The sequence below is a fragment of the Vulpes vulpes genome, chromosome 9 (assembly GCF_048418805.1).
Source record: "Vulpes vulpes isolate BD-2025 chromosome 9, VulVul3, whole genome shotgun sequence".
Classification (NCBI taxonomy): Eukaryota; Metazoa; Chordata; class Mammalia; order Carnivora; family Canidae; genus Vulpes; species Vulpes vulpes.
In genome coordinates this window covers 65738480-65804886 of record NC_132788.1, presented here as the reverse complement: position 1 = coordinate 65804886, position 66407 = coordinate 65738480, and the positions used below count along the sequence as shown (strand labels likewise).

Genomic DNA, 66407 nt, shown 5'->3' with positions numbered 1-66407 from the left:
CTCACAAATGTGCCATATGAGCTAGCTAGCAGGCTCTGCAAAATCCATATTTGCCCTGCTCTGAACCACGCAAGCCCCCATAGTCAGAGTGATCATTTTACGTTTAAAAGAACAGTGTTAACACACACATATACACACACACAATCTCAGGGTACCTCATCTTTAACTCGGCCTTCAAGCTCCTTTGCTATCTGCCACCAGCTACTTCTCAACCACCTCCACTATCTCCCCCTCATGCTCCTTAAGACTACATGGAGTGTACTGTATTCCTTCACTTCCTTCCACACGCCAGACCTTTGCACGTGCTGTTTGTTTCCTCTGTCAGGAATAACCTCTTTTCCCTGTTTGACTAGTGAATGCTTCAAATCTCCAGAACCCCACTTAGACACTATTTTCTCTAAGAAGTCTACTTTGAATCCTCTGCATCCCCCCCATCAGATCTCATCCTTCCTTATGTGCCTTCACAGCTCCCATACTTCTCTAAAGCACCTGTCAGAATCATAATTCAATGATCAATAGTATCAATAATTGATTATTGCCTTTCTCTCCTAGAAAATTAGAAGCTCTTGGAATGTAGGTACCACGTCTGTTATGTGCTGTGTGTGTTACCTATGCCACTTATCTATCTATTTGCTTGCTATTTGTTATAACCGCAGTGCATATAGTTGGTGCTCAATAATAAATGCCTGACGATAGTTTAATATAATGAAGGCCAATAGAGAGGTGAGTCCCAGTTGTTTGAGGAAGAAGCAGTTGCAAGGAAGGTTGCAAACAGGAAGTATCCTTGCTTCAGCGGGAGCCTGGAGGGATGGATGGAAGTCCCAGGACACACTGGGTGAAGACGAGGGCAGAGTGCACGAGGCCTTCGAGGGCCTGTGGAGAGGGGCCACTCTGGACACTTGGCCATTGTGTGGAAGTCAGAGATCTCGTCTTCCCCAATTTTCTAGATGCCCCAGGTACAGTCCTATGCCTTTGCTGGCACATTGGTAAGAGACTCCCCACAAGTCCCAACTGCGTGAACGTGAACCCATATGGTTCCAGACTCCATCACAAAACCGCAGTGTGGCTTCAGGAACCCTAACACGCATTGCCACTTGGCTGGCAGTTTTGGGGCAGGTTGTTCTCTTGGATGCAGAGAAGGCCCTTGTGATCCAGGGAGAGCAGAACCAGAGGCCATAATGAATGCCTTCTTGAGGTGCCCTTAAAGTGCTTTCAGCTGTGGGGGGGGTGACGCCCTGCCACCATCCTCCGGGGACAGGGCCCCTCCTGGGCCAGTCTGTTCTCCTGAATTAATTGCTTTTTACATGCTAAGTGTAAATTATGTTTTTAAGTGATCAGGGACACTTGCAAACACGTTCACAATGGGAGAGAACAGTATAAAGAACCTCACACCTAATACCCAGCTTCAAGAAGTACCAACTCCTGCACAATTTTGTGTTATTTATATTTCCCCCCAAATTGGATTCATTTAAATAAAATTCCAGACAATATGTCATGTTATCTGTAAATGCTTTGATTGGTTCCTCCCTTTTAAAATGCAAGCAATCTGTGTTCTTTACAAGGGGGGAAATGTTTTTAATTAAAAGAGAAAAGAAAAGTATACATATCCCAATCACCTGGTGTTGATTTCAACAGAGTGGCTCCATCAGAAGGAGTCACTCAGGTTGGGTTTGAACCTCTGCTTTGTCACCTGCGGCTACATGACAGGGCAAGGTGGACAAGGTGCCTCTGTGGGCCTCAGCTTCCATGGATATAAAATGGCATGGAGGAAGGGTACGTGTCTTACCTAGGGTTGTTGTGAGGAAGGACGACATGGTTACCATTGGCTCATGCTCAGTAAGTGCTCGGTGCAGATGGAGCATCCTGCCTGGTCTAAGACCTACGACGTGCTTGGCATTAGAACACTGCAGAAGGCACAGCTGCTTCACCCACAGAATCGGAGCAGAATTGCTCAGGAAGGGAGGCGGCCCAGTGTGGGAGGGAACACTTCTGCTTGCCTGTGGGGTTCAGAATCTCAGATCCCTGGGCCCATCTTAAATTGCTTCCAGAGGCTGACCTCAGGGCCGGGTCATTAATCCACACCATTTGATCAGGGTGACTTTTGCCTTCGAATTCCACAGCCTCTGGAGGGAAAGAAAGAGGAAGGACTGAAAGGAGGATGTGGTCTGAACGTGTCCACTTTGCAGATGGGAAAACTGAGGCAGGACACGTGAAGCCACCAGGATCCCAGAGCCGACCAATGGCAGAGTGAGGACCAGAGAGGCCGGGTTCCAGCCTCAGTCTTCACCTATCAAATGGATAGGCTGAAAGCCTGGGAAATGTTAACTCTCATTAGAGACTGAAGGTACAGCAGGCAGAGGGCCCACCCCTTGGAGCCAGTCAAAAAAGCAGTGGAGACATGTATACAGTTGGGGTGAGGGCAGCTTCTAAGAATCGGGGCCATGTGTTTTCTCCCAAGAGACTTTTGAAAGCAAAGTTTGCAGGGACCCTTCTCTTCGAGACAGGAGGTCATAGCCGAGGTATCTGACCAGATGCAAACAACTTCCCTCTCTGTTCTTGTTAACGCTGATAAAAGGGCTTCCTTCCGCATTCTCAGGATCGGCTTTTCACCCCTTGCACTGGCCGACTCAGCCACCAGTCCCCTTTTTGTCACACTATCCTCCCACCGCCTCCACCCTCTCGCTGCCCTCCACTTGACCTCGTCCTGGACTGTCCTTTTGGCAGGATTTGGGGGGCCACTCAACTCTCCTCACCTCAGCTGGTTCCTTCTCTTCTTTCTGACGCTGGTGGGTTTGTGTTTCACTTCTCCACCGGGGCCAGGGGTGGAGGCAGGCACGGTGATCCGCCACCTTATTTCTGGCAGCTGTGGTGGGCCTTGGGGGCAGAAGATGTCTAGTTCTGGTTCTGCCTGCAGACACGCCTCTCCACCTGGCCAGCTCTGGTTTCCTCTTTTGCACCCTAGGGACAGTCTTGTCTGCCTCATAGGGTTTGGCAGTGGAAACCGGTGATGATGACTAAAACAAATTGAGCATCTACTATGTGCCGGGGACAGCATGGGATTTATCTCACTGGAGCCTCGGGCTGCTCTGTTGTAAATATAGACTTGCCCAGAATCACACAGGGAGGGAGGGGTGGAGGCAGGATTTGAACCCAAGTTTTGGGCCTCCAGAACATCAGCTCTCAATAATATCACCTCACTGTCTTCCTAAAAAGTAACATCGGTATGACACATCTGGAACCACTAGCAACAGAAGCTGCAGATTTTATAAAGCGTAAAATCAGCAGAGAGATGGTGAGAGAGTCCAGCACGAGAAGGAGTGAAGGAGCGTGAGAAATCCTGACAGAAACTGTGTAAAATATCTCCTCCATTTGCATGCCTGCCATATTGAGCAACAACTACAGACGGGGTGGGGTGCCCCCATCACCTTTTTTTCACTAAGTTGGGTGGGGGGCAGGGAGACATCTAGTCTATACTCTTTTATTTTTTTAAGATTTTATTTATTTATTTGAGACAGAGAGAGAAGCATGAGCAGGGGGGAAGGGGCAAAGGGAGAGAGAGTGGGAGACCCTCTGCTGAGCAGGGAGCTCTACATGGTGCTTGATCCCACAACCAGGAGATCACGACCTGAGCTGAAGGCAGATGCTTGACCGACTGAGCCACCCAGGCACCCGCTATCCCATTGTATTGATGAGGGAAGTGGCAGCTCAGAGAGGTCAAGGAACCAAGCAGAGTCACACAGCAAGTAGAGATCTGAATGCATCCTGATTCATTCATCAGTTACTGAGCTCCGAATGTACACCAGCCTGCACGCCAAGTGTGATTTTGAAGTGGGATCCACACAGGGTTCCTTCCCTCTCAGGGCTTACAATCAAAGAGGTGGGTGAGTAATAAGCTGCTTGCTGACCAGTCTTTGCAGCTAGGCTGATACTGCTCTGCAAGGCTGTCTCCCTTGCACTGTGCATGTTGAAATCCCACTCAGGAGCCAGCTCACCATTAACTGCCAGGATGGATGGAGCCACCCCAGCAACAGAACTCTGGAGCGAGACCCTGTGGCCACAGGTCATCCGGAGTGAACTGGAACGGCCCGCCAGGCCCTGCTGCTGCCTTGCTCTGTCCTGATAATACCCAGCAGCTGCCAGGCCTGCGGGCAGGAGGCCCCCCGGGTCGGCCAAGGGCTGGGTGGGGCCTTGACTCACCGCCTCCGACAGAGCTCTGTCTGAACACTTCCCCTCCAGCGCACCAGAACACCCATTTGGAAACCAAGGTGAAAAGAGGGTGGAGCCCCGTCTGGGATTTGAGCCTGGGCACCGATGTCTGTGTGGTCTTTCTCTGTCCCTGTCTCCTCCTCCTTCCTCAGGAGGCGCGCGTGCATTCGTGCATTCGTGCATTCGTGCATTCGTGCATTCGTGCATTCGAGCAGAGCCAACCCAGCAGCTGCCTCAGCCTGAAGCTGCTGAAGGGTCACCTTGAATTTTTTAAAATCTCTGTCACCCCTCTACTCCTCCCCCGCCCCCAACTTCTCCTCCTCTGGCCACCGACTGACTGCTGTCTAATTTCCCTTCTCTCTTTCTACTCTGGCTGTGCCTTCCTCTTCATGCCTTGCACACGTAGCTGGCCAGGAGAACCACTTTGTCCCACCCTATACCTTTCCTTCTTGTTTGTGAAGAAAAAGTTGCCTTTTTCCTTGCCTTTGAAATAGTATCCCAAGACTGTCTTCTCCCTTCAAAAGACATTCATTGGGGGTGCTTTGTTCCCATTCACTGGAGGGGTGGCTTTCAAGACCCCCATACTTTGGTTATCCAGCTCTTGGGGATCAGAAAGGCACAGCCTTGATCCTACCCGCCTGTCAGCCTGTTGGAAAGGAAGACCCGGACCCAGGCCAGCCTGGCTCTCTGCAGGCTGGCTGCTGAAAGGCACGAGCCCCGCAGTGGCTTTTCCTACAGGGACAGAGGCACGTACCCCAGAGACTGAGTCTCTGGGCTCCGGATCCTCGTGCCTCTGTCCACAGTTCTCAGCAAAGTGTGCTGGAGGCCGGGTGCCCGGCTTGGCGGATCCCTGCAAGCCAAGACCAACGGGGAGTTACTGAAAACATATTCCTCCACCACAAAAGTGTTTATTTAGTCATGGTTGATGAGACTGCATGAGAGCTAGAGGGAGAGGAAGAGCAGGAGGAGGAGGAGGAGGAAGAGAGAAAGGGAGAGCCCAGAGATGGTGAGAGAGTCCAGCAAGAGAAGCAGCCAAGGAGCGTGAGAAATCCGGACAGAAAGCACACCCAGGAGCCCCCCCACCCCAGGAGACACAGCGACAGAGGCAAAACAAGAACGGGAAAACACTGAGGAGAGAGTGGGAGAGCTAAGGGAATACAAGAGCCAGAGAAATGCAAGAATACAGAGAATACAAGAGCCTGGACAGGACAAAAGGAGGGAGAGGCTGGGGGCAGAAAGGAGAAAACAGGAAAGAAAAAAAAAAACAACAGAAAGAACCACAAATTTTTACAGCTGCGAGGGACCTTGAGAGCTGCTTGTTGATTTGGCCAACACAGGGTCTTCCAGACCCAGACTGCCTCTCAGCTGTGCAGTTGAGAGAGGTGGCCAAGTGATCGTGCCTCAGTATCCTCAACTGATTGATAGAATGCAGACAACAGTCCCTACCTCACAGGATGCTTGGGAGGACTGTGTGAGTTAACACATTGAACAAATGCTCAAGAAGGCCAGTTCTTGCCTTTACCATTTATTGAGCATTTATGTGTCAGGAAGTATGTGGTGTGGGACCCAAAGATGCCCCAGACCCCACCCTATCGATGGGGGAGCAATGGGGGAGTGGGGTAGGAGGGGTATATGCTCTGGCTTTTCCTGGGCTGTCCAGTTTATTTGTGGTTATAAATAACATCCCCCTCTCACTCTCAAAAGTGCCCGATCAAGAGGATAGGCTTATCTCACTGGACTTCTGGGGCAGAGAGTGTGAGCTAACTGGGCTGGGTCAGGCCTGCAGCAAACAACAGTGTGCATATGAGCCTGCTGAAGGTGACACTCCTGTGGGGGCAGGTGATGATGGTGGCTTGTGTTAGCACAGTTTCTGATTTTCCAAGAAAAGCTGGAAATCTAGGTTTTTATGTAAAATCATCCTGTTTTCCTATATTTTTCCATAAACTTTATTATTATTATTATTATGAGAATTACCCTATTTTCAAAGTCCAGCATCCCATTAAAACGTTGCCAAATTCCCTTGTAGTCCAAGTTAAAGCACACTTGTGGTTTGGGCCAGCAGGAGGTCCATTTCCAACCTCTACTAAAGGAAGTGACAGTCTACAGAGGGGAGCAAGACCAGTAAACAGGCCATTACCACACAGGCAATAGGGGTGGTGACCGAGGTGAGTTCAGGGTGAGTCAGAAGCCAGAGGAGGGGCAGGCTACCTCAGCTGGCAGGTGGGAGTCAGGGAAGGCTTCCTGAAAGAGGTGACAACTGAGCTGATTCCTGAGAGATGAGTGAGAACAGTTCCCAGAACTGATAATGATGATTGGAGCTTTTTGCCCTGTTGCTTTTCTAGTGTTTGGCACTGTTGTTAACAACCGTACAAGAATCACCTCACTTAAGCAGCCCAATAATCCTATCAATCAGGTACCTCTGTTCTTCTCATTTCCCAGAAGAGACTGAAGTGCAGAGAGAGTTAAGTAACTTGCTGAAGGGCACAGAGTCAGTGCGTGCCTGGGGATCCACCGTGGTCGAGGACATGTGCGAAGACTGAAGGTGGGCCATTCAGCTGAAGCTGGAGACGCACGTGTAACGAGGCAAGGAAGTGGATGGCGGCCTGGGACACAGGAAGCTGACGGGAGTAAAACTCGCTCCTGCTAAGGAGCCTGGGCTCTTTGTTGAAGACAGGAGCGAAATGCTGGAAGATTTATTTATTTATTTTTTTTAATAATTAAAAAAAAAAATTTTTTTTAATTTTTATTTATTTATGATAGTCACAGAGAGAGAGAGAGGCAGAGATACAGGCAAAGGGAGAAGCAGGCTCCATGCACCGGGAGCCTGACGTGGGATTCGATCCCGGGTCTCCAGGATCGCGCCCTGGGCTAAAGGCAGGCGCCAAACCGCTGCGCCACCCAGGGATCCCCAAAATGCTGGAAGATTTAAAGATCAGCACTACACATTTCCCTCCCTCCATTTTATGGAAGAGAAAACTGAGCCCCCCGCCACCCCAAGGCCGTGTAGCCCAGTGCTGGGGCCAGACCTGGGCTCCCGACTCCCACCGGGACGGGTCCCTGCCTTAGGGAGTGACGGGTAGGAAAGGCGAAGGCCCAGAACCGAGGCTTTCAAGACTTTACACCGAAGATTAAAGAGTTATCTGAACAAGAGAAGTTAATCTGCCCTGGTTCTGTTCTCTTGCACGCCCTGGGTGGACCCGAGTTGTTCTTTTGGTCTCACCCTCCCCACCCACCGGCCTCTGGTGAAAGGAGAAACTTCCCCAGAAGATGACTCTTCCCTGGAAATCCTGGGTCTGCTTCCTCAGAGCCCAACAACGAAGGAGAGGCAGAAGATGAGCTGGGCTGGAGCCAACCCTTTGAAACCACCACTAGGTGGTAAATAAAGTCCCTGGAAACCACAGCAGGTTGATGGGTGAAAGGCCTGCCAGGGTGTGGCTGGGCAGGCGGACAGAAGACTGACAGCCCTTCAGAGACAATTCCTATCTCTGCTCCCTGGGTTAATGCCTGCCACTGACGGACTGATTCACGCACTTGGGAGGCCAATCCAGCCGAGACGTTTAGTCTGTCTTGTCCTAGCTTGATCTCAGGGCGGAGCAGTCTCACTGTCCTCCGCCACCTGTGGCTGGTGAGCCCGTGCTAATTTGCATGGGTGAATTCACACCACCTGGTTGGCTCAGGTGGTTAGAGAGATCCTCCGCGTACATTCCAGAGTGCCACGCGTGACTCACAGCAGGTGCTGTTCTAGGACCCACGGGTAGGTGACATCTCTGGTCTCGTGGGACTCGTATTCTAGTAGAGGAGACAAAAACAATGAACAGACCAGTGGTAAAATCATTTCGGAGACAGTAGAGATGACTCTGGACCAGAATTTTGCCACGTGGGCGCTATGGACATTCTAGGCTGGATGATTCTCCGTCGTGAGGGGCTGTCGCCTATGCATTGTAGGATACTTAGCATCTCTGGCCTCTGCCCATTAGATGCGAGCAGCAACACATTTAGATGTGACAACCAAAAATGCCTCAGACATTGTCAAATATACCCCCTGGGGGAGAGGGGGAGTAAAATCGCCCCTGCTTGATTGACAACCGCTACTCTAGACTGGAGCTATTCAATGAAAACATAATGCAGGCTACAGGCACAATTTAAGATTTTCTAGTACTCATATGAAATGATGGTAGTGCCAGGGGGTACGGGGTTTGGGGTTTGGGTAAAATAGGTGAAGAGGGTCAAGAGGTACAGTAAGAGGTAAAAAAGATATAGGTAAAATAAATTTTAGAATGTTTTATTTTACCTGGTTTATCCAAAATACTATTATTTTAATGTAATTAATACCCAAAGTTTTTAAAGAGATATTTTATATCACTTTATTCTCATTAAATCTCAAAATCTGGTATATATTTTATACTCACAGCACATCTCAATTCTTTTCTTTTTTAAAGATTTATCTATTTATGGGACACCTGAGTGGCTCAGTGGTTGAGCGTCTGCCTTTGGCTCAGGTCATGATCCCGGGGTCCTGGGATCGAGTCCCACATCAGGCTCCCTGTGGGGAGCCTGCTTCTCCCTCTGCCTATGTCTCTGCCTCTCTCTGTGTGTCTCTCATGAATAAATAAATAAAATCTTTTTTTAAAAAAGCTTTCTTTCTTTCTTTCTTTCTGAGAGAGAGAACACTCTCACAGGGGAGTGGAGCAGAGGGAGAGGGAGAGGGAGAGACTCTCAAGCAGACTCCTTGCTGAGGGAGACCTACCGGGGGCTCCACCTCCAACTCTGAGCCCATAAATAGAGCTGAAACCAAGAATCTGACATTTAACCTCCCAAGCCACCCTGGCACCCCTCTCTCAGCACATCTCAATTCTCAAAGCACAATCCTACACCTCCCATTGCTGCTGCTTGAGTGCTGAGCTTAAATGTACTGTCTTCCAGGCACCTTGGAAAGGCAGTTGAAAACAGAGCCTTGCGGACTCAGTGTGGTCCCTGACTGCAAAATGGTGTCACCTGTCCTGTGAGAAATTCAGGATCTCAGGCCCCTCCCAGACCTGCTGAATCATAATTTGCATTTTAATGAGTTCCCCAGGGAAGGTGTGAGTGCCTTTAGAGCAGGAGAAGCACTGGTGAGGAAATCACAGTACCAGGTGTCAAGCTTCTTGGGGGCGACCGAAGTCCATGAAATAAGATTGTCCAGCTAACAGACCCTGTTACTCTTAGCTAACCCGGGAGTGTTCCGTTTCCTCATCTATAAAGTGCAGATTACAAATGCTCTGTCTCCGGGCTGAGGTAGTACTGTGAGCTGCACCAGACGTCCTTCCCCCAGCCCACAGCTCCCCTGCACTGGGGCCTTCCCCCTAGGTCAGAGAGGGCTGAATGGGAGGCAATTTTCTGCTGCCAGCGATGGCGCCCCCAGAGGGGAGACCCTGAACCCACCTGTAGGGCCCGCCTGGGTGAGGGAAACCAAGGGGCTTGGGCAGGGCTGGGAGGCCTTCAAACAGGGCTTGTGGGCACGCGCAGAATGACTTACACACTCACACACACTCCATGAGCTGTCGTGGGGCGTCTGGGAGTGGTGGAGATTTTGAGGGTGTTGGGGGGAGACAGAGTCCTCTTCACTCTGCCACCCAAGAGGACTTCCTGTCCCCAAGGCCAGAACTCTATAAAATGGTTATTAAGGAACTAGAGGTTTACTGTTTTCCAAGTGTCTCCCCCCACTCCCCTACCACCTCCCAGGAAGGTCATATTCTAGGTGTCACCCCTGCATCTACCTGGGAGGCCCAGCCCCCACCCCCTGCAGCCAGAATCTGGGTACAGCCCAGCTCTCTCGGCTGAATGTCAACTCCTCTTGATTTCTAGTTACAACTTGTCCAAATGAAAGGTGCTTATCTCAACGCCCCAAGGCAGTCTTCTCGTGGTGCTCACTTCCTTTCCTTTTCATCGGGCCCCTGGGCGGGCTCAGAGGTCAGGCTGAAGCCAAAACCAGTGAGAGAGGGTGTTCCTGCAAGGGCCCGACCTCAGTCAGAGTGGAGTCCAGATTAAACAAATTAGCAGTTTTTAAGCAGAGATCCACCAGCATGGAGGCATGAGGTGGGCACTGACGGGGTGCCAGTCACCTCGGTTTTCCCCATCCCGAACGTGATCTTGGGCAAGCCAGAGAGCAGCATGGTTCCTCTAGGGGGGTGCATATTTGTGAGGATGAGTGCTGTAAATAATGAATGAAGCCCCAGTGTTTATCCTGCCTCCATTGTGATTCATAAATCACACCTTGCACCAGGCCAGAACTTTAAAAGGAGGCCAGGAAAAAAGTGTGGGGGGCGGGGAAGGGGAGGAAGGGGCGAAGGAAGGAGGGAAGGATGGAGGAAGGGAAGGAGGATGGAGGGAGAGAGGAAAGAAAAAAAAAAAAAAAGGACCATACGAAGTAACCAAAGAAAGAGAAAGACAGAGAAGGGAAGCAAGGGAAAATGAGAGTGGAAGAAACAAAGAGAACTAGATCTATGGCATACTTAATATTATTATGGGCATTTTACTGTTGTTTCTCCTTTTCCTCTTCATCTTCCTCTACCCCCTTCTCCATTTCATACCCATTTTGCAGGGAAAGAGAGGGAGACCCAGAGAGCCCACTTTGAGTCAGAGTGCCTGGGCTGGAGGGACCTTGGGTGGGTTACTTAATCCCTCTGGACTTTAGCTTCCTCCTCTGTAAAATGGGATAATAATAACTACCTTGCAGAGCTGTCGAGTAAACGAGTTAATGCACATACTGCCTAGCAACCACCTCGTTTTCACAACACTGTAGTTATTATTAGCCTGATTACTTCTAAGTGAATTGTTAGAGGCCACAGAGCTAGTGAAAAGCCAGAGTTTCGACTTGGGACTGCTGAGTCCAGAGTACAAACATTCTCCTCACTGGACTGACTCATTGACAAACCAGGCAAGTGGCACCTAACGTGCAAACCCTTTCTCCCACGGGTAGACATTTATGCCAGGGGAATAGACACCTATTATTTTTGCCTGCCCAGCAACCATTGCTTTTTATTATGGAAACAACATCTGTCTACTTCTCAGTCTGTGAGGTTCTCAGTCTGTGAGATAATTTTGATGGGAAGGAAGATTTCTTTTTAATGAGGTCTTAGGCCTGTAGAATGTAAACCCAGAGCTACTGCAAGATTTTTGGTCATCTTGTGGGCTTATGAAGGCAGAAATCAGAGGTCTAGAACAACAGGTCCCAACATTATCATTTGGACACCTGGATACAGTTGTGCCTGAAGCCATATTTTGGATTTTTTTCCACCTCTAGCTAATTTGAATGCATTTTATGTCCCTGACAGCCAGGAGTCCCTGCCTGACTAATACAAGGCTTGTCTTATGTGCAGGCTTCTGTACCTTAAACCATACCAGATTGACTCAACAATATAGAGACCGAAGAGGAAAAAGGCAAAACAAATAAATCAAAAACTTTCTCTTTCTCACTTTCTTTCATTTTATATGCATGGTACCTCTGCTAATGGTTGCTAGATGAGTGTACAAACATGTCCAAGAAAGTCCCTTCACATTACCACTTATTAATAACCTAGTTATCGGCATAATAAACATGATTCTTTGTATTGATAATCAAAGCTGTTCACATAAAACCTGTGTCTATTCCACAAAAATATATCAAGCTCTAAATCTGGTGCTTCTTTGAGAAAACCAGAGTTGGTAAACCTAAAAATATATATGTTTTACTAGTAGTCTGATATTGTTCTTGTGGCCGAACTCCTCCAAAGTTAAGAATCATTTAGCAAATATTTACCGTTCTCTTCCATGTACCACTCTCTTAGGTTGTCTTAATCAGGAAAATCAAGATAAGTAGAACAATTCCATCATTTCTTAGATATTTAGCATTCCAACAGAGAACAACCTCTCTCTCCTCCCTTCCCAAGGATGTATGTCTCCCCTCTTTTGCTTTTAGACCATGACTTGGCAGTCCAGGGTCTCGACCTCGGAGTTGGCTTTGGTTACTGGAGTCTTCACTGAACCCATCTGCTGGGCTGTTGAGTCACGGAGTCATAAAGAGGAATGTTTCACACTGAACATCACACCAGAGCAGCTAGACTTCCAGCAAAGCTGGCTGTTGACTTAGCTGCCCCCAAGGGGAGAAGGTGGGAGATGTGGGAGGTGGGGAGCCTGCTTAATGCAGCCGGTCACCCCATGATGACCTCACCTGCCAAGCCGGTGACTCATCCCCGGTCCTCCCCACTCCCTGCCAGATCTTGCTCATTTGGAATACCTGAGGGGAATACCAGTCTTCTGTATTTATCGAAAAGGGACGATTGTGAGCTATTTTTAAAGGTGTGACGTTTTCTTACTTTCAAGTGGAGGCAGCAACCCTTGCAAAGTCAAGAAATGGGACTTGGGTTAAAGCTGCACCTGCTTTAATCAATGCATGAGAGTCTCCCTTTAAAAGACAAAGTAGAATAAGAACGCCAGTCGCTGAGGTGGTTGGTTTTCTTAATTTTTTTTCATTGTGGCAAAATATATATAATAAAATTTAGCACTGTAACCCTGTTGAAGTAGACAAGTGAGTGGCCTTCAGTACATTCACAGTGGGATTTTTTTTTTGGTTTTGTTTTGTTTTGTTTTACGTTCATTGTGTTGTATAACTCTCATGACCATCTATTTCTAGAATTTGTTCACCCTCCCAGACAGACACTGTAGAGCCATCAAACAATAACTCCCATTCCCTCCTACCACCCCAGCTCCTGATAATCTCTATTTTACTTTCTGTCTATAAATCTGTCTATGCCAGGTAACTCATAAAAGTAAAACCCTACAAAATGTGTCCTTTTGTGACTGGTTTAACTCACTTAGCATAATGTCTTCAAGTCACCCATGTTACAGCATGTGTCAAATTTTTTTTTAAGGCTAATACTCCATTGTGGAGTATTAGCATACCTTATTTTATTTATGTTAAAATAACATACCTTATTTTATTTATTCATTCATCAATTGATGGACATTTGGGTTGTTTCCACTTTTTGGCTATTATGTGTGGTTTAGCTTTGTGTCCTTAAAGTCTACTTTTTTTTTTTAAGTGGTTAAAAGGTTTTCCGTGGGGGAAAAAATGTGCCTCTAAACTGGGACTAAGACGAGTGTTGTGGAGATGAAGTTAGATCCTTGGTAGCAAAGTGGTTTCTAAACTCCAAAATGTCCTATAAAAATATTCTTGCCTTGTTTATAATATTTGCTTAGCAACTTTTTTTCTCTCCTTGGAGAAAAAAAGGAACCCTACCCTTGCCTGCTTTCATATTATAATAAATCTTAGATGGAAACAGCACAAATGAATGAGGTTTTCCTGGGATGTTTGTGTACACTGCCCTCTTTCTGCTCTTTCCAAAGCAGAGTGCAATCATATTGAATGCCTACTACAGACGGGGATATGATTCTACTAAGTATTAAACTACTAGCTGTAGGACGTGGACAAGTTACTTTACCTCTTTGTACCTCCGTTTCTTTATCTGCAAAGCATGGATCAAAATGATGGAAGCCACCTCAGAGAACAGAGACTATCAAATGTGGTAAAGTAACTCTAGAGGATTTAGCCCAGTGTCTGACCTAGGTTGGGCGTTCAGTGAAAGTCAGTTGCATTTAAATTATTATTCTAGATTTCTTATTCCTTCTTCAGGATTATTTGTGCTCTGATCTTCTCAATCATTACTAACACATAATTAAAGACTGAATGCCTGGTCTCAGTGCAGTAGAAAAAAAAAAAAGCATCAATTCAATGCACACTCTAGGTGCTCCGTATAACTTGCCTAAGTGACTTAAAACAATCACTGCTTCACAGAATGTGGATGAAGCCAGTGAATATTCTAAAGAGAATCCTAAGAAATTGCTCCAAAGGGACGCCTGGGTGGTTCAGTGGTTAAGTGTCTGCTTTCCACTTAGGTCATGATCCAGGGGTCCTAGGATGGAGTCCCCTATGGGGTTCCCCGCAGGGAGCCTGCTTCTCCCTCTGCCTATGTCTCTGTGTCTCTCATGAATGAATAAATAAAATCTTAAGAAAGAAAGAAACTGCTCCATAGAAAGATAAGAAGAAAAAAAAAAAACAATAATTCAGAGGATTGAAAAGTCTGTTTTGCCAGGCACATTCCGTCTTAGGACTCCTCTTTCTATTTGGGCTGGAGCAGTGGGGGGGGGGGTGCTGTTTCCAAGCCCTTTGGGTGAGGGTGCTTGGAGTCTTGACAATCCTGCATGACAAGGAAGGTGGCCCAGCAGGGCGTCCCCAGGGGAGAACCCAGGACCTGCAGCCCCATCTCACTGGGCCGGCTGGTGGTTTCCTGAGTAGGTCCGGGTCACTTCTCGGGCAGGTTGGCCTCACCCAGGCTGCCAAGATGCTGTGGTCTCCATGACAACAGAGCGCGAACCGGAGACGCAGCTAGCGAGTGGTGTCATCCTCCGAAACCAAAAGCCCCCGCCCCCACACCGCCGGGCCGGCCGCAGGCAGTGGAATTCTTCTGGGAAGGCGGCTGACGTCGCCGGCGGCCGCTGCCCCGGTCCGGGCCGCGCTGATGCAAGCACAGCCCCGCGCCTGCAGGCGGGCAGCCCCCTGGGAGAGCTGGCGCAGCGCTCCGTCTTGTTCCCTTCCGGCCGCCCCGCCCGGCTTTCCCTGTGAGGAGTCAACAGCTCCTGGGTGGCTCCTCACCGAGAGGCCCGGGGGCGGGGGGGCGGGGGGGGGAGACAAATGAAAAATGTGTCTTTGCCTAAACCAGTTCTTCCCCTCCCTCTGCTCTTCCCAGGCTTCCCGAGCGTCGGCTCAATATGAAGGGCGCTCTGGCTCCCGGGGGCGACCGGGAGGTGGCCCGGGTCGCCTACGAGACCTGGGGGCCAGCTGGGGCCAAGGAGGCCGCCCCGATCACGAGGGGAGCTCGGGTCTGCGTGGGGAGGTCGAGGGCCCGGAGCGCAAGGTGTCCGGCCAGGGCCGGTCTCCATCGCCCTCTGCTGGGCAAACGCGGGATTACGCTAAGGTTCCCGCCGGGACCTCCCACGCACTTGGGGTGGGGATGGGGGCGGGGAGCGGGGGTGAGGCTGGAATATTAGAGAGCGCACTCCTCACACCGGGAAACTGAGGCTCAGAGAGGGCAAGGGACCTGTCCACCGTCCCGCAGCTTCTCTAGGACCAAGGTGGGGCCAGAAGTCCCATGGACACCCTCGCTGCACAACCTCTGTGTTATTTAAACTGAGAAGTCTTCCCACCCAGGACAGATCATTGAGAACTTGCTCCACAGGCCACTGCGCTGTGAGGCCTTTCTCCATCACGCCTCACAGCACCGGCCCTCGCGGCCTGGGGACGCCCACCCTTCCAGGGGTATGAGCGCCAAAACTAGTTCCGTGACCATGGCAAGAGGGTACCTGCCGTTGTCGCGGTTTCTCTCCCAAGTGTGCGGTTAGAGTTTTCCAAAGACCCCAAGACACGGGGTGCTGCAACGGACTGCAGAAGCAGATACGAGAATCCAGCTGTCTTCTATTAAGGCAGACATTTAAAGAAGATTTGCAAAAATGTGCCATTCTGCTCATTAATTCCATTTGTTTTAGAAAATAGAGCTACTCTCCTCAAACGTATGTCAATATGTCAAATTTGCTATTTTCCATGAACTGGCAATATTTTTAAAAGTTACTTGTCTTAACTTCTAGAACGGCAACTCCGGGTAGATACAGCTTAGGGGAAAGAAGCTCATTAGGGTCCTCCACTATCTTCAAGAGTGTAAATAGCCCCTTGAGACCAAAACCTTTGAGAACAGCTGCTCTATGGAAAGTGGCCTCTTTTTTTTTTTTTTTAAGTGGCCTCTTTCTAGTCACTGTCATATCACCCTCTCTTCTATTTACTTCACTGTCCTCTTCACTGAAGGAATGACCTTGTTTATTATTTATTTATTTTGGATCAACTGGGGCTCTTGTTAAACTTCAGATTTGGATTCAGTAGGTCTGGGGGGGGGGGGAGGGCCTGCATTTCCAAGTTCCCAGATGCTGCTGATGCTGCAGGTCCAGGGACCACACGTTGAGAACTGCTGCTTTAGGAATTGCTCTGCCCTCTCAGATGGTGTTTGCAGGGCACTCTTCAAGTGAAAACAAATCACATGGATATTCAATGTCAGCACTGAGAAAGTTTACATAGTTAGGACCAGTCCGTCTCTGCTCCAGGCTAAGGACCATTGGAAGAAATTGAGGGTCTGCTCATTTGCACATTGGGAGAGGTAGCAAAAATGGAGTCAGGCCTAAGAGGAATTGGAGCTACCTTTGAAAATATGCGTTGAACTTTAACCGGTAAGCTGAAAAGCAATTCAATTAATGAGCATTAACTCAAATGTGCTAGGGGCTACGTTGCTGCAAGCTACTCATAAGATATAAATTATGCTTCTTCAGCTACAATTCTGGAACCAGCTAGAATCATCCCCAAATCTCAAAGCACATGGTAGACAGTTGAATAATGGGAATTTTAGTTGTCATGAAAAAAAAAAAAAAAACCTTTTACTGTGAGAGGGGGAAAGATTCTAAATATGCTGTATAACATTTTTGCATTGGGGTGGAAAATGTATTTAAAACCAAACTGCATGTAACTGTTTCTGCTATCTAATTTGGGGTGGTAGTATAATTTACATCAGTGGAAAAATGAATATCTCTATACTGGGTCTTTCCACTTACAGAAGGGAAGGAAGAGGACTGACGCAAAACTTCTGCCAGTTGGGTTATATCGCCAGAGAAGGGATTACAACTCAGCTGCTTCCAGAGGCCAGACTCTTGAGTCACACAAACCCAGGATCCTGGTGGATTCTGGTGAAGAGTAGCAGTCTCGCCTGGCTGAGGGGGGCAGCCATTACTGCACGTCAGCTTGCTGCGGCCACGTTTGACGTGTTGTCACGTCTTCCCCGTGTTTTTGAAAGAAGCCTGAAACCGAGGTTTTATGTGACACGTGTCCTTTTTTTTTTTTTTTTTAAATATCAGGAAAAAAATACAAAATGGAGCACACCATCAAACAGGTTTTGGTGCTGAGCCAAACAAACTGAAGCTTCCAAATTGTGAGATGGATGAAGTGCGAGCCAGGTTCAGTGGGCCTTTCTCTGGCTGAGGGCTGAGCTTCCAGGCAAGATGATAATCTGAGGTGTGTGTGCGTGTGTGTGTGTGTGTGTGTGTGTGTGTGTGTGTGTGATGGTGAAGTGGTCTTGCCTAATCAAATGAGGAGATTTCAGTATTTCTGTGGGAAAAGAACAGTCCAGAGGGAGGGCAGTCGTGGGAAAACAGAGGAGCAGCAAGTGTGAGGAGGAGGAGGGGGGATGGGGGGCCTGCCTGGGCGGGGGTGGTGGCCGGGGTGTGCCTCTGCCAGGCCAGGGAGTTTCTGGAGGGGTTGTGGTGAGGTCTGAGGAAAGGAGGCTGTGTTCCACCTGCTGTTGGAGCCGAGCAGTCAGAGGTTATCAGCCGCCTGAGGTGAGATGCAACTGAGATAAAATGGTCGGAACAGGATTCGGCCTGGTGGCTGAGGGAACGCGGAGTCCGGGCACTGCCAGAAAACCTTGGGCTTGCCTCGGGAGGTAGATCGGGGCTTTCAGTCACTTTTGTGTCTGAGGAGCTGGCAAGACCCAGCAGGTAGCCTCTGTAGGGTGCTATACTACTACGGATGGGCTCTGGGGGCCACGCAGCTGTCTTCTCTGTAATTGGGGTAGTCATTTAGCTCCTCTGGGTCCCAGCTTCCCTTCAGAATGGGTGACGATAACATCATGTCACCTCCCTGTAAGGTTCCCGTAGGGGCCGCTGAGAAATGTTTGGTAAAAGAAGAGAACTCGAATGGACGTGAGGTGTTGGCCGGCAGATGATACTCAGCTGGTCCGACACAGGCGCTGCACAGCGTAAGAGTAGCCGAGCACCTAGTGCGCTGCTTCTGCACCAAGCGCTTCCCGTGCACGGCCTCATTGGCGCTCCCTAACCGTGCAGTCTCCCAATCCCCCTAGAGGGAGAAGACAGGCCCAGAGAGAGAAACTAACTCGCCCAAGGTTACTTAGCCGGCAACTGGTAGAATCACGTGTGATTGACTCTAAATATTATATTCCTAACTGCTCTGTGATAGGCAATTTTTAAAAAAGATTGTATTTATTCATGAGGGACACACACACACAGAGGCAGAGACACAGGCAGAGGGAGAAGCAGGCTCCATGCAGGGAGCCCGACGTGGGACTTGATCCAGAGACTCTGGGATCACGCCCTGAGCCGAAGGCAGACGCTCAACCGTTGAGCCACCCAAGTGTCCCTGTGATAGGCAATTTTTAAAAAGTTTTTCTTTATTTATTTGAGAGAGAGCAAGCAGGAGCAGGGCAAAGTGACAGAGGGAGAGGGAAAGGGAGACGCAGCCTCTCTGAGGAGCAGGGAACCTGATGCAGGGCTCAATCCCAGGACCCTGGGCTCATGACCTGAGCCAAAGGCAGAGCCCAATCAACTGAGTCACCCAGGTGCCCCTGTGACAGGCTATGTTGATGTGCACCCTACAGATGTGCATCTAACATTATGCTGGTGCACATTTTGGAGAATCTCCATCACATTAGCTTTTATTTATTTTTTTAAAAAGTTTTTCCTTTTTTTAAAGATTTTTCTTATTTATTTATTCATAGAGACAGAGAGAGAGAGAGAGAAAGAAAGAGAGAGGCAGAGACACAGGCAGAGGGAGAAGCGAGCTCCATGCAGCGAGCTCCATGCAGCGAGCTCCATGCAGCGAGCTCCATGCAGCGAGCCCGAAGTGGGACTCGATCCCAGGTCTCTAGGACCACGCCCCAGGCCGCAGGCATCGCTAAACCGCTGCGCCACTGGAGCTGCCCAACATAAGCTTTTAAACACTACTATGTTAGTATACAGATGTCCTTATTCACTAGGATTTTAAAATATCATTTTGATCATTCATTTAATCACATATCTAGTGAATACCCACCATGTGGCGGGTGTGGTGCTACTTATTAAGAATTCCTCCACAAACCAGTCTCTTGCCTTCACGAAACTTAACAGGTAACTACAGGGAACAGTATTCAACAATTAGGGTACCGGGTGGCAAAGGCAAGTGCTTTGGTCTGAGGGAGGAGAGGACATCTTAGCTGAGGCCTAAAGAATCAAGAAGAGTTAGCTAAGCAAAGGCGAGGAGTTGAGACAGTGTCCCCGGTAGAGGGAATAACAAGTGAGAAAAACAAGTGAGCGAGTGCTTGGGGCGCTGGAGGGAGGGAGGGTCAGACTCTGCCCAACATGGAGCATTCAGGGGCCAGTAGTGAGCAACGATGCTGGGGAGGCAGTCAGAGACCACCAGATCACACAGAGCCTTGCAAGTTACTTGAAATAATATATAAATATATTTACAAACATATGCATTGTATATGTTTTCATTTTTCCCCTTAAAAACCAAACCAGAATCATACCTAATACAGGTTTTTAAGCTTTATTAAGATATAATTGTCATACAATAAACTATGTGCATCATAACTACACAACTTGATGAGTTTTGACATTTCTTTCTTCTTTTAAAACATTTTATTTTTAAAAAGATTTTATGTATTTATTTGAGAGAGAGAGAGAGAGGGGAGCACAAGCAGGCAGGAGGGACAGAGGAAGAGAGAGAAGCAGACTCCTTGCTAAGCAGGGAACCTGATGTGGGGCTCGATCCCAGGATCCCGGGATCACGACCTGAGCCAAAGGCAGATGCTTAGCTAACTGAGCCACCCAGGAGCCCCCAAGATTTTTTTTTTTTTAATTTATGATAGTCACAGAGAGAGAGAGAGGCAGAGACACAGGCGGAGGGAGAAGCAGGCTCCATGCACCGGGAGCCCGATGTGGGATTCGATCCCGGGTCTCCAAGATCGCGCCCTGGGCCAAAGGCAGGCGCCAAACCGCTGCGCCACCCAGGGATCCCAGCCCCCAAGATTTTATTTTTGAGTGATCTCTACACCCAATGTGAGACTCAAACTTACAATTCCAAGAGTAAGAGTCACACACTCCAGGAAGGCCCATGATTTAATGAGCACTGCGTGTTACATAAAACTGATGAATCAATCACTCACCTCTTCCTCTGAAACCAATAATACATTATATTTAATTAATTGAATTTAAATAATTTTTTTAAAGGAGTCGCATACTCCACAGACTGAGCCAGTCAGGTGCCCCATAGTTTTGACATTTCTATATGCCTGGGAAACCATCACCACAATCCAGAGGAGCAAGGGAGTGAACTCTATCACTCTCCAAGGTTACTCATGCCTTGACAATCTCTCCCTCCTGCCCGTTGCAGCCACAGGCAACAGCTGATTTGCTTTCTGTTACTCCCTATCAGTCTGCGTTTTCTAGAGTTTTATCAATCGAATGTATCAAGTCCATGGACTCATACACTGTACATTTTTATCTAGCTTCTTTGCCTCCTCGCATAATTATTGCGAGACTCATCCCTGTTGTTGCATGTAACATGCTTTGTTCCTTTTCATTGTTGAATACAGGTCTATACTGTTTTGAAACCTGCTTTTTTCCACTTAATATATCAAGATAGTTGGCTGTAGGTCAAATATCAGAATTCAAATATCAGCCATGCCTTTAACAAATGGACAACCTTGGGCAAGAGACCTTGATATGTTATCCAGTTTCCCCCGACCTCAATGACCATGTCTTTTAAAATGGGATCATAGCAGTACTAGCTTGTAGGGATGTTGTGAGTGTTAAGTGAGAGGATGTGTGTACCTATGCCTAACAATTTCTCAATAAAATCATCAGGCATAGTATTGCGAATATTACTATTAGGGTTCACACCTGGCACTCAGAAAAAAAAATTTTATTTTTAACTTTTGAGCTTTGATTTTTTTTTTTTTAAGTTTCCTTAAGTAATCTCTATACCCAGTGTGGGGCTGGAACTCCAACCCCGAGATCAAGAGTCCTGTGCTCCACCAGGAGCACTAGGCCAGTCAGGCGTCCCTAAGGCACATTTGAAGGGAACATCAGACATAGCCATGGAATGCTGATGGGACCCGGAAGCTAGAATGCAGGGAACAGAGACCGAGCTCCCTTTCTGGTGAAACCATGAGCTCCAAGTTGGACAAAGCTGGTTCCTTCACTTTGCTGCTCCCCAGATTCTCTTCCTTAAGCCCAGTGGAATCCCAAGTGAGGTTCGTGATGTGGATGAACTCAGAGGTTCTCTATGGACAAGAAAAAAAGGGAAGCTGGGTTAACTGCAATCAATTTGGTCACGCAGACAGTCATGTCTTATCATTCCAACCCCAGAGCCCCATATCTTTGATTGCTTGCTCAAATAACAGATTAAATCATTTCTAACATGCAAGGACTATGTTATGTTTAAAAAGAAGTGTCTCCAAAAGACAGATACTATGTGATTTCATTCATACATGGAATCTAAAAGAACAAAACAAACGAATAAACAATACATAACAGAAACCGACTCATAGGTACAGAGAACAAAGTATTGGTGACCAGAGGGGAGCAGAGCCACAGAACAGGAGAAATAGGTGAAGGGGATTAAGACATACATACTTCTGGTTACAAAATAAACAAGTCACTGGGATGTAATGTACAGCATGGGGAATGTAGTCCATAATATTATAATAACTTTATACGGGGACAGATGGCAGCTAGACTTACCATGGGGAACATTTCATTATGTATAAAAATATAAAATCATTATGATGCACGCCCAAAACTAATAGGATATTGTATATCAGTTACACTTCAATTAAAAACATAAATTGAAAGAGGATATTCTCCAAGGCTCACCTGCAAAGGAGGTGACTGCCTTGTGTCCTGACCACAGTGATATAAAGCCTGTAAAAATATATCCACACGATGCAATCCTTTCAGTGCTCCATATTATCATCTTCCAGGGCTGGATAACCAACAGCAAGAAGAGCCATGTCTTCTAATAGAAATACACCTAAGACCCCCAGCTCTGGAGTCAAGTGAGACCTGAGTTCAAATCCCAGTCTCATCAAATATTAGCTCTTAAACTTGAGCCAGGTACTTTAACTCCTCTGGGCCTCATCTTTTTTTTTTTTTCTTTTTTTAAAAATTGTATTTATTTATTCATGAGACACACACAGAGAGAGGCAGAGAGATAGGCAGAGGGAGAAGCAGGCTCCCTGCAAGGAACCCGACGTGGAACTCGATCCCGGGACTCCAGGATCTCGCCCTGGGCCAAAGGCAGGCACCAAATCGCTGAGCAACCCAGGGATCCACAAGGGCCTCATCTTTTAAGATAAAAGTAATCCCTGAATTTATGGATGTATTGTGAGGGTGGAAGGATAAAAAGGAGGTGTGTACAGCCCTGTACACAGTGCCTGGCACAGGGATAATGCTACACACAGGAAGTAATGGGGGTGCCATAAACCTGTGTGTGTGTGTGTGTGTGTGTGTGTGTGTGCACGCGCACATGTTTTAATAAACACTTTCTCTAAGCCTTCTGTCTTTCTGTCCCTCCTTAAATCACACCTTGTACAGCAGTGTGCCTATTTTAGGCACCTCACCAGCTGGACATGAGGTCCCATGAGGAATAGTCAGAAGTAACTAAGGCTGCATAAGCCAGGAACTAAGTGGGACATGAAAATTGCCTTCAGGAAGGGCTGCCATAAGAAAGGTGTGTTTAATTAGCCCTGTTTCACCCCAAAGGACTCAGCCTGATGGGTGAGTGTTACCAGGAGGCAGATGAGGAACCATGCTGCTACCAGAGAAGTCTGCAAAAGGAAGTGGACCGCCTCCAGGCTTCCTCAGCTGCCTGCTGTGGACATGTTCAGTTGAGACTTGAGGACCAGGTGTCAAAGATGTGGTCAAGGTGATTCCAGATGTAGGAAGTTGGACCAGAGGACTGTTTTCAGGTGGATGCAGCAGAGGTGAGCAGAATCAGGAGATGATAGGCAGGGCTGAAGACCCCCACATTCATTTTTGCAGCTTTAAGAGGACTTCCTCTTTTATCTGTTTTATATATTTGGGTCCTTGAAAATTGAAAAGAAGATTTTGCTACTGAAAGGTTTTTTTTTTGGTGTTTTGTCTTGTTTTGTTTGTTTGTTTGTTTTTTGTTTTGTTGTTGTTTTTAAAGCTGCTATCTTGGATGACCTTTTGAGGTCTCTGAACACTGGGGCTCTAAGTCGATGATTCAGAATTGCCTGTGACCCTGACAAATATACAATATGTCAGAACAATATGTCAGAGCTCTTTTGGTTGCAAGTGTCAAAACTCCTCTCGACTTGGCTAAAGCAAGATGGGGATTTAGTGACTTGAGAAATTTGCAGGGCTGTTGGGATAGTTCACAGAACTGATTAAAAAAAAAAAAAAGATCTGTGACAACCATGACCTCAGGGGCTAGACTCAGCGACCCAGTGCTGCCTGAACTCCCTCTCTATTCATCTGATTCTCAGATCTGCTTTTCTAATTTCTCTCTGCGTGTTGGCCTCTGGTTAATGTGGCTGTCAGCATCCTCAACGGTGAGGAAGAGAGAATTTTGTGCTCATCGCATCTATATATGGATTCCAGACCATGATTATCATTGGCCCTCTTTGAATCAATAACCCAACCCTGGATGGACTTGGAGCACTGTGATTGCCCAGGCCTGGGTTACTCCCCAAGGCAGGGCAGGGATGACCAGGGAAACAAAATGTAGAGGTGACTTTCAACTTGGAAAACCTTGAGAGACTATGTACAGAAAACTTTGGGAAAAATTGTTGACTCGCCCTCAGAGAAGGGAATTCCAATTAGAAGAGTTCCTATTTATTGAGTATTGATTTTAGGTCAAACACAGTAGAGGCATTATCATTTAAATTGTCATTAGGGTGATCCGAACTGGATTTTTATTTTCATTTTACAGATGAGAAACTGAGGCCCAAAGTGTTAATTAACTTTCCCAAGACCACACAGCTAGAAATTAGAGAGCTGGGGTTTGGCTCAGGCCATCCGTGTGGGCCTGCATTTCGAGCTCTTCTTCACTCTGACAATGCAGAAGATGCAGACGTTCGTAAAGGGTTTGGACATAAATGGAACGAGGTTCCTCAAACACAAATGCTAAGACCAGGACTCACCATCTGGGCTGGTGAGAAAGAATACTGGACAGGGAGACCGGAGACTTAAATTCAAGGCCCAGCTCCCCCTCAGCTACTGATTAGCTGTAGGTCAAAAGAGTCTTTTAAAAATGCAGATCTCACTGTGTCATTCTGCTGTTTGGAATGCTGCTGTACCCTCAGGAGAATGGCCACATGTCTCTCTAAGGCCAACGAGTTCCAGCACGTCTGCCTTCCTCTGCAGCTGCTGTGCACCCTTGTCCCAGCTTTCAGGCTTTTTTTTTTTTTTTTTTTTTTTTTGCAAACACAGAGCCTTGTGTTCAGAATGTCTGTTCCCTCCTCCCATTCTGAGCCAACACCAACTTTTCTCCTTCTGGTCGCAGCTTGTCTGCCTTGCCTTTAGGTGAGGGCCTCCCTGTCAGCCAATATGTCACACTCCTCTGGCAAACACCCTCAAGTCACATTTACTTCTCCTTCAGAGCACCTCTCTCAATAAAAACAAATGGATCCTATTTTGGTGGCCACTGGACTGTAAACTCCATGAAGGGCCGTTGCTGCCTCGCTCATCTGTACCCGCAAACCTAGTACGATGCTGGGTCCCCAGTGAGAGCCCAGCAAGCGTTTATTGAAGGGCTCAATGAAAGTCTGAGCACCCACTTGGGCCTCCTCTTCCCAATCGTGAATGTCAGCTTGTGTAGGTGTCACATTCTATGACTTTAAGAGCACCTGGGTAAAGAGGGAGCTAGTGTCAGTGGGTGGAATTTGGTTAAATCTCAGAGGGTGTTGCATTTTATTTGAAGCCTGTAAAAGAAAAGGCTAGCGGGGGGCCATCTGGTCTGGTAACAGGTGGACTCAAAAATGAAGAGGAGAAGTTCACTGAAAAAGCAGCCCTGCCTGTAAAAAACTCACACTCCTTCCCAGAAGAAGGCTGTCACTTGGTTCCTCTCTCTGGCTCTGACATATGCTTCAATCCCTCGCTCCTAAATATGGTTGATATTCAGACTTTGCTGCCATGTGAGGAGAGCCTCTGTGAGTTCTGCAAACAGCTCCTGCAAGGAGCAATTATCCGAAGGAAGGTGCTGCCTGCAGGCCCTGAGCCTTGGCACAGTATGTCATTGGCTCAGATCTGGACATTGGGGGCTCAGGACAAGATAGTAGTTCCAGCTGTGTTGCAGAGGGATGGGGTCTTCTGAGGCTTCGGCTATAATGAAGAGTCTAGGGCTGCTGTATGTGAGCATTTGTTTTGACTCTGGAGCCAAGCTGTATTCAAATCCTGTTCTGCCCCCTTAGTAGCTGTGTGGTCTTGAGCAAGTTGCTTGAACCTCTTCAGGCGTCAATTACTGCATCTGCAAAATGGGGATAGTCACAGTATCTCCTTAGTATTGTAATGAGGATTAAATGAGTTAATTTGTGTAGAGTTCTTAAGGTTCCCAGTCCATACTAAGCATCATATAAGTGTTGATAGCATTACATTTTTTAAAATCTTCTCAATGCCTACTCTGGCACCAGGCAACTGGACTAACGTTTCTCATAGAGTGGTCTGTATGCCACCTGCATAAGAGTCACTTGGGCCAGAGGTGAGATTCAAAATTTTTAACAACAGAAAAGGCAAGGAGCTCCACTAATTAGAATTGACAGCTTTTACGATCAGAGAGGCCCATACTATGCCAGGGTTTAACCCTATAATCTCTGAACCATGGCAGATCTGGGAAAGATCAGGGTTAGCTGGAGTGGCAGGGGACACTTAGATGTGGTAAATAACCATTCTGCTTTCCTTGGGATGTCAGACTTTCATTGCTGAGACTGGAACATTCCCAGGCAAAGCTAGGACAGTTGGTCACCTACACTCAGGGCATCTGATGCAATGTATGTTTACCAACTGGTTCGGAAATAATGTCAATATTTTAACATCCAGTGGGGCTATGCCAGTGCCTACTGGCTGAATGTCAGTCCTGCCTGGGACCTTACGTAAATACAGATTCATGGGCTCCACCCCAAATAGCTTGAATCAGAATCACAAAAGCTAAGAAATCTGTACTTTCAATACACACTCCAGGTGATTCTGATGCTTACTCACATTTGATTTGATTCATAAGATTGTCAGTTTCTGGAAGGCAAGGACTGTGTGTGCCATGCTCTGTGTCTAGAGCCAGCTTATGGAAGGTGCTCAGTCAGTATTTATTCAAAGAATGGATATGATCATAGAGTTGCAGGAGGCTTCAAGTATGACGACTAAGGGTATGGGCTTTGCACTTGGACTATACTCAAATCCTAGATCTTTTATTTATTAGTTGGGTGATCTTGGGCGAGTTAATTGACCTCTCAGAGATTTAGTTTCCTTATCTAGGAAAGGAGACAATAAGAATACTACTTTATATAGATGTGTGTCAACTAAAATAACACACATAAGGCAATTAGCCAAATTGCCTAGAGCAGAGTAAATGCTTGATAGAAAGAAGCTATCACCACTGCTGTGATTCCTATTGCTAATAATTCAGTTTCCTTTAATTCAGCAAACAATTGCTGACCTGTATGCCAGCACATTGGTAGGCATTGGGGTTTCTAAGATGAAAAAGAAATGCCTTGCACTCTAGATACGCATCTAAGAATGATGAGAGTATAATGTGCTAGGGAGGAGTGGCATGGATTTTCTCTATTTATCCTGTTGGTATCCCAAGAGGCTAACCCAGGTGATAAAGCACCAGGCTGGGAATCAGGAAATGGGATAGGTGACATATGAGGACTGGGAATCCTTGGCAGAAGAATAACAGAAGCACTTTGGTTAAAGATATAGCCATGCAGGGGCACCTGGGTGGCTTTGTTGGTTAAGCTCAGCTTGGGTGGTGGTCCCGGGGGTCCTGTGATCTCCAATCGAGCCCAGGATTAGGATCCCCGCTCAGCAGGGAGACTGCATCTCCCTCTTCTCCTCCCAGCTCATGCTTTCTCTCATGATCTCTGTCTCTCTCAAATAAATAAATAAAATCTTAAAAAAAAAAAAAGATATAGCCATGTGAAAGGTCATGCCTTATCAGGAAAGCACCAGCAGATCAGGGTGGCTAGAAGATAGAGCTCATGGTATAGGGACAGTGAGTGGCAGATTATGAAGTGCTATGTATTTCTAGTTGGAAGACGACCCTCGTGGAAACCACCAGGCCTATCCTACACTATGGGTACCACCGATGTGGCAAAATTAGAACCAGCCTAAAGTCCATATTTGCATTTGGTTGAGTGACTTGAAGTTCACCTGTTTTAGAATACACTGTAGTGTTTAAAAATGAAGTGATAGGTTTATTATCTGGAAATACCTTCGAAATATGTTATTGAGCAAAGAAAGCAAGATACAAAAGATTCCTATCCTATTTTTTGTGTTCAAATAATAAAAAAACTATTTCATTCAACAAAGCACCACCACATACTAGGTGTGTGATTCTGTACAAATTCCTTAACTTTGCCATATCACATTTTCTCAGACTATAAAATCAAGATAATGAAAGTCACTGCTCCACTGAATTGACGTGAGGATTCAGAAAATAATGATCCACAGAAAGCATTGAGCCTGATGCTTAGCATAGATGAGGCACTTAATAAATAATATTATTAATACCTGTGCATAGAAAAAGAAGTCTGGGTCAGTATATACCGAAATAGTGATAGTAACTCTTTGGATGATTAATTATACATAATTTTAATTTACTTTCTTTGTGTCTGTGTTTTCTAAGTTACCACAGTGAACTTAAGTTACTGTACAAAGGAGAATGAACCTTGATTGCTTCCCTGGTCCTAGAAGTACCTGGCATATACTAAGTGCACAGTAAAAATTTTTAGAATAACTGAATGCTCATTCATATTCCCAACTTATATAAGGAGACTTTAGTCACATCAAAAAAGAAAAAAGAAAAAAAGGTTCCCTAAATTCTTTCAGTATTGTTTCATAAATCACTTACTAAGAACTGAAACTTTCCAATTTATAAGTCATTTTCCATTAAAGATTAAGGTAAAAAATAAGGCTTTATTTACATTGATAATAGCTGCATTAGTGAGGGAGAGGGTGGGGGATAGGCAAAATAAGTGAAGGGAGTTAAGAAATACACACTTCCAGTTATAAGATAAATAAGTCATGGGTGTAAAAATTACAGTATAGGTAATACAGTCAATAATAATATAATAATTTATATGGTAACAGATGGTAAATATACTTCTTGTGGTGAGCATTTTGTAATATATGTAATTGTCAGATCACTATGTTATATACCTGAAACTAATATAATATTATATGTCAACTATACTTCAATTACAAATTTAAAGGGGCACCTGGGTGGCTCAGTCAGTTAAACATCTGACTCTTGATTTCAGCTCAGGTCATGATCTCAGGGTTGTGGGATTGGTTCCCCCCCACCTCCTTTAGGTTCTGTGCTAGGCATGGAGCTGTTTAAGATTCTCTCTCTTCCTCTCTCTCTGCCCCTCTGCCCCCGACTCTCATATTAAAAAGACTTTCTTTTTAAAGTGAGGACTTGGGGGATCCCTGGGTGGCTCAATGTTTTAGCCCCTGCCTTCGGCAAAGGGTGTGATCCTGGAGTCTCTAGATGGAGTCCCACGTCAAGCTCCCTGCAGGGAACCTGCTTCTCCCTCTGCCTGTGTCTCTGCCTCTCTCTGTGTGTCTCTCATGAATAAATAAATAAAATCTTTAAAAAATTTTTAAAAAATAAAGTGAGGACTCTTGTATATATTATTTCAGCCATTAGAAACGATGAATACCCACCATTTGCTTTGACGTGGATGGAACTGGAGGGTATTATGCTGAGTGAAGTAAGTTAATGGGAGAGGGATAAACATTATATGGTCTCATTCATATGGGGAATATAGAAAATAGTGAAAGGGATTATGGGGGAAAGGAGAGAAAATGAGTGGGAAAAATCAGAGAGGGTGCCGGAACATAAGAGACTCCGAACTCTGGGAAGCAAACAAGGGGTAGTGGAAGGGGAGGTGGGCTGGGGATGGGGTGGCTGGGTGACAGGTGCTGAGGGGGGCGTTTGACGGGATGAGCACTGGGTATTATATTATATGTTGGCAAATCGAACCCCAATAAAAAATATACAAAAAATAAATAAAGTGAGGACTCTTTTAGATACAAGTTGCAGATGAAACTGGTTTAAGCAAAAAAAGAAAAAGATTTATTTTGGCTATTATGAATAAATGTCTCCAGGTGTTTGGCTTTTGGAGGGGCCCAAATGATTTCATTATGCTTCTCTCTCCCCTCCTTTTTTTTTTTTTTTTTTTTTTAAGATTTTATTTATTGAAGGACACCTGGGTGGCTCAGTGGTTGAGCGGCTGCCTTTGGCTCATGGCGTGATCCTGGAGTCCAGGGATTGAGTCCCACATCAGGCTCCCTGCAGAGAGCCTGCTTCTCCCTCTGCCTGTGTCTCGCCTCTCTCTGTGTCTCTCATGAATAAATAAATAAAATATTAAAAGGAAAATATTTTATTTATTGATTTGAGAGAGGAGGGACAGAAGGAGAGGAACAAGCAGACTCTCCACTGAGGAGATGATGTAGGGATCCATCTAGGACCCTGAAATCATGACCTGAGCTGAGTGAAGGCAGATGTTTAACCCACTGAGCCACTCAGGTGCCCCTATGCTTCTCTTTTCTTATGTAATAAATGAGACAGCTCCTGGTGGTCCTATGGTTTTACTCCGAAAGACAGAGATCTTTTCCAATGGCTCTTGCAAAAATCCCAGGGAAAAAGTCTGTGACTGGTCAAGCCTGAGTCATGTGGCCACCCTTGAGCAGAGGTTGGAGAAAATGAGCTGGGTGTTTACCATGGAATGGGCCAGAGAGTGGAATCCAAAGGAAATACTGCCCATCAGGCCAAAAAACAAATGGTCACTATCCATGAACAACCAGGCCCCTTATTCCTAGAGGAATGTTCTACATAAGGTTTTTTTGACTCTACTAGGAAAACAATGCCATATATATGCAAGAAATTATGATTTTACTGACAGATCTAGACTGCCATCCAGATTCTAGTGCTCCTGGATTAGGAAGAGAGAAGTAGTAAAAATAATTATTAAAACTAAAATTATTAAACATAATATTATTAAAATATTGCCTCCTGATTGCACATTAAACTTTTGTATCATACTAAATAAGGACTAAAATCTAGCTTTTTGCCCTTATTCTGCCTCATATGGTCACCTTCAGGCCTCATTGAGCTCTTTAGTAAAATTAGAGAGTTGGCTTTGATTTATAGCTTTTTTGTTTTTGTTTTTGTTTTTTTTTTTTTTGCTTAAAGATGCTGGGATTCCAGACATCACTACACCAAAACAAATTTTGCCTAGATTTCAGAGTAACTCATTTATACCAGCCCATATTTTCCCAAATGATAATAGCCTTCAATGAGTGATTTTATAGAATGAGGTCTTCGGAAGCAAAGAACATCATTTATTGATTATTCACTGTGCCAAACACAGTCCTAAACACTTTACATGTATTATTTCATTTGGCCTTCATGACAGTTCTGAGGTGAAGTACTCCTTAGAACCTGCAAATATGTTGAGTTATATGGCGCAGAGGTACTAAGGTTGCAGATGGAGTTAGGGTTGGCTAATCAGCTGGCACTGACATAGGAGTTTATCCTGGGTTATCCCACTGTAGTCACAAGGATCCTTAAATGTGAAAGAGGGAGATAGGGGAGACAGGGTCAGGGAAGGAGATGTGATGACAAGAGCAGAGGTCTGCGTGATGCAATTGCTGGATTTAAAGATGGGAAGGTGTCATGAACCAAGGAAGGCAGGTGGCCTCTACAAGTAAGAAAAAGAATTTTCCCTTAGAGCCTCCAGGAGGAACACAGCTGTGCAGATGCCTTGATTTTATCCTCGTGAGACTGATTTCGGATGTCTGACCTCCACAACTGTAAGGGAATGAATTTGTGTTGTGTAAGCCATTAAACTTGTTGTAACTTGTTGTGGCTGCCGGAGAAAACTAATGCAGGTAGGCATTTCGAATCTACTCTGCTGAGGAGGACACAGTGATAGACAATTTCAGTGCCTTTCCTGAAGTCACCTAGCCCCTAAGTGACAAGTCAGAATTTGAACTTGGGTATATTTGGCTTTTAAAGTCCATGCTCTCAACCACTGCACTATAGTTTTTGAGTGCCACATATATGATAAAATGTAGAACTGTAGAGGTCGCAAAGAAGCTCAAGGACATAGTGCCTGACCTCAGGGAATTTATGAAACTGTTATGAAACCCAACAGTATTAATGATTACCTTTTACGGGAATGACTGAGTGCCAGGCACGTTGCAGATAAAATCTTTGCATTATTACTGTTATTGTGAAAAGGAAAGATGTCACCATCTCTTATGGGCTGAATTGTGTACACACCCTCCTCCCAGAACCTGAATTCATATGGTGAAGTCCCAAACCCTACTAACTCAGAATGTGACTGTGTATGGAGACAGAGCCTTGAAAGAGGTGATTAAGGTAAAATGAGGTCATATGGTGGGCTGTAATCCACAATGATTGAAGGTCTTATAAGAAGAGGGGATTAGGGCACTGATAGACAAATGCACAGGGGAGACCAGGGGAGACCATGTCACCCATAGAGAGAAGGTGGCCAACTACAAACCAAGAAGAAAGGCCTCATAAGAAACCAACCCTGCTGGCACACTGATCTTGAATGATCCAGCCTTCAAGATTCTGAGAAAATAAAATTGCATTGTTTAAGCCACCCAGTTTGTAACATTTTGTTATGGCAGCCCTAGGAATCAGATACATCCTTTATAAATGAATGGATTTATTCTTAGCCAAACTTTGCATGTCATAACTAGAAGAAATTGTCTGCTTTGGGTTTGAGTGGCGAATTCTAAGCAAAGACAGAGGAAGTGAGGAGCAAGTCTCTGCTCTGGTCAATCCAGGTCTAACCGCTTGAGTAGGCCTTGGATCTCAACACTCTAGGAGCTCAGTGGGACCTCCCTGAAACTTTCCTTTCCTTATCTCCATCTCCCAGGCTCCCTGCGTCCATCCAGTGTCATGGCTCCTATGCTTCCACCCGGGGTCTAGCCCTTTCTTTCATTTAATCTCTAGTGTGGCTTCTCTGTCTAGTTCCACTGAGGAATGGGCCCTGATTCTTAAAAGCAATGTGGGCAGGGGATAAGAATTCTGTACAACAGTCTGGTCTTAGAATGAATTATTTAGAAACGATTCAGACTTCACAGCACAAAGGTTAACCTTCTATTGGTAAATCTCTACCTCCTTTTACCTTCTCTATCCGAGTCTCTATTCTTTTATTCTAATGTATCAGTTTGTATCAGTCAGGAAAGCCTAGATTGGGTGGCAGCAACAACTACTCCCCAGTCTCACTGCTTAACCCAATCAAGTCAGTTTCTTGCTCTTGCTATGTGTGTAATGTTCACTGCAGGAGCCTCTGTTTATCATAGTCCCCAGGGAACCCAAATTGGTGGACACTCCATCCTTATTTTGTGGATAGCCGAGGCAGGGCCAAAGAGCAGAAAATCATGCTGGCACATACAAGCCTCTGCCCGGAGATGATACACAGCATTTCCACTCACATTTCATTGACAAAAGCAAGCCAAATATTCATATCTTATGTCAAAGGAGGTGGGGAAGTGCAAACCTACCATGTGGCTAGAGAGAAAGAATGCAAATAATTCCAAACAGCCCTGACCACCACCACGGAGGACACCTTTGATTGCCAACAACTGCCCACAAGTAGCTAAAACAACGAGGAGGTTTATTATTTGATATAACAAGGAGCCCGAATATCAAGGAGTCGCTGGCTTGATTCACTCACTGACTAGACACTGTCATCCAACACCCATGCTCCGTGTGCTTTCTGCCCAGCTACTCTCTGCTGCCTTAACCTTGTAGGATGGCTCTCATGGTCTGAAGATGGCTGCCTTCTTTCAGTTCTTGCATTCAGATGACAACTCGGAGATAGAAAGGGAGACACACCTGTCTTGTATCCCTTTTTTAAAACAACTAAAGCCTTCCCAGAGTCTCCTGAGCAGATTGTCCCCCATTTCATTGACCAGACCTATATCCCGTGCTCTTTTCTGAACTACCTGCTTGGCAGGAGGATCAGGACTGCCGGGACAGGCTTGAATGAAACAAGGTTCATTCCCTAGGACTGCCTCAGGGGCCAGTCCTCCTCTCCCCCCAAATAAAGAACATGGTTACTTTTTTTTTTTTTTTTTTTTTTTTTTAGGTTCGAGAGTGCTTTAATGGGGAGCGCTCCTGGGCGATGTTCCATGACTCGGAGAGGTGGCCAGAGACAGGGAAGTCGCCAGAACATGGTTACTTAAAGGAGAGAGAACCCAACCAGGATCCTGCTTCTGAGATAGAAGGAGTACAGGATCGCAGCTGAGCAGAAAACTGTCTGCTGCCCCAGGCTCTAGGGAGGGAGAGCTGAGTGTGAAGAGGTAAGAGGGAAAACCATTCTGAATCTTCACATTAAACTTACAAGGCAGGCTTTCTTGTCCGGTTTTGCAGATCAGAAATGTGGCATTAGGTATACATCAGATTCCAAAGTACCTACTTACTATATAGCCCACCTATTTATCCATCAAGTTCAATCGCAGAGTGGAATGTCAGAATTAATTTTTTAAAAAGTCCTTTGGGGAGGGCAGAAGAAGTTCATCAACCATCAGTCTTGGTACAAATAGGATTTCCGTGATCCAATTGGCTACTCACTGAACTCCTTACTGACGTCAACCAAAGATCCCTTTTTAACTAGGAAGAGTGCCCACTTTGTGGCAAGGAAAAAAGAGCAGGTGTGCTAATCTGCAACTATATCCAGGACTAAATTTACCTAGAAAAGGAGTGTGGCCAAGTGGTCTTTGAAGCAACTCTCCATTATTGTAGGGTTGAGGCAAAATGTCTTATGACTCTCACGTTACCAAATTTTTATTAGCCTCATCTCCATAAGAAATATTGGCATCAATTTAAAATTCAGCTCTTCCCTCAGCATTTGCACACTGATAAATGTCCTAAGAGCCCAAACTTAAGAATACAGTTGGTGGGGTGGAAAAATTGGGCAATCAGGTCTTAGGAGGGCTCCGGGGTAGAGCAGAGAAGCGTCCACCAACATGCTGTACTTTCTTCCATGCTGGACCTCATAGCCTATCTTCAATTGCTGCCTAACTCCTGCCTGGGCAGTTCACTTCAAACCTCTGACCAGAGCATAAAGAAGCCCAGGGTATGATCCTGTCCACACCTAAGAGGTGGCACTACCTTTTTTGGAGACCCCCCTAAAGTGCCAGGCACCAAGTTAAGGGCATTGCTACTACTATCACACATAATCCTTACTCCAACCCTTGGAAGTAGGTGGCTCTCCCATGGATAAAGCTCAAGGAAGCTAAGCCACCCATCCAAAATCATAAGGAGGTGGTTGAACTGGGATTTTATCTCACATCTGATTGCAGACTTAATGGCCCCCACTGTTATGCCTTACTTTCCCTGTTCAGTTGAAGTACTTGATTTTTTTAAACCCCCATGAGAAGTCTACCCGGTGGACATGGACATGACTGTCCTAATATCAGTTCAGAAAAATTACAAAAAGCTTGCCTCAAGTTTTATAGTTAATAAGCAGTGAAGTCAGGATTTGAACCCAGGTCTGAATGGCCCCCACCCAGAGTTCCCTCTATGTGTGAATTGCCTCCTCCTGTACATGAACTGCTGATCCTAGCATCCCCTTTCCTCAGTGAACTAGTGCCTGGATAACCAGATTCTTTATAATAGACAATTGCCACATTTTAAAAATCATGAAAGAAGATTATGTTTGTCATTATAAGCTGGTTTTGAGATATATACATATATACTTTTTTTTCTTTTTGAAATTACTCCAGGTTTTCTAAAGGAGTCTTCTACTATTAAACATGCCCTATCCACTTTCCCAAGGTCTATTCAGGTCAGCATATTTAAAAAAAGAAAGACTTGAACTTGTCATTCAGCTCTCACTCCATATGAATCATAACAGGACTCTACGTGGGGAAACAGCCTAGTTCTAGGAACTAGTAATAGAAGCTGGGGTTTGTCACCTTCATGGGTGCATCTCAAATCCCACTTGGGTGCTTCTGGGGCTCATGTGATGGTACACCCTTGACCCAGGGGGAACCAAGCAACCGGGTTGCGGCTACCTCAATTGACAGACGGCCCAGTCACACACACACCTGTCTCTGTGACCAGACCCCGGGCAGAAGCCAAAGATTAGAATAGTCTTCAGAGGGATGGCCTCTCCCTCCTTTAAGACGATATTTTTAAACATGGCTAATAATATAACGACAACAATAACAACAACAAGTAACATTCATTGAACACTTAGCTACGATGATTCTCATTGGTATTGTTGCTACTGTTACTCCATTAACTCATTTAACCATCAAAGTACTCAATAGGTAGCATTTTTTTTTAGCATTTATAAGTATATGTAGAAATTATTCTTGCCACAAAGTGTGGGATTTAAGAGATCAATCTGCAGGGGCAAAGAGACCTGAATTTGACACCTACTGTCATCTCTTGCTGGTCACATGGGTCTGGGAAGTTACTTCAACTTGCCTCAGTTGTCCTCATCTGTAAAATGGAAATAATTGGCTCCCATTGAGCCATTGGGAGAATTAGATAGGATCATGTAAGTGAAGCATGCAATAGCATAGTTGCTGGCTCAGAATGGGAGCTTAGTGCCTAGAGGTGATAATCAGAAGCCAAATGCTATCAGAAGCCAAATGCTGGCAGAGTGCCATTTCTGTGCCTTCAACAAGAGCTGGACTTCTAGGACCAACTGTTCTCTGCTTGCACCCTGAAAGCATCTACCAGGATCTAAGCTTCCCCACAGTGATGATTCAGGAGAAAAACAATGACAAAATCCCTGGAAATAAACTGATTTCTTGCCCATTAGCCAGAAAATGGTGCTCAGGTGTCTTGCCTGGTGGATTTCAGCTTGGCAGGGGTTTGTTTGTGTGGTGGTGGTGGGATAGCAGAGGCTATAAGGAAGTAGAGAGAAATCTATTTTTCAGCTTTCATTTCTGCCTGGGATCTCGTACCAAATATATTTTCTCACCAGCAAGATCAAAGGGATGGTACACCCGACATCACTCATGGCATCTTGCTGGACAGAGGGGAGGAGAGGGAAATAAATCAAAGTATTTGCTACCACAGCCATTTGCGTCTGAGAGGAGAGGATGACATAAATCTTCACTGTGAGCTAGGGCTTGAAATAGGGTGAGAAGTTATTGCAAAATGAATATTCAATCAGGAATGTTGGTGGCCTGGTTTTCTCAAGAGTGGAGTTAGTCTAGTGGAATGGAGTTATGGATCTGATTACCTTTTAGGACAAACCCAAGAACCCTGCTCTGAGGTTTGGGGCTTCTTCCCTCTTCCCATCCAATTTATTTTCCACTGACATCTCCTAAGGGCTAACCATGTACCAGGCACTGGGCTACCTACCAGAGGATATGGGGTAATGGACTCCATATAGCATCTACCTTCAGGAGTGTGGAGAGCCCCGCACCTAGCCTGGGAGTTCAGGGACAGCCTCTCTGAGGAAGTGATGTTTGAACCAAGATCTGAAGGGTGAGTAGAAATTAGCCAAGCAAAGAGTGGGTGGTGGGGATGTGGGTGGGGAAGCTTAGCATTTTCGAGAAACAAGGAAATGGCTAGTGTGGCTGGAGCTCAGAACACAAAGGGAAGAGTGACGTGATATGGAGCTGGTAGGGGGAAGGAGCCTGGGCTGGCCTACTTTCCTCTTACTTTGTATGGCCCTCGTTTAGTTTTGATATGTCCAGTTCCTAGAGGGGAGAAGGCAGGCCCACCCTTCCTGTTGTGGGGCCACACGTCTGCAGGCCAGCAGAGTGCTCCTCTGTGTCTGGCCGAGGCCTCCTCCTAGTGCACATGGTGCCTAGTGCCGTCTGGCCCCTTGGTTCTCTTCCCACCGTGGTGGGCCTGCACTGCTTTCTCCTGGGAGCTCAATGACCCCCAGCCACTGAGACCAGTGCCATCCTCACTCAGAGGTGTCAGGAGCATTGGTTCAGTTACTAGGCTCTTCTGGCTTGCTCTTGTGAGTGGTACTGCCTGTAATCTTGTGTCCCAGTATAGAAACCAAGTCCCCACTTCCTACCCTGGCTCCAGTATCCTGTTCCTTTTCTCTATATCATACTTGAGAGTGAGAATGGTACCTTTTACAAGGCCTTCCCAGTCATTTCATTCAACTAGGGTTGATTTGTGCCTGCTTAGCATCAAGTACTCCAAGGGATAAAGGGGAACAAAACTAGACAGTCCTATGTTTGAGCAGCTTACAGGCCCCCCAGGCACCATGCTGAGCATCTTACCTGTGATGTCATCTCATCCTCAGAACAACCCCATGTGATAAGAACTGTTGTTAGTGCCCATTTTACCGATGAGGAGACTGAATCAAAGGGAAATAATACAACTGGCCCAGAGTCACACTTATCAGTGGAGGGGCTGGGATTTGAACCTTTCTTAATCCTATGGCCCAAATTCTTAACCAATACCCTTTATCCTCTCTACTTGTCTCTCTCTCTCTCTCTCTTGCAAATTTCTAGAAGTGTCCTTATACTATGATTCTTCAGCAACTGGGGCCGTGTCTTGTAGGTGGAATCCTGCTGTACACCCCCATGTTTTCCTGTGGCTACAGCTCACCTTCCTGTTCTTACTGTCCTATTGTTTCTTACAGGGCTTTTCTGGTCGTGTCATCTGTTGGCCTAGTTTCCTGCTGTCCCTATGTATTTCCCCAGAACTATATGCTCTTTGGAGTTGGAGTTTTACCAACTGTCTGAGGTTAAGCCTATCAAAGGGGCAAGATTTTTCTTTTCTGGAGGTAATATCATTTCTTCTGCTGCTACCCCTTGGATTCCCAGCTGAGTGGTAGAGCACAGACTAGGCATTGCAGTAACTCCCCCCAAATGTCTGAGAAACCTGAAGTTCTCCTAAGAGCTGTGACTTCAAGGAAGTGCTTCTCGAAGGGGGCAGTACCCATCCTCAGGGGATATTTCCTTGTGAGGGCACTTTGGTTTTCATAGGGATTGCAGGGGTGTGGAAGTGGAGATGGGGAAGTAGCATGTCCTACTGGTTTTGCGGGCCACTGTGAGGCAAGCCTGTGGGGCAAGAGTTGTCTTGTGTCCCCTGAGGATTTGAAATGTGTCACCATGGGACAGCTGGGTAACTGTCAGTTAAGCATCGGCCTTTTGCTTAGGTCATGATCTTGGGGTCCTGGGATTGAGCCTTGCGTGGGGCTCCCTTTTCAGTAGGAAGAAGCAGACTCCCCACTTGTGCTCTCTCTCAAATAAATAATGAAATTCTTTAAAAAATGTAAATGTCCCACCATACATTTACACAGGTGAGAACTTATTTTTCATTACCTTACCATAGATCTTCCTTCTTTTTTTCCCATATAAACATAAATATCAGTATGGTTTTAATAGCCACCAAACTTCCCGGGAATGATACTTCTGCATAAATGAAAACAAGCCCTATCACTTTACTAAGAGCTGTCTGCCATTTTGGAAAATGATGTCATTAATGGCAGTACCATACTTGGGATCTGAATCACTAGTGCCACACAATTGCATCAGTCTTTACTTATAGCAGTTTCATTTGTGGAAATTTTATGTATGCCTATTTAGCCCTTATTTGGAAATAGCAGATATAAAGCAAAGTGTCAACAACTTTCTGTTGAGTATTGTCTCACTTTTCGAATTCTGGATGTATTCATTAAAAGTAAGGACAAATATCGTTGTCTTCTTGAATCATCTGAGCACTTTCATATTGAAATGCATATTGTACTGTAAATCATATCTTTTATTTCTTCCTTACATGACATTTAGAGCAATAAATTGTTTTTTAGACACGTTTTGTAGGTAGATTATACTCTCTATGAATTTCAGTTCAGTATAGTAAAGGCAATGTAAAGCCAACAAGAATATTTGTTTTAAGAAAAAGGAGTTGTAATAGAGCAAAAACTCCAGTTTTAAGGAAATGAGAATGACTTTTCTTTTCAGAGCCAAAATTTATACACCAGATAAGTAATAGTCCCATCCAAGGCTTTTTGACCAAGGATTTTTTTTTTATTGCTATTTTTTTCTCCAAAGACTTTTAGTATTTTCTTGGAACTCTCTTCAGAGGCAGGCAGGATTTTATTCATCCCACCCCTCGAGAAATTTTCTATGGTTTTGCTTATTGAAAAAGATTTTGTTTTGTTTTTTTAAAGAGCCAACAGCTTTTGAGCACAAATTCTTGAGACCAAGGTCAGTGATCAGGCTGGATGATGATATTCTTGGTCGTAGATTGTGAGGTTTGGGAGCAGGGATTGTGTTTTATCCGTCTTTGCCCCTCCACAGTATTTAGTATGGGGCACACAGTAGATCCCCAGTATTAGGTTGGACTGGATATTGTCAAATACAGGGTGTAAGGTTGGGGTAAGAGAATTGAATAAATGCTTGTGTATTGTACTGAATTTAAGTGATATAGCAGTGTGTAGTATAACAAAGTAAAACCTCTGGGTGTCAGTGAAAACATTTAAAAGATAGTATGGCAAGAGCACAGCCCGATAAGAGTGAACACTGGCTGTGACCAGTGGATAAGCCCACATTTGGTGCATTCCAGTTGAAAATTAGCCCTCTCCTCCCTCTCCCTTCTCTTGGAAATCCCATTTCCCAGAGGTAACTATTAGGAGGAAATTTCTCCTCATCACACTGTTAACAATTTAGTGAGTCTCTTTCCAGACTTTATTTTTATTATTTTAAAAGTTTATTTATTTATTTATTCATGATAGACATAGAGAGAGAGAGAGAGAGAGAGAGGCAGAGACACAGGCAGAGGGAGAAGTAGGCTCCATGCCAGGAGCCCAATGCAGGACTCGATCCCGGGACTCCAGGATCGCGTCCTGGGCCAAAGGCAGGCGCCAAACCGCTGAGCCACCCAGGGATCCCCTCTTTCCAGACTTTAGACATATCCATAATAGGTGTATGTGTATGTGTATGTGTATGTGTATGTATATGTGTATGTGTATGTGTAGGTGTATGTGTAGGTGTATGTGAGGGGGTTATGTTCATGGAGAATGAGAGATATTTTCCCATATGCCTTTAATTTGAAGAATGGGGTTATACCAATATTATTCTAAAATGTGGTCTTCTCCATTTCCTGTATCACAGCCCGTTTAGAACCATGTTGTGATCAAGCGTTTCAGTAGCTTGGTTCTGAAGAAAATTCAGAGCAATAATGCCAAAGGGGTTTTGAAGATAGGAAGACAAGAGGGCAATTTTAATGGAAAATATGCTTTCATATATTTGAGTTCTTATGGATGCATTTTTCCTTCTCTTTTGAAATGTACTGGAACATTGGAGTTGGTTTGATTTGAGTTCAAATCCCAGTGGAAAGAAGAGCTTATGGTCTAGTGTGGGAGACCAACACCAAACCAGGAAACAAATAAGGGAAAAGCATCTGTGTTGTTTGCAATTGGGGTGATTGTTCTGAAGGATAGAAATAGCCTGATAGTTTAGAGACTGGAAGGAGAAGGCCACTTTAGAATCATCCAGGAAAGGCCTCTCTGTGCTGATAACCCCTGAATCAAGACCAGAGAACATGCAAAGGGCGTGAGGTAGGAATGGGCTTGGCATATTTGAGAAGCCCCATGAGGAACGATCAGTGACCAACCAGGAGAGTCCTAGAAGGTGAGATCGGACAGATAAGCAGGGGCCAGACCTCGAAGGGTCTTGTAGGCCTACAAGAACTCTAAGAGTTTGAATCTTATTCTAAAGGGAATGACTTGTTCTGATTCGGTTTTAGAGAAGGACAAAGGTCAGAGCACAGAGACCAGTTAAAAGCCATTGCAGCTGCCCAGGCGAAAGAGAGTGACAGCTCGGATGGAGGAAGTGCTGTGGAGATGGAGAAAAATAGATGGATTCAAGATCTCTTTCTGAGGTAGAACCTCCAGGATATGCTGACAGAGTCATGTAACGTGCGTGTGTATGTGTGCGTACATGCAAGAAAGGGATCACTAAAGGACCAACGCCTAGGGTTTGGGCCTGAATAACTGTGTGGGTGATGGTGCTATTTATAGAAATAGGGAAGGCAGCAAAGAACAAGTTTGGGAGGCAGAAGGGTCAGGGAAATGAGAATTCCTTTTTGGTCAAATTCATTATGAAATTCCCCTTTGTTGCTAGAGTGTGGTATTAAGTAGGCAGGTTCAGGGATGGGTCTGTCTGGAGATGTACATTTCAGAATTATCCATATCCAGATATATCTAAAGCCAAGGGAGTTGACATCGGAAGATAGCTGTCTGTATTTTCCAATTTGTAAACATCTTTATTGGAAAGTTTCTAAGTGATAAGAAAAAGAACGTAAAGAAAGGAAGTAGGAAGGGGAGAAAGAGAAAGAGTGCACAATTCCAATGGTATCTATAGGCTATTTCTTGCAACAAAGTGAGTGTATGGTCACCGATGCGCGCGCACACACACACATACACACACACACACACACACACATGCACACACACCCCAAAGATGCTGCATATACAAGTCACATGGAAAAGATACTCTCAGTTCCAACCCCAAACAGACCCTGCCTCTTCCTCAGCGGCTGCATAGTCCTAGATATGGAAACCGCATTTCCTTAACCTACCAGTGCCTGAAAGGAGAAGACATTGGTGCTCCACCGTCCAAGGCAAATGGGCCCTGGATCCAACTCCAGAAACTCCTGGCTTCCTGGGCTGGTCAGAGAGCAGGACTGAGGGGCGCTTTCTGGACAAGATCCTGTATCTTGCAACAAAAGAAGATTCAGGCAGCCAAGGAAAATAACCTATGTTTCCCAAAGAAACTTCGACTGGAATGAACCTGCAACTTTGTACAGGGGGAGTCCTGGGAGAGATGACATTGCCTACAGCAGTCCTCTGGGACAATCTTGAGGCAGCCATGGTGCTGATGGAAGCTGCCCTGGAGCTGGTCAAGAAGCCCACCATGGGTGAGCCGTCTGTAGGTCAGACTGCTCTACACGTAGCTATCATGAACCAGAATGTGAACTTGGTGTGAGCCCTGCTTGCCCACAGGGCCAACATCTCTGCAAGAGCTATAGGCACAGCTTTCCACTAAAGCCCCTGCAACATTATCTACTTTGGGGAGCACCCTTTTATCCTTTGCTGCCTGTGAGCAGTGAGGAGATCATGAGGCTACTCATTGAGCATGGAACCACCACCTGGGCCCAAGACCCCCTGGGAAACACTATCTTGCACATCCTCATCCTCCAGCTCAACAAAACCTTTACCTGCCAGATGTACAAACTGCTGCTGTCCTACGATGGGTGCAGTGACCACCTGCAGGCCTGGGACCTCAAGCATGCCGCATCACCAGGGTCTCACCCCCTTCAAGCTGGCTGGAGTGGAGGGCAACACTGCGATGTTCCAGCACCTGATGCAGAAGCGGAAGGAAGCACATCCAGTGGAATTAGCCACTGACCTCCAGTCTCTCACAGAGTTCAACTCCTGGGGTGAGGACGTGTCATTTTTAGAGCTCATGGTCTCCCTCAGGAAGGAGGAGGCTCATCAGATCCTGGAACAGACCTCAGTGAAGCAGGTTGTGAGCTTCAGGTGGAAGAAACGTGGGCAGTGGTACTTCTGCGTTTCAGGTGCCTTGTACCCACTCTATACGATCTGCTACATCTACTGTCCCCTCAGATTCCTGAGATAACACCATTTTCCAACAGAAACCACTACAGGAGACCTATGTGGCTCACCAGGATAAAATCTGGCTGGTGAGGGAGTTGGTGATCCTCATGGAAACTGTGGTCATCCTACTGCTAGAGATCCTGGGCATCTTCAGTGTTGGTGCCTCTTGCTATTTAGGACAGACTGTCCTCTGAGGGCCGTTCCATGTCATTATCATCACCTAGGCCTGCCTGGTGCTGGTGAACATGAGGATGTGGTTCTCCAACATGAATGGAGAGATGGTGCCTGTGTCCGTTGCCCTGGTGCTGGGCTGGTGCAGTGTTATGTACTTCGCTGGAGGATTCCAGATGCTCTCTATCTTTTCATTATCATGATCCAGAAAACAATTTTTGGTTTTATTTTATTTTTTAAAGTAATCTCTACACTCAACATGGGACTTGAACTCATAACCCAGAGGTCAAGAGTTGCATGTTCTATTGGCTGAACCAGCCAGACACTCCCAGAAGATGATTTTTGGAGACCTGAAGCCTTTCTGCCAGCTGATAGCCTCATTATTCTGGTATTTGCCTCAGCATTCTATGTCATATTCCAGACAGAGTACCCAGCCAATCTGGGACAAGTCCATGACTACCCTGTGGCACTGTTCAACACCCTTCAGCTTTTCCTCACCATCATTGAAAGCCTGCCAACTATGAAGTGAACTTGCTCTTCACATTTGGCATCAGCTACTTTGCCTTTGCCATCATCGCCACATTGCTTATGCTCAATCTGTTTATCACCATAAAGGATGACACACAGAGGCAGATGGCCCATAAGTGGGACGAGCTCCAGAAGGCCCAGCTCAGGCCAAAACGGTGATACTGGAGAGGAAGCTTCCTTGCTTCCTATGGTCTTGATCTGGGATCCGTGGATGCTAGTATGGGCTGGAGGACCACGGGTTCTAATAAGACAAGAACACCCATGATCAAAATCCTCTGCAGGTGCTTCTCTTTGTGGAAGCTTTCAAGGGCTCAAATAAGGAGCATGAACAAGAGCAGCTTTCTGAGAAACAGCCCTCTGTTTCTGTTATTGAAAGTGGGACCCTAGCCAGAGCCTCCCTGGCCCTCCCAACCCCTCCCTGTCCTGAACCACACCTCACAGCAATAACAATTACCAGGGCTGGGAGAGCCTTTGTCACAACATTCTGGGACACGTGAATCTCAGACTGGATCTTGGCGAGGGGGTTGGAGAAGAAAATATGCATCATTTATGATGGGAACCCCTGTAAAATAAAACAGGTAGGCCTAGGTGTAGAGCAGTACTAACTTTCATGCCTGTTAATCATGGGAGGGGGTAGACAGGATAATTCCTTTTTTTTTTTTTAAAGATTTTATTTATTTATTTTAGAGAGAGGGAGTGAGGGAGCATGAGCGTGGGAAGTGGCAGAGGCAGAAGGAGAGAAAGAAGCAAACTCGCTGCTGAGCCAGGAGCCCAATATAGGGTTCAATCCCAGGACCCTGGGATCATGATCTGAATCAAAGTCAGATGCTTAACTGACTGAGCCACTCAGGCGCTCACAGAATAATTCTTAAAGGCCATGCCTTACTGTTCACATCAGCATTTCTGGAGATGGGCAATGGGTATCTGTTGTACTACTTATCTTTTGAGTTCCTGAAAGTCCCACATCTTGAGAAAAGAAGGTATCTTCGCAAGCAAGGTTGGACTTGGCCATCAAAGATAGAGGTAGGGATGCTAGACTAATGTCTAGACCATCTTTCTTTCTGCCTCCCGCAGGCACTACATGGTTCAACAGTGCTTAATGTGGGACGAGCCAGGCATGGCACTGAGGTTCTGGCCCTTCCCTTTTTTCTATACCCCTATAGAACTCTCCCTTCCTAGTAGCCAAACTCCACCTACAAAACTGCAAGAGGAAAGATTCTTTATCCTTGTTTGTTTGTTTTTAAGATTTTACTTATTTATTTGAGAAAGAGACAAATCAAGAGAGAGCACAAGCCAAGGGGTGGGGGTTGGGGGGAGGGAGAAGCAGACTCCTGGATGCAGAGCAGGGAACCTGATGCCGGGCTTGATCCCAGGACCCTGGGATCATGACCTGAGCAGAAAGCAGACGCTTAACCTACTAAGCCACCCGGGCACCCCATCCGGGCACCCCACCCACCCCATTCTATTTTTTAAAAAATTTTATTGTGGGTAGATAAACATAATGTAAAATTTACCATTTTGACCATTTCTAGGTGTACAACTCAGTGGCATTAAGTATATTCACAGGCTATTATTTGTCTACAAGAATTTTTCATCTTCACAAACTGAAACTCTTGTACCCATTAAACATTAACTCCTCACTATCTCTTCCCCATAGCCTGATAACTGATATTCTACTTTCTATGAATTTGACCACTCTAGGTACCTCATATAAAAGGAATCCCATAATATTAATCCTACTGTACCTCATTTATTTCACTTAGCATGTTATCAAGATTTACCCATATTGTAGCAGGTATCAGAATTTTATTCCTTTTAAAGTCCAAATAGTGGCGTTTGTTTTGTTTTGTTTCATTTTAGACATAGAGAGAGCATGCATGCACACACCACGACCCTGAGATCATGACCAGAGCTGAAATCAAGAGTCAGATGCTCAAGTATCTGAGCCACCCAGGTGCCCTCAAATAATACTTCATTGTATGGATATATCACATTTTATTTATCCATTCATCCATTGATGACATTTGAGTTATTTTTACGTTTTGGCTATTGAAAGTAATAGTGCCATGAACACTGGTGTACAATTATCTCTCCAAGTACCTGCTTTCAATTTCTTTGTGTATATTCCTACACGTGGAATTGCTGGATCTTTTGGCAATTCTTGTTTAATTTTTTTTTTTTTTTTTGAGGAACTGCCACACTGCTTTCCACAATGGCTGTGCTATCTTACATTTCCTCCAACAAGGCACAAGATTTCCAATTTCTTCACTTACTTACCAACACATGTTATTTTTCTGTGGGTTATTTTTCTTCTTTTTCTCTTTCTCTCTTTCTTTATACAGCCATCCTAATAAGTATGAAGTGGTACCTCATTGTGGTTTTGATTTGTATTTCCCCAAAGACTAATGACGTTGACCATCTTTTCACATACTTATTGGCCATTTGTACATCTGTTTTGGGGAAAATATCTATACAAGTCCTTTGTCAAAACAAACAAGTTTTTGGCTTTTGCCAGCACTTGTGCCAGCCTTGCGATGGTATGAGCTATAAGACATGGGACATGCACACCACCTGCTGGCCATTTCTCAGCATTTCCCAACACACCCTTCAGGGCAGAAAAAAGTTTTTAGTTCCAGGGATCACCAAAGAACATTTCAGCCCCTGGGGAGCTCATGGTCTCCCTATGGGGAAGATCATAGATGTTGTGGATGTGTTGCAATAGTGGGAAGAACCTGGACTCAGAATAGAGAGAGCCGGATTTGAATCTTGTCTTTGTTTAAGCAAATGGCAGGGTTTTTTTTTTTTTTTGCCTCTAGATCCTATGGCAGTGTATCCAGCAAAAGTTTCTGTGATGGTGAAAATGTTCTGTATCTGTGCTGTGCAATGCAGTAGCCACCAGCCACCTATGGCTGTTGAGCACCTGAACTGTGGCTTTTGTGACTTTTAAAACTAATTACTTTAGGGGGCCTGTGGGTGACTCAGTGGGCTAGGATTCTGGCTCTTGATTTTGGCTCAGTTCATGATCTCCTGGTTTTGAGACAGAGCCCTACATCAGGCTCCATGCTGAGTGGGGGAGTCTGGTTGAGAATCTGTCCCTCCCTCTCTCTCTCTATACCCCCTTTCCCGCTCATTCTCTCCTTCTCTTGAGTAAATGAATAAATCTTTGAAAAAGAAACTTTAATTACTCTAAATGTAGGTTTCTTTTTTTTAAATTTTTTTTCTTTATTATTATTTATTTATGATAGTCACAGAGAGAGAGAGAGAGAGAGGCAGAGACACAGGCAGAGGGAGAAGCAGGCTCCATGCACCGGGAGCCCGATGCGGGATTCGATCCCGGGTCTCCAGGATCGCGCCCTGGGCCAAAGGCAGGCGCCAAACCGCTGCGCCACCCAGGGATCCCTAAATGTAGGTTTCAATGATCATCCACGGCTAGTGACCACCATATTGGACAATGCATTTCTAAAGACTCAGTTTCCTCATCTGTACAATGGGGATAACAACACTTCCCTGTGGGGTTTTTTGCTAGCAAAGCGAGATAACCTGGGACAATAGCTAGCGCACAGTGCATGGATTATAACAGGTGGTTAGAATATGTGTTTGGCTAAACACCCAATGGAATTAGTAGAACATTCTATCAGCTCCTTTCTACTCGTTGCTAGATTTTTCATTAATCTCCTGCTGTGACTTCAAAAGGAAAAACAGAGAATATTCATTAGCACCACAGGTCTGTCTCTCTTAAAAAAACATTCTGTTTGAAGTGAATCAGTAAATGTGTGTTTTGTAATCCCACCCCCCCTTTCTCTGAGGCGGGAGACTGTATCAGCTTATGGTAAGAAAGCCATCCCAGTCAATGAATAATCAAAGGCAAAGCCAAGCAGATGATAAATCTTGGCCTCCATCCTGTGAAGCCACCCACTAAGCAACATTGAATAAATCTGTTCAGGCTTAGCATATTTTTCAGGGTAATTGGTTGCAGTTTTCTCAGACTCTTTGATTTTTAACCTTATCTTGGGCCTATTCCAAGCTAATGAAACAGAATGAAGTAAGTTCTGATTCTGGTTTAAGTTTCAGGGAAGGGACCAAAGCGTCAGCCTTGACAAGGCTGGGAGCAAAAAAAGATGTTTGTTCCTGCTTCTCTCCCCTGAATGCGGGTAACATCTGGGCTTCTGTTCTTTTTTCCCAGATGATTCCCTTCTCCTTGGAGAGGCCTACAGGTGACTTAGAGAGAACATCATAAAATACCACGTAATTAAGCTGATTATAGCTCTGTTGATACAGGATGTTAGCAATTTAAATCATGGGGTTGGGAGGCTGTGAGGACAAACAGCAGGTATTCTCTAGAAATGGTTGACCGTGTAGGCATAGGGTCAGGAGATCTAGGTTCAAGCTCCAGCTTCTCCACTTGCCTGCTGTGTGACCTTGATCAAGCACTTAAGACCTCTGAGTCCCTGTTTTCCTGTCAGGAAAATGAGTAGAGTAACTACCCACTTCGGTAGATGGTTGTGAGGAGAAATAAGATAACGCCTATGAAGTACCAGCGTAATACCTGGTGTGTCATAAGGACTGATGACATGCCGGTCCGTGTTCTGTTACCCCTCCTTCAGTGTGATATGTTGTGCTTCTAAGAGAGAAAGCCTATAACATGGCCTTTTATCCCCCTGCTGTCATGGGTTGCATCGTGTCATTCACCCCTCCTCCCAAATGTGTATATTGAAGTCCTACTCTCCAGTACCTCAGCACAAAACTACACCTGGAGATGGGGGGGGTCTTTCAAGAGGTAATTAAGGTAAAATGAGATCGTGAGGGTGGCCCCTAATCCAGTATGACTAGTGTCCTTCTATGGTGAGGAAATCTGGACACTCACATGGGTAGAAGAAGGACCATGTGAAGACGGAGGAGACAGAGATTTGCAAACCAAGGAAACAAGCCTCAGAAGGCACTAACCCTCCTGGCACTTTGATTTCAGACTTCTAGCCCACAGAACTGTGAGAAAATACACTTCTGTTGTTTAAGCCACTCAGTCTGTGACACTTTGTTATGGCAGCCTCAGCAAACCCATACACCCGCTCTGCCTGGGCCTCAGTAACCAATTTTTTAAAGATTTTATTTATTTGAGGCGTGAGGGGCAGGGGAGGAGGGGAAGGGAAGGAATCTTGATCCTGCGACCCTGTGAACGACCTGAGCCAAAATCAAGAGTTGGACACTAACCCACTGAGCCACCCAGGCATCTCCTCAGTTACTGATTTTTTTTTCACCAAATACTTTTATGCGGACTGTGTTCCAGGCTCTGAGGACACAAAGATAAACAACACAAAGTCCCTACATTCATGGAGCGTATACTGAAGTGCAGCACACCAATGAGACAATTCCCATCAGCACTGCAAGGGTGCCAAAGTAGCACGCGACTTGGAGAGCTGAGAATAAAACAGAGTGGGTTGCTGAGAGAGAAAGGACATTGGATAAAGTGGGGAGACAAATAGAGGGGACCCAGGTCAGCAACTACAAGTTTTTGTGTGTGACTGATTTCTGGAAAGCCAGCCCTAGAACTCGGTCCTCCTGACGTCCTGGCCACTGCTGTCCTCATAAACACCACCACGATGCTCACTGAGTGGATCCGTGGTGTGGTGACGCACCACTCAGGCCTTCCTTCGGGGAAGAAGAGTTCTTCCCTCAGGCTGAAGACACCCTTCTGTCATCAGCCCACGTCAGGGATTATGTTAACTGAGGAAAACAGCCTTGTCCTGTCATGCTTCCTTCCTAGGTCATGCTTCCTTCTGGAGTGGCTGCAACTCAGGACAATTGAGAAGGGCCAGTGCATCTTCAGAGCTGCCCATGGGATTGGCTGAGACCTTTGTTGAAACTGCCTTGCAGGTCAGTTCTCGCTCGGTCTACTCCTGCTTCTGTCGTTCCCTTTCCCATGTGTGGGCTCCGAGAGCACTGCCTGCTGGTAATCTCCAGCTCAGAATCTGCCCCTCGAGAGAGCCCCACCTGGGACGATGAGCCTGCTGAACGTCAGGCATGGATGAACTGGCAAATGTAGAAGATCTTCAGGGCTTCCTAACTGGAGGGTGGGTGTGCGTCAGGTAACTGTGAAGCAATGAGATGTGGAATATGATTTTCCGAGGGCACTGTGACTCCACTTGGAATGCTCACCAGACTTGCACAATCCCTTCTGAGCAGTCTCTTGGCCAAGAGCTACCACCCTGCATCTGTAGCTCCAAGTAACTAAACCAGTCGCAGGTGCCTGACTCAAAGGCAGTGCTCTATAGGTGGGCCAGCAGCGGAGAAGATGGTCTTTTGCAAGTGCTCTAACAGATGGCATCTGTCTACCTCTCCAGACTCTTCCTGCAATGTGTTCTTCTCCACCTTCCCTTTCCAGCCATTCTGGCTTCCTGCAGCTTCTCCTTCCCTAAAACATTTCACATGCTATTTCCTTTACCTGAAAGCAAGCTACATTCTTACACCATCACTCCCCACCCCCATGCCTCTACTCCACTTTTCCAGCAAATGACTACTTGTCCTTTTTATCTCCTAAAAGTTACTTCATTCAGAACCAATCCCTTACCTCTCTCTGACTTGCTACTCTTGGTAGCTTCCTTCATGGTGCAAACCAGGTTTACAATGTGGCTATATCACATCTATATTGTTTGATTAATGTCTGTGCACCACAGGAGGCTGTTAGTAACATGTGAGAAGGCTCAAGCTCTGTTTTGCTCACCTCTGTACTCCCAGCTCCTAGCATGCTGCCTGGAGCACAGGAAGCAGCCAGTAGTATTGGTTGAATAACTAACAGGGATTTTCTTACTGAACAGTGGCTGAATGAACTAAATCAGTTCCTGTGTCTTTTTAGAAGTTTACATTAGAAAAATGCACAGAGTCAGAGTTGGTGAGGATTAGGATGGAACAGCAGTTCTCAAAGTACAGTCCAGGAACTCTTGGAGGTCTCTGAAACCCTTCAGAAGGTTCACAAAATCAAAACTATTTTCCTCTTAATTCTAAGGTATTATTCTGCCTTTTATCACTCCCATGAGTATACATTAGAGAATGTATATGAAAAGATCATTTTTAAAGTTTCAGATTCCACATTGTTAACTTATCTCTAAGAAAATACCCCTTGTTGAGGTACCTGAGTGGCTCAGTCGATTAAGCATTTGACTCTTGGTTTTGGCTTAGGTCCTGATCTCATGGGCAGTGAGATTAAGCCCCACATCAGGCTCTGCCCTCAGTGGGAGCCAGCTTGGATATTCTCTCCCTCTGTCCCTTACCTCTCTCTCACAAATAAATAAATAAACTCCTTTTAAAAAAAAAAAAAAAAAAGAAAGTACCTCTTGTCAATTTTGGAGGTGATATCAAAAAAGAATATCCACAACTCCCTGAAAAGTTTATTAAAATACCCCTCTCTTTTCCAATGATACATATCTCTGTGAGGTGGGTTTTCTTCATACACTTGAACCAAAAACAATATATGGCAATATATTAATGTAGAAGCTTGTATGAGAATTCAACTCTCTCCTAGTAAGCCTGACATTGTTAAAGAATTGAAAAAATGTAAAACAGTGCCACATTTCTCTCTAAAGATACTATTTTGGAAAATACAGTTATTTTTCATCAAAATATGTTATTTCTATTAACATAGAAAGCCCATAAATGGGCTTGTTATTTTTTTTATTAGGTAGCAATTTTTTAAATTCTCTAATTTTGATTTCTAGTATGGTAAGTATCAATATGAATAATTTATATGAGTGAATGTTCTTTGGAGTCATTAATAAACTTCAAAAGTGCAAACAGATCTTGAGACCCAAATATTTGAGACTTACTGGGACCAAGCATTTCTCAGAATTCTTTTGGATGCAAGAGAGATACTCAACTTGAATGGCCATAAGTCAAAATTTGTCTCTCTTTATCTCTTGTTCTTTCTCCCCTTTGTGTTGGCTTCATGCTCAGTGGGCTTTCCTCAGGAGAGGGTGACAATGACAATCAGCAGCTCCAGGTTTATGTTCCATTAACTTAGCAAACTTAGCATCTTTTTTGCCAATAGTTCCAGCAAAAGCTGTGGTGTAGACTCTCATTGGGCTGGCTGCTGTCATGTTTCCACATCAAAGCCAATAACCATGATTCTGGTTGATCAGCTAATGGTCTTCAGTTCATCTCTGGGATGGTGAGCTGTGTGTGGTCAGTCTTGAATGAACCATGTGGACTGAGAAGAGTAGCTCATCAGAGGAAACTCAGAAAGCTTTTACTGTAAGAAAAGAAAAGGGAGGAATGACAGATCAGCAAACAATATTTGTCATTTGGAGAAGATATGAGTAAAAGGTGAGGAAATCAGATGAGTAAGTTCTATCTGAGGAGAATTAACAACAAGCCGACTTTAAGATCCTGAATAAATATATATCCTCTCTTTTCTCTTCTCTCAAATCTTTTTTCTCCATAGTTGTTGGAAGGAACATTCTAGAAAAGAAGACAATAGATGGAGGTGAGAGGATCAGAGAAAGCTGGATTCTGTCAGAATAGGGTGGGTAGAGGGAGGTGTTCCTGGCTTCCTGGTCCTGTCCCAGCTGGGTGACCTTGGTGGTGATGGAGTAGCTGTGCTCTGTGCTGATTGAATATACACAACTCCAATATTTGGAGGGCTTTCTAGCCACACTCCAACACAAACTGATTCACCTCTCATGCCCTCACCTTCAAACCTAGCTATCTTGAGTGTTATTGCCTCTAGACTACAGTCCATATAAGGGGACACTAAGGAAGAATAAGGTGACAATGAAAGAGGCCAATACTGGGGTTTAGAGGGAAGACCTGGGGCTGAGAGTCCTTTAGAATCCCTCAAATAAAAGCATGGATAAAGTTGCCTATTACTGCTCCAAAGATGAAAACTGCCTAAGGAGAACTAACCCTCCACAAAGACCACACTTTCCTTCTGTCCTGGCATGGACAGGCCTTCACTATGGACCTCTACATGTGGAAGCAGATTAGACTTGTTCTGTGTGGATTTAAGACTGGGGAGAGGACCAGAGGCAGAGAGATTTTGTCTCAGTGTAAAGGGAAATGTTCAATAGAGTGGTCCAGAGCTGGAATGGGCTGCTCAGATGCGTGCCCTAGGGGGTATGGTCACTTATGTGCTAATTCATACCCTTATTTTCTTCAAGGTCATCAGTCTTACAGGTGCTGAAAACCAGAATATAAGATAAGCACAAGATAAAGTATTATTTACTCTGAAGAGCTCCTCTTTCTTACCCTCTTTTACTCCTCCTTCCTTCTCCCTCTCCCTCCCTCCCTTCCTTTTTTTCCTTTCTTGATGGTCAATACTTTATTTTGGTATAAAGACAGGAATCTGGAAAACACATTATTCTGAAATTTTCTGGATTTTCCCTCATGTTATGGAGCCCCTTCCCCGCCCCCAGCCCCACCAGAATTAATCTGTTCAGATTCAAATGTTTATAAATTACAATAGCAATACAAAAACAGGAATAAAAGAAAAGCAGATGGAGAAGTTAGTCCAGGCCAGCAGTGTCACTTGCTGTGGATGCCTGAGGTGTTGACCAGGAGCTTCTGTTTTTGTTTTTCCCTTTCTTTCCTCCTTTTTCTTCAGGGAATGGGTCTGAAGCAGGTGGTGGGTCCAGGTTCCTGAAGTCTGCTTCAATAGCTTGGCCCCAGAGATCTTGGAATTGGATAGAGACATGGTCTGAATTATCACTCCCGGGGGGGGGTGGGGGGTGACAGGAGCCAGGCTGTTCTCATATTTCTTTGTAGTAGTTTTGGGCCAAACATCTGCTTTTGCATTTCCAACCCTTGGCATCTAGGCAAAGGAAGAGAAGGGAGAGTCTTCTTTCAGATTCCTGATCCCAACCGAGGACAGTCCTGAGGCCACAGGTGACAGTGGGGTCAGCAGAAAGGCTTCTGCTAAAAGGACAAAGAAAGAGGGCCCCAGGGTTCAGAGCAGAGCTGAAGAAGCAGGTATAGGAACTGAAGACAGGAAGCTTGAGTCTTTCAGAGTGTGGACTTTGAACTACTCTCCCTGTCCTTTGTTCTCCTCCATGTTGCTCCTGGGCAGTATGCCTCCCAAACCTTCTCCTGGTATTGTTGCTTCCTCTTCTCAAGGTCACCTGAGAACATCTCTGGTGTTTTTTTAGAATTCTTAAGAGAGAGCCCCATTTCCTGAGGCCCAGTTGGAGAACAGCCCTGTGCTTAGAGACCCTCTGTCTTTACATCCCATACGACCTCACCTGTACATCTTGGAAACAGCAACTCCCATCTCCTCTACACTAAAGGGCCCTGGGCATTGCTAAGATGTATTAGTGCCCAGAAACTTCGATGTTTGTTGTCTCTGGGTTCCTGGTGCCTGAGTCTGCTTGGACTTATATTTCCAATTCCACTACCCCCAACCAATTTTATAAGGTCCTAGCATCTAATTAGGGAAGGCATCTGTAACCCTAAGTTTCTCTGGCCCTCTGGAAAGTTACTGATTACAATAAAAACTTACAAACTGATCTCTTTAATATTACCACCGGCATAGGTAGGATGATCACTTGTAGGATGATGCCAATAAGAACAGAAGCCTTCATTTCTTGAATAATTTTGTGTCTTACAAGAATGAGCTCCTTTACTTTTCTCAACAACATTATGACTTAAGTACTAATATTATGCCCATTTTACAGATTAGGAAACCAAGGCCCTGGGAAATTAATTGAACATACCAAGAGCACATAGTACAGGATTAAAAATGGAATCCAAGCCCTAGTTGGCCTGATACCGATGTCCATCATCTTGACACTATATATACTCCTTCTGGATATTCCTACTTCACTCCCTATTAGTTGTAAAGAGAATTAAAACATTAGACAGGGAGATGGAAGTTGGACTCTATATTAGTTAGGGAAATGCTAGCTACTATAATGACCAAATCCTCAATTTCAGTGGTTTAATACAGTAGAAATGTCTTTGTTACTCATATAACAATCTGATAAAAAGTGTTCCTGGTGACTTTCCTCCATGTGGTGATTCAGGGACCCAGGCTCATCTCATGGCTCTGTCATTTCTTAGAGACCTGGAGACCTCTATATCCAGAAAGAAGAGGAAAGAGAAGAAATGTCACACCCTCTTCTTAACTGCCTTATACAGAAGTGACGCATCACTTCTGCTCATATTCCATTGGCCAGTACTAGTCACATGCCCTTCCACAAATGAAAGGCCTTTGGGTAATGTACTGCTTCCCTGGGTAGCCACTTCTTAGTGGCAACTCTGTACCATGGAAGATGGAACATAAAATATTTGGTCAGAAGTTTGTTATTTCTGGCCCCAGCCTCAATGACCGTAAGTTCCTTCTATCCCACAGATTCTATGGTTTCATAATTTAATGTGTCTGTGATACATGGAAATTTGATGAAGACTTGAAGGTCTTATCAATATGACAGTATTCATATAAGAAATGATCAAGACAGAAAATGTCTGTGGTAAATACCCTGTGGCATGATGTTTTCAACATCTGAAAATGAGTATCTGGATCCTTTACCTTGTTCCAGTCAACATGGTGCATTATAGCATTTCAACAGGAGGGCAAAATGGACTCCAGAGGCCGCGGCCTCCCTTAGGCTCCATGAGTCATTGGAGAGAGGTACTCAGCGACATGATTTTTACATAATGTTTAGAAATAAGCATCTGAGAAGTGTGGAAACATGCCGTCCTGATTTACTCAGCTCTGTCGTTAAGTGCTGGCATTATCACCATCTGCCAAATGTAGAAGTTGTTTAAAAATGAGTCACCTGGCACCAAAAACCATTTCTTACACAGAACATCCCCCTTCCCCCAACCCATCTCTTGGTATCAGTGAAGTCTTTTCTGCTTCTAAGTTCTAGGAAGGCTGAGAAAACAAGTTCCCCCAAGTGGCATTTGGTTATTAATCCTCCAGTGCGAAGATACCAGTTTCCTTGAGCTTTGTTGTATACTAGGTTTTCAAAGGATGCTGAATTACATCACATGGACAGATGTAATATTATTTCTAAGTTATATGAGCACTATCTGAATTAGACTCTTTTGAGTCTCATTCCCATCTCATATTTAGTACTTCTTTAATAGCTGGAAATTTAACCAATGAGAAATGCTATGGTTGAAACATAGTACAGTTTGCCTCATTGATCCAAAAACATGCCAAATCTCTCCTTTGATAAAGGATCCAGAGTGCTTTTGTCCATTTCCAAGTAATCATTTCTTTCCTAGGTGAGTCACATGGAATCTTTGATATCCTGTAACTTCAACACTGAAATATAAAGTTTACTACTATTAATATATCTTATGTTAGATGATAGGGCAATGGAAGAGGGGAAAAATTGGCTTGTATATAGACAAATATATTCATAACAAAATAAGGTAGAATGCTCATAACTATCACAGTCCTGGTTTTTGCAAGTAGTAAGAGCTGATATTTATAATTGCCTTCTTCTACCCATTCCATATTTCCTTTGCCTTTGGCAAGCATGTTGGCTGTGGCCCCATAGAAGACCCCAAACCTTCATGCCTCACCCACTTACTGTGTAACCCCCAAATATGTCAGTCTTTATGCAGAGCCTAGAATATCAGAAGACTGAGCAACAGGATGAGGCAGCCAATGGGATGATACTTGAAGTGTCTACTGCAGAGAGATGTTTGGAGCTGCTCTGCAAAAGCCCCCATAGGTGATTTACAGCAGAGAATCTTAGGATCCAGAGGCAAAGCTGTGTCATCCTCTGAAGATAACTAATCTCCTCTTAAGAGACTGGGTTTGCTACTGTTCTTTGGTGGAGACTGAACATTTCACTGTGATCCACAAGGTTACCTTGTAACCTGAGCTGACCATAGGAACCAGGTGTTGTGCTGGCTTGCTCTTTATCAGCTGTGAAATATCAGAACATGTGTAATCTCTAAGAGCTCAGCCAATTTTATCACAGAGATTTCTGTAAAAATTATCCAGAGACCTGAGTTATGATCCTGACAGGTGCTGCCAGCCAGCTGGTGACCTGAGCACCCACCTTCCTTATCTGTAGAGTATGGCTCTATACTCACTGAGAAGGACCAAGCAAACCTGGTATAGGGCAGGATTCAATCAGCTAGAACTGTACAGCAGTAGATTTGCTCAATAAGGTTTTCTCCAAAAGAATTGCTAAGCCTAGTTATGCCAGCTTCTCTCTTGCACGATTTCTTATTATCCTTAATATTCCAGCATGCGTGTGGTGGGCAAGTGATGAGGAGAGCATATGGATTGTTTCCCAAAGTTATATGTATGTTTTTACAAATAACATAAATATAAAAACTTAAAAAAGAACTTTTTTATTCCAGGTACCTAATAATATCACCCGAAACAGGCATCCATGGAATATAGGGTAGAAAATTCTCTTATTGAGGGCACCTGGGTGGCTCAGTTGGTTAGATGTTTGACTCTTGATTTCGGTCAGGTCATGATCTCAGGGTTGTGAGATCCAGCCTAGTGTTGGGCTCTGTGCTCGCGTTCGGTGTGAAGTCTGCTTGTCTCTCTCCCTCTGGTTCCTGCCTGCCACCCTACTCTTGCATGCTCTCTCTCTTGCGCTCTCGTTTAAATAAAAAAATAAAATCTTAAAAAAAAAAAGAAAATTCTGTTATTGAGTACCCTATTAAAATGAGAAGTGGCTGTTAAAATTAGTAAGTCCAATGTCTGGCTTTACGGTTTTTCCATAGAAAATGGAGGCTTTTAAAAAAATGTCATTATACATTTGTCCAAACCTATAGAACATCCAACACCAGGAGTGAATGTTGATATAAACTACAGCCTTGGGTGATAATAATGTGTCAAGGCAGGTTCATTAATTGTAACTGTAACCAAGGCACCACTCTGGTGGTAGGATGTTGATCATGGGAGAGGCTTTGGGTATGTAAGAGGAGGAGGTGTATGGGAACCCTCTCTATTTTACACTCCATTTTGCTGTGAGGCTAAAGCTGCTTCAAAAAGTAAAATCTATTAGTTAAAAAAATTCCAACTGAGTGTGCTCTTTCCATGACTGCTGTATACCTGTTGAGTATACAATGAGTAACAATGGCATCATGAGAATAACAGAGATAAAGGAGAACACAGGGCTAGGTAGTAAAAACAAGACAGCCAATTACTGGCTCAGACAGTATTAGATTTGGGTGTGAGACACAGAGACCCAAAATAATGGTGGCTTAAATGAGAGCAGTGCATTTCTTTCCCACGTCAAATCTTTTCCGCTCTGATCTTTAGAATAGAGATGATTATAGTACTTCATCCTTTGGTATTATGAAGATGTAATGAGCTAATGTATGAAAACCTCCTGACCAAAGGGGAAATCGTGCTTTGGGCTGAGTAGCACCAAGGCTGATTGTGCTAAAAGAGCTAGAATATTTCCTCCCACAATCTGCTATTGTTTCCCATTAAAGGAAAAAAATATAAAAGCTGTATGAGACAATACCAAAAGAAAAAAAAATTTAAGTCCCTTTAAAAAAAATTCTTGACATGGTAGTTAGCATATAACAAATATATCTATCACTATTATTGCTATCATCCTCTTTTCTTACCTCCCCACACTGCCTTGCCCCTCTCATTCTTCTGATTCTGTTTATATGGGATATGAAGTCCTCTAGCAATGTATTAATTCAGCTTGTGATTTATTATTATTATTATTATTATTATTATTCATAAGTCTCTTGGTAGCCGGTTTTGGAACATAGAAACACTGGGCAACCAGAGACAGATTAGTGATAAAAAGAATAGCAATTTAGAAGTATCCTATGTTGGCAAACACATGGTTAGATGCTTTGTGGGACCTAAAATTCCCCATTATTTAAAGTGTCTAGGGGCACCTCAGTGGCACAGTTAATTAAGCGCCCGACTCTTGGTTTCAGCTTAGGTCATGATCTCAGGGTGATGGGATCCAGCCCTGTGAAAGGCTCCACACTGAGCATGAAGTCAGCCTGAGACCTTCTATCCCTCTCTGTCTACTCTCCCCACCACCTTCAAATAAATAAATAAATCTATTTTAAGTGTCCCTTGTTTATTTTAATTATTGTTTTTTAAATATTTTATTTATTTGAGAGAGAGAGAGAGAGAGCTACCACACAAGCGGGGAGGAAGGGCAGAGGGAGAAGAAGAAGCAGATCCCCACTGAAGAGGGAGCCCGACAGGAGGCTTGATGCCTAGACCCTGGGATCATGAGCTGAAGACAGAGCTTAACCAACTGGGCCACCCAGGCACCCCAATTTTATTTTATTTTTTAATTGAAATATAGTTGACATGTAATATTATATTAATTTCAGGTGTACAACATGGTGATTTGACAATTATATGCTTTACAATATGCTAACCATGTTTTAAGTGATGAGAACATTTAGCTCATGTCAAGCTAAAACATGCCTCCATCTTCCGCTGTGGTGATAATACATTCAGTAGTTGGCTGGAGTTGAAGGGGTTAGGGGGTGAGGGACAGTGTGGAGGGATAATGCTGCCAGGCCCTTCAAGATAGGATTCTGATGGAACAAACTTGATCACACTGGATGTTAGCATGCCACGTTCCTAGAACCATGACACAACCTAAACCACCTCCCGATCTGGGAAGCAGAAAAAATTAAGTGACTGGGCTTAAATCTGAAATCTGAGAAAACCTAGAACTGAGATTTTGGGTTTTGCCAGGCAGGAGAACAAGGGCTAGGCAGAGAGGTTAAGTGGAACTGGAGATAAATAAAGGTGGCTGAGGTTTGCAGACTACTGTGGTTGTGAGAATTTATACTCACCATATTGTGAGAGTTTTTAGGAATAATCACAATGTGAGCTGAAACTTGCTGGACTCAGCTGTGTGCAAGACCCCGTGCTAAGTGCTTTACGTAAGGGATTTCGTCAAATCCTCACTCTGATCCTGGCAGGCAAGTAGCATGACTCACACTTTATAGGGCTGGGAAACTCTAAGGGGTTCACAGAAATGAAGGGACAGGCCCCAGCTCACAAAGCTGGAGAATGAGGGGCTGGTTTCAAATCCAAGATTTCCTGCTGTGAAGGTCCTGTGCTCCTAACTCTTAGCTACACTGTTCCCTAAATCCACCACTTTTAACACATCTTGCCTTCTACTGTGGTCACTTTCAGCATGCCTTACTTTTCCAATTAGATTATAATATTCTTGAGGGCAGAAGCATATTTAATTTATCATTCAAAACTTTGGTATACCTTACTACCACAAATATCAGCGTATATAATCACCCAAATCAAAATACTTAGAACATGCTAGCACCAAAGAATTTTCCCCTGAGCTTCATCTCAGTCAAAATCATGACAAAGCACAGAGTTATTTGGGTTTAATTAATGTGCTTAGATGTTGAATAAATGTTTAAAGAAACACATGAAGGGCCCTTAATCTTGGGAGCACATAAAAATCTTCATAAACATAAGGGCACCTGGGTGGCTCAGTCAGTTAAGCATCTGACTCTTGATTTCAGCTCAGTCATGCATGATCTCAGGGTCTTGAGATCAAGCTTCATATCAAGTTATGTCCTGAGCATGGAGCCTGTTTGAGGTTCTTTCTTTCCCTCTCCCTCTGCTGCCCCTTCCCACTCCAACCCCTGCTTACATGCATGCTCTCTCTAAACAAAAAAAAAAGAAAAGAAAAGAAAGAAAGAAAAAAAAAAATCTTCATTAATATAAAGCTATATTTAAATCAGTGAACAAATATATGTTCACTTGTATAGGATATTTGATATAGGTATTACCTATAATATATGCATTTCATATAAATGTATATGTGTATATAGATATGTGTCTATATGTGTACATGAAAACCTGAAGAGTAGTTTCCCTCTCTAACAGCACTAATCACATGATATTTGGGGAGTCTGTTCAATTGCCTCTCCTACCAACAGGGAAACCCTCAAAAGCGCAAAATATTCGCCTGGCACATATTTAATACTCAGTGAATATTTGTGGAATGAATAAACCATTCGCTGTTTCCATATACTTAGTGCCCATCCTTATATCTTCTCTTATGAAGTGTTACCTTTGCCCTTTTAAAATTGGATTCGTTCTCTTTGTTTTAAATAATGTTTTGGGGGATCCCTGGGTGCCTCAGTGGTTTAGCGCCTGCCTTTGGCCCAGGGCGTGATCCTGGAGTCCCGGGATCGAGTCCCACATCGGGCTCCCGGCATGGAGACTGCTTCTCCCTCTGCCTGTGTCTCTGCTTCTCTCTCTCTCTATGTCTCTCAGGGATAAATAAATAAAATCTTTAAAAAATAAATAAATAATGTTTTGGTTTTTATTTTTATATAAAAATATTTTTTAAAGATTTTATTTTTAACTAATCTCTACACCCAGCATGGGTCTCAAACTCATGACCTTGAGCTCGAGTCACGTGCTCTACCCACTGAGTCAGCCAAGTGCCCCAGATTCATTGTCTCCTGTCACTGAACTGTAGGATTTCTGTGCATACGAGTCAGGTATATGTTTTGCAGAGATGTTCTCCCAGTCTGTAGCTTGCTTGTGCATTCTCTTAGGTATGTTTTTTGACAAGCAGAAATTTTTAATTTTAAGGAGGTCCAACTTACCAAAATCACCTCTTGTGATTTTGCATTCTGTGATCTAATAAACTTTTGCCAATCTTAAGTCTTCAAGATATTCTTCTATATTTACCTCCAAAAGTTTTATGCTTTTATCTTTCACTTACTAAAAGTAATGCTAAAGGTACATGGACAATTTTTAAAAATTTAGTTGTAATTTAAAAAATATATGGGTACTTTCATCTTATGGTAAGTGATACTTATTTTCCACATATGGAAACATTGGACAAGTTTCTTTCTTAAATAAATGTATTAAAGCTAAAAAGGTGAGAATGGAAATCTTAATAAATGGATGGAGGTTGGCTAAAATCATGAAGGTGAGTGATACTCGAATGAAATATGGAAAATGTTGAATTACTGTGTAAGGCAAGAAGCTTCAGGTTTTGGTGAATCTAAGTAGTAATCAGCACTTTTATTAATAGCTGAAAATAACTCCTCTACCAACCTTGGTATAAAGGCCATGTTTCCCTTTATACTTAATTTTTTTAAGTTCAGATCTAATCCAAGCTAATATAGTCTTCACGGATTAACAACTCCCAGCTATCCAGAAACCTGGACAAAAGCAAAAGCAGAGATCATTTGAAAATAGTGATACCATGTCTTTGAATCAACACTTATGCCCCAATGTTCATTTGGGAACATTTATTTATTCTCAATAAAATTATGAGGATATTCCCAGTACAGTACATCTTTCTCCCTTTCTCTCAGTGATTTTGCCCTGATTGTCAGTATAGGTTATTGAGGGAAACTTTTGCAGATAACTCAGGTCTGTGCACCTCCTATCATTCTCAAACAGAACTTATTTTTATTTTTTTTTAATTTTTATTATTTTTAATTTTTTTTAATGATAGTCACAGAGAGAGAGAGAGAGAGAGAGAGAGAGAGGCAGAGACACAGGCAGAGGGAGAAGCAGGCTCCATGCACTGGGAGCCCAACGTGGGATTCGATCCCGGATCTCCAGGATCGCGCCCCTGATGTGGGGCTCAGTCCAGGGGTCTTGAGATCATGACCTGAGCTAAAGGCAAATGCTTAACCGACTGAGCCACCCAGGAGCTCCTCATTTGAATTTATTTAGACCAGTGACCAGTGCTCTCCAAGCTTTTTTTTTTTTTTTTTTTTTTTTTTAAATTTATGATAGTCACAGACAGAGAGAGAGAGGCAGAGACACAGGCAGAGGGAGAAGCAGGCTCCATGCACCGGGAGCCCGATGTGGGATTCGATCCCGGGTCTCCAGGATCGCGCCCTGGGCCAAAGGCAGGCGCCAAACCGTTGCACCACCCAGGGATCCCCTCCAAGCTTTTTTGATCTTGTACCCTATTAGCAAAAAAATTTGAGTACATGCTCCCAATATATGTTCATTCATTTATTTGTGAATTAGACATGGACCATTCTACTCATATTACGTACTTTATAAAACCCCATATATAACTAAGATGGAATTTTATTTATTTTTATTTTTTATTTCTAAAGATTTTATTTATTTATTCATAGAGACGCAGAGAGAGAGAGAGAGGCAGAGGCTCAGGCAGGGGGAGAAGCAGGCTCCATGCAGGGAGCCCGACGTGGGACTTGATTCAGGGTCCCCAGGATCAAACCCTGGGCTGCAGGCGGCGCTAAACCGCGGCGCCACCGGGGCTGCCCTAAGATGGAATTTATTTTATTTTATTTTATTTATTTATTTTTTTAAATTTATGATAGTCACACAGAGAGAGAGAGAGAGAGGCAGAGACACAGGCAGAGGGAGAAGCAGGCTCCACGCCGGGAGCCCGACGTGGGATTCGATCCCTGGTCTCCAGGATCGCGCCCTGGGCCAAAGGCAGGCGCCAAACCGCTGCGCCACCCAGGGATCCCCTAAGATGGAATTTTAAAAGAATGAAATAAATATAAGGATATTTCGAATTATTTATTTTAATTTATTCTTAAGGCTAAAAATTTATTTCTTGTTCTCTATGTCTGATGGGAATTCATCTGGTAAGAGAAGACTCAGCTTTGATATTTTCTTATTTTCTTATCTTTGCATTCTTAGAGGTTTGTCTTCAGTTAATAGCTTTGCTGCAATCTGAAAAGCATTGATTCATTACGTGGAAGTTGATTTTATTAAAGTTGAAAGACAAAGCCTGTAAATCCCTATAAGTAGGAACACTGTAAAATGCTCTAGAAGCAGATGTCTTAGTTGGATACCCCCAGAAATAGAGCCTGGTACAAAGTCTCTCTTGCAGCTAGTTCATTTGGGAATGGAGTTCCAGGGCACAGTGATGCAGAATGGGGGAGAAAAAAAGGAGGGAAAACCAGTAGGAGAATCTCTTACCACATTGCCCCTCTAGCTATTCTGGATAAGGGAGGTCGGTACTTCATCTCACCAGGACCTTGTGAGGCCTTATGGAGTGCACTTCTTGTGAGGCCTTATGGGGTGCACTTCGGAGCTGTGTGCCTACAGGACAAAAGAGAAGCAGACGTCTAGCCATTGGCTCCTGTCCTGCACTGGTCAAGAGTGGCTTTGTGGGCATAAACATCCATGATCTTCTGGACTGTGGAGAGGCTCCCAAGGAACAAGAGAGAGAGCACAGGCCATCTCAGTGCTGGCATGACACTGGTTCCACGCAGCAACAGAGCTCACTCTTTACACATTAGGGGGCCCAGGGGGGTTTGAAGTGGTGCATAGGAGGCATCCATCATAGCAGATGAACCCCCAAAAGAGTGCCTTTCCAACCTCTAAGCACTGTGGAACTCTCTCAGAGTGGCTCTCATACCATGTTTCCACATCGTCCCTTGGATACCGAGTGAGGAGAAGCTTGACTGATTGATTCCCTCTCCCTCCCTCCTTCTCTTTCTTCCTTTTTTCCTTTCTCCACCCCCCCCCCCCATATATAAATAGGAAGTTATCATGATTTATTGTCTCACCTCAGTGAATATTCTTCTGTACCATACCCCATGTGATGACTTCACACTTTGAAGACTAGACATTCGAGACAACCAAGAAAAAAATAACAGAGGAGTGAATTATTACTGTTGGGGAAAAAAATTCAAGCAGTGTAATCTTAGGCCAAAAACATTTAGATTTTCAAGTGCTTTTTAATAAAAAACAAAGTCCAAGATTTGGAATGATTTATGTCCTCTCGAGGGTGATGGGGTATTGGCAGTATAGAATTCAAACATTTATCACATACACAAGATAATAACTACTATCCAAAAATACTTATAAATGGTGAAACAATCCATCTCTTGTAAGTTTGGGCATCAAGCCAGACCATCAGAGAGCAGTTTTCTTGGATTGTCTTGGTCCCTGAAAGAGTCCATTTATTAAATTATGCTTTGGCATAATGCTCATGGCTTGCATTGAAGGAAACCATAGAAAAGCTGAGAGTAATTCACGACTGTATTTTCTTTAGAGTTGTTAGAGATCTCCATTACATCAGCTAGTACCCCCTTCAAGAGGACTCCTAAAGAAAGTTCTTGCAGACACCAAATGTCAGTAATTCTGACTCTCTCCTCAAAGTCACTGCATGTATGTATATGTATATGTATATGTATATGTATATGTATATGTATATGTATATGTATATGTAGTGTGTGTGTGTCAGTCAAAATACAATTTAATATTATATTCACTGGACAAAGTCAGTCTTGAAAGTAACCATATTTTCCTTTTCGCTTTGGCTACTTGGAAGTTTAGCACTTAATTTACTACCTACCTTTAATAATTGTATAGCACTGGAGAACATGTACTAACACTTCATTAGCTTTATCTTGCTATTGGACTCTCATTTTTCCCTACTTTATTTTTAAGCACAAAATAAAATCTTGTGCAATTGTATACATTTTTTTAAGAAGCAGCCTCAAGTTGGGGGCACCTGGGCGGCTCAGTTGGTTAAGCATCTGGCTCTTTGTTTGGCTCAGGTCATGATCTCAGGGTCCTGGGATCGAGCCCCCTGTCAGCCTCTCTCCTTCTAAAATAAAAAATAAAAAAATAAAAAAATAAAAAAATAAAAAAATAAAAAAATAAAAAAATAAAATTTTTTTTTTTTTTTAAAGGAAGCAGTCTCAAGTCTGTTTTAGAGTTAGGCTGAGTGTAACTTTAAAAATAAAAATACTATTTCAGTATTCTGAAGTTCACAGGAGTAACATAAATCATTCCAAGTGATAGACATTTTTAAATTTAAAATCACTGGAAAAATCTAAAGAATATTGACATTTATATCCTTAGTATTTTCTCTTAAGTCTCTCAAACTATTCATTTTTTAAGTCTTAAAGCCAATAAACGCCATTCCTTGATTCCCTTCCCAATTCAAAACAATTAGGAAATAAGACACGAGAGGTGGACAAATGGGGATTTTAAAAAAAAATTAGTTATTTATTTGAGAGAGAGTGAGCAAAAGAGAGAACACAAGCAGGGTGAGCAGCAGAGGGTGAGGGAGAAGCAGGCTCCCCCCTGAGCAGGGAGTCCAATGTGCCTCAATCCCAAGACCCCAGGGTCATGACTCAAGCTGAAGATGGACACTTAACTGATTGAGCCACCCAGACGCTCCATAAATAGAGATTAAAATGTCATTTTTATTACTGATAAGGGTGACGGCAGATCATGACTTCAGAACTGTGCCCCAAAGGGCTTGCTAATACTTTGCTGGAATTAACAGATTTTGCCCACCCAGACTTTGATATGAATGGATTCCAGTATCTGCTGGACAGCCTACCACCCAGTAAAGAACAGGCCCAAATTCAACCTCTCTTCAGGCTGGCAGATCCCCAGGAGAATAGACCCCAACTGGTATATTGGGCAGGACAGTTGTTGGTTGAACTGTCCTATACATTGTAAGATCTTTAATATCCTTGAATTATGGATTACTTATTTAATAGCCACAGTATTGCCCATGTGCCCACTTGCACCTCCTGACCCCTCAGAGTTGACAGCCTTGCTTGAGAGAAAGTTCCGTTATGGAAACAGGAGGGCTATATGTATGTGTTTGGGGAGGGGAAAGGAGGCAAGAGGGACAGTACCCAGGTGGAAATTCCTTGCTAGCATTAATGTCTTTGTTATTATTAACTTTCTGTTAGCTGTAAATTATTTAAGTAACTTTTTACAATGATAGGGATGCAAACTGGCCTCATGCTGATCCCTAGCTGGCATCCTGGACAAGGAATGTTGGGAATAGTAATGTAAGGCAGCAGCCAGCTTTCAGATTTGCTCCTAACCCCTTTAAGCTCTCCAAGAGGTAGTTCTCATATGTG

At 44.4% G+C, this 66407-nt stretch overlaps 1 pseudogene; it reads left to right on the top strand.

The window, feature by feature from the left end:
• The first annotated feature begins 36951 nt into the window (after nucleotides 1–36951).
• Nucleotides 36952–44178, top strand: LOC112913300 (transient receptor potential cation channel subfamily V member 5-like; annotated as a pseudogene).
• The last annotated feature ends 22229 nt before the right edge of the window (nucleotides 44179–66407 follow it).